This window comes from Lolium rigidum, chromosome 3, assembly GCF_022539505.1.
Source record: "Lolium rigidum isolate FL_2022 chromosome 3, APGP_CSIRO_Lrig_0.1, whole genome shotgun sequence".
Classification (NCBI taxonomy): domain Eukaryota; kingdom Viridiplantae; phylum Streptophyta; class Magnoliopsida; order Poales; family Poaceae; genus Lolium; species Lolium rigidum.
The window spans coordinates 35,102,024-35,172,790 of record NC_061510.1 but is presented as its reverse complement, the minus strand read 5'-3'; the positions used below and the strand labels follow the sequence as shown (position 1 = coordinate 35,172,790).

General features: G+C 46.2%; 4 protein-coding genes across 4 annotated transcripts; 2 read left to right on the top strand and 2 right to left on the bottom strand.

The window, feature by feature from the left end:
* Window positions 1–33,757: 33,757 nt before the first annotated feature.
* LOC124694645 lies at window positions 33,758–37,274 on the bottom strand. The gene is made up of 5 exons (XM_047227611.1): window positions 37,217–37,274; window positions 36,987–37,042; window positions 35,147–36,877; window positions 34,912–35,047; window positions 33,758–34,407 (listed from the first exon to the last, which is right to left on the bottom strand). The coding sequence occupies exons 1-5, from the start codon at window positions 37,272–37,274 to the stop codon at window positions 33,758–33,760; spliced, it is 2,631 nt and encodes an 876-aa protein (XP_047083567.1).
* Window positions 37,275–44,349: 7,075 nt separating this feature from the next.
* Window positions 44,350–47,912, bottom strand: LOC124695561 (PHD finger protein ING1-like). Its single transcript, XM_047228392.1, has 7 exons — window positions 47,831–47,912; window positions 47,070–47,141; window positions 45,926–46,113; window positions 45,388–45,448; window positions 45,146–45,302; window positions 44,938–45,061; window positions 44,350–44,838 (listed from the first exon to the last, which is right to left on the bottom strand). The coding sequence occupies exons 1-7, from the start codon at window positions 47,856–47,858 to the stop codon at window positions 44,728–44,730; spliced, it is 741 nt and encodes a 246-aa protein (XP_047084348.1). The 5' UTR covers window positions 47,859–47,912; the 3' UTR covers window positions 44,350–44,727.
* Window positions 47,913–48,444: 532 nt separating this feature from the next.
* LOC124695560 (chaperonin CPN60-1, mitochondrial-like) lies at window positions 48,445–53,370 on the top strand. The gene is made up of 17 exons (XM_047228391.1): window positions 48,445–48,462; window positions 48,630–48,761; window positions 49,186–49,345; window positions 49,806–49,981; window positions 50,083–50,178; window positions 50,350–50,454; window positions 50,546–50,632; window positions 50,728–50,817; window positions 50,893–50,973; window positions 51,078–51,146; window positions 51,666–51,743; window positions 51,830–51,925; window positions 52,121–52,220; window positions 52,312–52,415; window positions 52,490–52,595; window positions 52,686–52,764; window positions 53,008–53,370. The coding sequence occupies exons 2-17, from the start codon at window positions 48,705–48,707 to the stop codon at window positions 53,114–53,116; spliced, it is 1,593 nt and encodes a 530-aa protein (XP_047084347.1). The 5' UTR covers window positions 48,445–48,462; window positions 48,630–48,704; the 3' UTR covers window positions 53,117–53,370.
* Window positions 53,371–54,009: 639 nt separating this feature from the next.
* Window positions 54,010–58,086, top strand: LOC124701420 (cysteine--tRNA ligase CPS1, chloroplastic/mitochondrial-like). The gene is made up of 9 exons (XM_047233467.1): window positions 54,010–54,357; window positions 54,592–54,655; window positions 55,527–55,688; window positions 55,997–56,167; window positions 56,245–56,526; window positions 56,618–56,743; window positions 56,899–57,102; window positions 57,206–57,391; window positions 57,483–58,086. The coding sequence occupies exons 1-9, from the start codon at window positions 54,059–54,061 to the stop codon at window positions 57,687–57,689; spliced, it is 1,701 nt and encodes a 566-aa protein (XP_047089423.1). The 5' UTR covers window positions 54,010–54,058; the 3' UTR covers window positions 57,690–58,086.
* The last annotated feature ends 12,681 nt before the right edge of the window (window positions 58,087–70,767 follow it).

The window sequence follows — 70,767 nt, the reverse complement described above, 5'->3', positions numbered from 1 at the left end:
GAATAATCAAAAGCGAAAAATCCAAAATGCGAGCTTTCTCCTTAGACCTTTGTACAGGCGGCATGGAGTTACCCCTTTGTGACACTTGGTTAAAACATGTGTATTGCGATGATCCGGTAGTCCAAGCTAATTAGGACAAGGTGCGGGCACTATTAGTATACAATGCATGAGGCTTGCAACTTGTAAGATATAATTTACATGATACATATGCTTTATTACTACCGTTGACAAAATTGTTTCATGTTTTCAAAATAAAAGCTCTAGCACAAATATAGCAATCGATGCTTTCCTCTTTGAAGGACCTTTCTTTTACTTTTATTGTTGAGTCAGTTCACCTATTTCTCTCCACCTCAAGAAGCAAACACTTGTGTGAACTGTGCATTGATTCCTACATACTTGCATATTGCACTTGTTATATTACTCTATTTTGACAATTATCCATGAGATATACATGTTATAAGTTGAAAGCAACCGCTGAAACTTAATATTCCTTTGTGTTGTTTCAATACCTTTACTATGAATTTATTGCTTTATGAGTTAACTCTTATGCAAGACTTATTGATGCTTGTCTTGAAGTACTATTCATGAAAAGTCTTTGCTTTATGATTCATTTGTTTACTCATGTCATTACCATTGTTTTGATCGCTGCATTCATTACATATGCTTACAATAGTATGATCAAGGTTATGATGGCATGTCACTCCGGAAATTATCTTTGTTATCGTTTACTCGCTCGGAACGAGCGAGAACTAAGCTTGGGGATGCTCGATAAGTCTCCGACGTATCGATAATTTCTTATGTTCCATGCCACATTATTGATGATATCTACATGTTTTATACACATTATATGTCGTATTTATGCATTTTCCGGCACTAACCTACTAACGAGATGCCGAAGAGCCAGTTGTTGTTTTTGGTTTCAGAAATCCTAGTAAAGAAATATTCTCGGAATTGGACGAAATCAACGCCCAGGGTCCTATTTTTGCACGAAGCTTCCAGAAGACCGAGGGGGAAAGAAAGTGGGGCCACGAGGCGCCGCCACAACAGGGCGGCGCGGCCCAGCCCTAGGCCGCGCGGCCCTGGCGTGTGGGGCCCTCGTGTGGCCCCCCGCGTTGCCCTTCCGCCTACTTAAAGCCTTCGTCGCGAAACCCCCAGTACCGAGAGCCACGATATGGAAAACCTTTCTGAGACGCCGCCGCCGCCAATCCCATCTCGGGGGATTCTGGAGATCACCTCCGACATCCTGCCGGAGAGGGGATTCATCTCCCGGAGGACTCTTCACCGCCATGGTCGCTCTCGGAGTGATGAGTGAGTAGTTCACCCCTGGACTATGGGTCCATAGCAGTAGCTAGATGGTTGTCTTCTCCTCATGTGCTTCATTGTCGGATCTTGTGAGCTGCCTAACATGATCAAGATCATCTATCTGTAATTATATATGTTGTGTTTGGCGGGATCCGATGGATAGAGAATACTATGTTATGTTGATTATCAATCTATTACCTATGTGTTGTTTATGATCTTGCATGCTCTCCGTTATTAGTAGAGGCTCTGGCCAAGTTTTTGCTCTTAACTCCAAGAGGGAGTATTTATGCTCGATAGTGGGTTCATGCCTCCATTAAATCTGGGACGAGTGACGGAAAGTTCTAAGGTTGTGGATGTGCTTGTTGCCACTAGGGATAAAACATTGATGCTATGTCCGAGGATGTAGTTATTGATTACATTACGCACCATACTTAATGCAATTGTCTCGTTGCTTTGCAACTTAATACTCGGAAGGGGTTCGGATGATAACCTCGAAGGTAGACTTTTTAGGCATAGATGCATGCTCGGATAGCGGTCTATGTACTTTTTCGTAATGCCCAATTAAATCTCACAATATTCATCATATCATGTATGTGCATTGTTATGCCCTCTCTATTTGTCAATTGCCCGATCGTAATTTGTTCACCCAACATGCTATCTTATGGGAGAGACACCTCTAGTGAACCGTGGACCCCGGTCCATTCTTTTATACTCGAAATACAATCTGCTGCTATTGTTTTACTCGTTCTTTGCAAACAATCATCATCCACACTATACATCTAATCCTTTGTTACAGCAAGCCGGTGAGATTGACAACCTCGGCTGTTTCGTTGGGGCAAAGTACTTTGGTTGTGTTGTGCGGAGTTCCACGTTGGCGCCGGAATCCCCGGTGTTGCGCCGCACTACATCCCGCCGCCATCAACCTTCAACGTGCTTCTTGACTCCTACTGGTTCGATAAACCTTGGTTTCTTACTGAGGGAAACTTGCTGCTGTACGCATCACACCTTCCACTTGGGGTTCCCAACGGGCGTGTGCTTTACGCGTCATCACCCCCTGATTCGCACACGCTCGTCTTACCGCGAAGGTCGGCTCTGATACCAAATGCAACACCCCGACCACCCCTGACCGAGCATGTCACATCCTGCAGCTCTCAAGGATCTCTAGACTGTCCCCAGAAACCAACACTAGTCTTTTTTGCGCACTGTCCTCACTCATGCGCACCTGGGATCAACTTTCCGGTCGGTCACCCATCCTCAAGTCGCTCCAAGCCAAACACGCTTAACCTCGGAGTTCTTTGGAGATGAGCAGATATGCCACCGCCAGTCAAACTGTTCGACTGAATGACTGGTGAGCTACGGTCAGCAAGTTAGATGGTAATTTCTTTCCTATTGGTAGGCCTAGTCAACTTGATCTTATATTTATTTCACTTTACAAGTTGATTGTGTCTGTGGTTTGTCATGGCCACTATATGTGTAGGAATTCATGAAAAACAATGGTGAGGCCGTCTTCTATGAAATGATCAACGACAACGCCGATGAGGACAGTGGCGAATACACTCAATATGATTAGGCATTGTCATGTAGCTGGATCCATGTTAACGCGGCCACGCCTAGCTTCCTTCGTCTGCCACGTAGCTGGATCCATGTTTATCGTAGGGCGGCAGCGTGCATGTAACTATTCGTTCCTTGAGTCACTGTCATGCCATGCAATCTGCCTGCATCACGACGCAGCGATCCAGATCCAGACTTGGTTCGGGCCACGCATGATTTGCGCATCGATGGTGGTGCCGTGGTGGTACCGCTGCTGCTGCCTACGTAGCCCTGCCGCCGCATGGACAAGTCATTTAAAACGCGCCCGTGATGCGAGCGTCTTCTTCCGGCCTTGCCGTCCTTGGATGGTCGAGATTACACGTTCGTTTGTAAGGTCATTCCGGTATTCGTTTAGGTCTATTCGCGGACACGAAAATCGGTTGAAAAGATTTAGTGACGACTGTATACCTTTAAGGTGTCTCCAACAGTCTGCGTAAAAATAAATAGGACTATCAAGCTCCTTTAATGATGACTCTCGTTGAGTCTCGCCACCCGTGATTACCGTTTTCCGTCCGAGGATGGTCGATTCCCGCGCGCGGCCGTACATTTGACGCACTAGACCGCAATTCCGCACTCGGAAAACCGGGCGTTGATTCTCGCCCTGCGGTGCCAATATATATTGGGCGTCGCTGCCATGGCAAGGCAATCTCTATCTACAAGATATAGCTAATCACTTCCGTTTGCGTCGGGCCGAAGACGTCCTAAAGAATATTTTTTCAGAATGTACCGATTATCGCGTGGCCGATTTAACATTGTCCTGTCCCCGCTCTTCAATTTCACCTGCAGCAACCGCCGGTGCGTGTTTCGCTCGTCCTTTTGAGATCCGGTCGGGGCAACGACTGTCCGGCCATGACCGCCGTACCGTACCTTACCGACGCGTATCTATCGACAGCGCATTTTGCACCGAGGAATCTTCAACGGCTTGCAGGTGAAGGCGAAGGACGGGACAATACGGGAGGAAGACGTCGTTCCCATCGCAATTACGAGCAGACAGCCCCGATCGATCGGAACAACACACGTCGCTCTCTCTCCACATCAACGAACGAGCCCGAGATATCTAGATGGGCAACAGGGAAATGAAACAGCCCTTCTTTCGTCAGAGCTAGTAACACGAGAGACCGGGACCACCTCTCACTTTTTTCGCCTGGTAATTTCCGACCATGCAGAGTGAGAAATTAAGCGAGGGTATACAACGTGCACGCGGCACCTGCCGCTTCGTGTGTACCGTCCTCCCTTTTGCTGGACGTACGTACGCTTCCACAGTTCCACGTACGGACGAGTATGAGTCGTCATCATACATTGTAACATTGAGTGTTCCTTAAATCGATTCACGCGAGCGGCATGACCCAACGGAAACAACATCGGTGGATCATGGATGGATGTCTACCGTCGTCCTGTCCTCTGTACGGCCGGCTGCACAAGCAACTGCATGCATGCATCAGCAGCAGTGATACAGTAGCTCGTTTTATCAGGAGCTAATCCTATATAACTAAGAAGTTCATCCCCACTATCCTATTTCTCTAAACATGCAGCTATGCCACATCATCAAACTATCTCAAGAGCAATTCCCTTTCCATTTTCTTTTCAGTTTCTCTTTGCATCGCCAGAGAACAAGTCCGTTGCCCTCCTTAGGATTTATTTTCCACGATATTCAGCTTGACTCCTCGCCTATCACACCACCAGCTGTTGCAGATTTATAGACTTCCCATCCTACCGTAGTGGGGAAACGAATCGTCTAATGTAACCTGGGAGACGAGCGAGCCGCTGCCGGCCGGCCTCCTTTTTAGTCTTCTCTGCCATGTCATTTGTACACCATCGCCTTCACTCGGCCAGGAGACCAAGAGAGATCCGATCCCCCTCTGCCGCCTCGACCAGATTGTACGCACCTGTCACCCAGCACTAGGTTTTCTCATGTGCCATGGACGTTTTGTGGCATCATCGTTTTTGCTGCAGGTATTTCCTTTCCGTGCGTTTCGTTGGATTCGTCCGTTCATCAGCTCAAGCCATTCACGTTCTTGACATAGTTGGTAAGTTTCACTAGATTTGGTCATTTGTCCTCAGTTTATTTTGCTGAGACTTCTTGATTTTGTTGCAATTTGTGGTCTGTGTTCTTGCTGCTACGGATTGCTCGCAGGAGATACATGCAAGTACAAGAGAAATTGAGGTTCAATAAAGTTTCTACTTTCTACATTCATTCAGGATTGCAACTAGCACTGGTAGAAAAAAGGCCTTCCGTCCAGCCCCATTAGTCGCGGAAATGCAAAAACCGCGACCAAAGGCGGATTTAGTCGCGGCTCGGTTGCCCAACCGCGACCAAAGGCCTGGGCCCGGCGCGCTCGGTGGCCAGCTGGTGGACGTGAGGGGCTTTAGTCGCGGTTGGCCGGGCCAACCGCGACTAAATGTCCTCGGGCCCGGCCCAAAGGCCTTCGGTCGCGGTTGGCCGGGCCAACCGCGACTAAAGCCCCTCCCCTACATATACCAGCCAGCCCACGACACTTAGCCATTTGGTGCCCACTTCTCTTCACAAACTTCACAAGGGGTGTAGGTTTGCTTTTGGCTCTTCTTATGCACACAAGGTGTTTGATGAAATGTCCCAAGAGCATGAAACAAACATGATATGAAGTGTCGGAGCCACACTTGATCGAGCTTCCTCATTTATTTTTTCCTCCTCGATCGCGGTTAGCAACAACACACTTGAACCTTTCATATATATGTGTCATTGATAAAATATGCATATGTGTGTAGTTCATTGTTTAATTTCTATTTAATTAGTTTAACAAATGCATGCGATGGTTAATTATATATTTTGTATTATAATAATGCGGATGAATCGGCAATGGATGTACGCTAGCCGACTCTCCGGCGAATTCACTACGGGTTTGCAAGATTTCCTCGTAGTGGCTAATGCGAACAAGCAGGGGGGTTTTGTTATCTCGTCCATGTGTTAACCGTAAGAATCGAAGGGTTACTCTTCCTCAAGGGAAGTTCACGTGCACTCGATTCGGCATGGTTTCATGCCAAGCTATAATTGTTGGACCAAGCATGGAGAAAGAGGGGTTATAATGGAAGAAGATGAAGAAGGGGATGACATCGATGAGAGCTATCTTGATCATTTCGGTGATACTTTCATGGATGATGCTGAAGGTGGGGAAGGTGAAGGGGAAGGTGATCAAGAAGAGGCACGTGATGAGCCCGCTGATGATCTTGGTCGGACCATTGCTGATGCACGGAGTCGATGCGAAACTGAAAAGGAGAGGGAGAATTTGGATCGCATGTTAGAGGATCACAAAAAGTCGCTGTACCCGAGGATGCGATAATGGTCCGAAAAAGCTGGGCTGCACACTTGGATTTGCTTGAGATGGAAGGCACGGGAAGGTGTAGCTGACTCGGGATTTGAAAACTTGCTGAAAATGTTGAAGAATATGTTTCCAAAGAATAACGAGTTGCCCTCCGGTACGTATGAAGCAAAGAAGGTTGTCTGCCCTCTAGGTTTAGAGGTTCCGAAGATACATGCATGCATCAACGATCGCATCCTCTACCGCGGTGAATACGAGAATTTGAATGAATGCCCGGTATGCACCGCATTGCGTTATAAGATCAGAGGCGATGACCCTGGTGACGATGTCGAGGGCCAGAAACCTAGGAAGAAGGTTCCCGCCAAGGTGATGTGGTATGCTCCTATAATACCACGGTTGAAACGTCTGTTCAGGAACAAAGAGCATGCCAAGTTGTTGAGATGGCACAAAGAGGACCGTAAGTCGGACGGGGAGTTGAGACACCCCGCGGATGGAACGCAATGGAGAAAGATCGACAGAGAGTTTAAAGATTTTGCAGCTGACGCAAGGAACATAAGATTTGGTCTAAGTACGGATGGCATGAATCCTTTCGGCGAGCGAGCTCCGGCCATAGCACTGGCCCGTGACTCTATGCATCTACAACCTTCCTCCTTGGTTGTGCATGAAGCGGAAGTTCATTATGATGCCGGTGCTCATCCAAGGTCCGAAGCAACCCGGCAACGACATCGATGTGTACCTAAGGCCATTAGTTGATGAACTTTTACGGTTGTGGGGCAGACCTGGTGTCCGTGTGTGGGATGAGCACAAAGAAGAGGAATTTGACCTACGAGCGTTGCTTTTCGTAACCATCAACGATTGGCCTGCTCTTAGTAACCTTTCGGGACAGTCAAATAAGGGATACAATGCATGCACGCACTCGCTTACATGAGACTGAAAGTGTACATTTGCCAAATTGTAAGAAGAACGTGTACATGGGGCATCGTCGATTTCTTCCCAAAAATCATAACGTAAGAAAGCGCGGCAAGCATTACAACGGCAAGGCGAGATCACCGGCCGAAGCTGCGGAGCAACGCTTGGTGCTGAGGTATTTGATATGGTCAAGGATTTGAAAGTCATCTTTGGAAAGGGTCCGGCGGACAATCAGTTCCGAAGGGAGGCGACGGGCACGTAGCCATGTGGAAGAAGAAATCTATATTACGGGGAGCTAGAATATTGGAAAGTCCTAGAAGTCCGCTCCGCAATCGACGTGATGCACGTTACGAAGAATATTTGCGTGAACCTGCTAAGCTTCTTGGGCGTGTATGGGAAGACAAATGATACAAAGGAAGCACGGCGGGACTCGAGCAACGCTTGAAAGACCACTGATGACCGAGCATCCGGAATGGTTTCAAGGTCGTGCCGGCTACGCTACGACCAAAGAAGAGAAGGTCATCTTTTTTGAATGCCTGAGCGGTATTAAGGTCCCGTCTGGATTCTCGTCCAATATAAAGGGAATAATAAACATGGCGGAGAAAAAGTTCCAAAACCCGAAGTCTCACGACCGCCACGTGATTATGACGCAATTGCTTCCGATTGCTTTGAGGGGGCTCCTGCCGGAAAATGTTCGAGTAGCCATTGTGAAGCTATGTGCATTCCTCAATGCAATCTCTCGGAAGGTAATCAATCCAGAAGTTCTACCACGGTTACGAACGATGTGGTCCAATGTCTTGTCGGTTTCGAGTTGGTGTTCCCGCCATCCTTCTTCGATATTATGACGCACCTCCTGGTTCACCTAGTCGAAGAGATTTCCATTCTCGGTCCGTATTTCTACACAATATGTTCCCCTTCGAGAGGTTCATGGGAGTATTAAAGAAATATGTTCGTAACCGTGCTAGGCCGGAAGGAAGCATCGCCAAGGGCTATGGAAATGAGGAGGTAATTGAGTTTTGTGTTGACTTTGTTCCCGACCTTAAGCCGATTGGTCTTCCTCGATCGCGGCACGAGGGGAGACTAAGTGGAAAAGGCACGATCGGAAGGAAATCAACGATATGTATGGACGGCCATTCTCCGATCGAAGCACACCACACGGTTCGACCAATTCCAGCTTGGTGGCTCCGTACTTTGAGAAACACAAGAATATTTTACGCTCGGACAACCCGGGAAGCCTCGAATCCTGGATTAGGAAGGCCCACATGGAGACTTTCGGCGGTTGGTTGAGAAAACATTTAATGAGTGACAATGAGGTTGTAGATCGAGCTGTACATGTTGGCCAAGACACCATCTTCGACTATAACGACTTTCCAAGGGTACGAGATAAATGGGAATACATTTTACACGATCGCCCAAGATAAAAAGAGCACCAACCAAAACAGTGGTGTCCGCTTTGATGCAGACAACCGAGAATGGGCAAAAGGTCACATATTATGGTTACATAGAGGAGATATGGGAACTTGACTATGGACCCTCCTTCAAGGTCCCTTTGTTCCGGTGCAAATGGTTCAAGCTAACAGGAGGTGGGGTAAAGGTGGACCACCAATACGGAATGACAATGGTGGATTTCAACAATCTTGGTTACCTTGACGAACCATTCGTCCTAGCGAAAGATGTCGCTCAGGTTTTCTATGTCAAGGACATGAGTAGCAAACCGAGGAAACGGAAAGATAAGAAAACGATCGGTACATCATGCGATGATCCAAAGCGCCACATTGTTCTTTCGGGGAAAAGAAACATCGTGGGAGTGGAGGACAAGACGGACATGTCGGAAGATTATAATATGTTTGGTGAAATTCCGCCCTTCAAAGTGAACACCGATCCAAGCATTAAGTTAAATGATGAGGATGCTCCATGGATACGGCCCAATCGTAAGCAAGCGGGGACACAAGGGAAGAAATGATGTGTAATAATTTATTGTACCAAACTTTGTTGAATGGATCATGTGAATTATATTGCCCGTGATGTGTTTTCGTGTCCATTTTCGAATGATTCGATTGATTCGAGATAGCACTGATGATACATGAAATTTGGAGTGATTTAGTCATACTCCTGCCTAGGCGTATAATATGCATACTCGTAGTCTTCATAGCCGCCGCCGTTGTACTCGGTAGTCGTCGCCTTCTAAGTTGCCGCCGTCGTCGTCGCTGCTGTCGTCGGCTGTCGTCGGGCGGCGCTCGTGGCTCGAAGCGAGGGTAGCGCGGGCGGGGGATATCGCCGGCCGTGATGTAGTCCATGACGCTCTGCGGAGTCCGGCCGTACCACCATAGCCGACGGCCGGCCTCGTGGAAGTTCCCGGGAGGCGGACCGTCCTCCTCATACCCGGCGAGCGCCCTCTCACGCCGATTGATGAAGAAGGCGTCCCAAGTATGCTCGGTTATCGGGATGCCGGCGGGGATTCATCCGCTGCTCCGGCGTGAGGTCGAGGTAGTAGTGGTTCGTGATGGCTGCCCGGCGCGCGGTACCACGAGGGAGGGGAGGGACCGGCACGCCGCCGGCGCTAGGCTCCGGCCCGGCGGGGACGCGGTAGCCCGGTGGGCAAGGGTAGTTCGAGGCGCAAAGCTCCTCCACTCGTCGGTAGGTTAGAGTGGGTGCGGTGGAAGCCATGAGAGAGTGATGAGAGATTGTAGAGATGTGATAATGTCGGCCAAGCCGGGCTACATATATGTAGTGAGAAATGGCGGGAAAAATGGGAGCTGGAAGACAGGAGGCGGGAAGAAAGAGGCGGGAAGAAAGAGGCGGGAAAAAATTGGCGGGAAAAATGGGAGCGGGAAGACAGGAGGCGGGAAGAAAGTGGCGGGAAGAAAGAGGCGGGAAGAAAGAGGCGGGAAGACAGGAGGCGGGAAGAAAGTGGCGGGAAGAAAGAGGCGGGAAGAAAGTGGCGGGAAGGGGGGTGGAAGCGGTGGCTACACGTCGCACGGGAAAAAAAATATGTAGTGAGAAATGGCGGGAAGAACTTTAAATGAATTAGTTTTATTTTTATGATTTTTCTGATATATTATTTGTATTTTTAAGATTTGAAAATGAATTAGTTTTATTTTTCTGAATTTATTGATATATTATTTGTAATTTTAAGATTTTGAATTGAATTAGTTTTATTTTTCTGAATTTATTGATATATTATTTGTATTTTTAAGATTTTGAATTGATTTAGTTTTACTTTTCTTTATTTTTTGATATATTATTTGTATTTTTAAGATTTTGAATTGAATTAGTTTTATTTTTCTTTATTTTTTGATATATTATTTGTATTTTTAAGATTTTGAAATGCATTAGTTTTATTTTTCTGAATTTTTTGATATATTATTTGTATTTTTCACATTTAGAAATGAATTAGTTTTATTTTTCTGAATTTATTGATATATTATTTTGTATTTATAACATTTACAAATGGAAATAATTTCGAAAAAAGGCCTTTAGTCGCGGTTGGCCTGGCCAACCGCGACTACAGCTCATTTCCGCGGGAACCGCAAAAACGGGCGAAAATTGGGCTTCGGTCGCGGTTGGTGTGGCTAACCGCGACTAAAGTGTGCCTTTAGTCGCGGTTGGCCACACCAACCGCGACTAAATCGCCTCCCTTTAAATACCCGCGCCGCCCCGCGGGCGCAACACTTCTTCTTCCTCGCCCGCTCGGTCGCCGATCGCCGCGCGCTCGATCTTCCTCGCCGCGCCGCCAGGCTGCCCGACCGTCGCCCGCCGTGTCGCCGCACTCGACCGTCGCCGCTCGCCGTTCTTCTCTCTCGCCGCGCCGCGCCGCCAACCACCGCGCGCTCCTCGTCATCGCCGCGCGCACTAGCCGTCGGGCCGGTGCCGCGCCGCCGCCGCCACAGATCGCCGCCGCCCGACGACGACCGACGAGCGTAAGCACTCGCGCGCGCCGCCGTCTCAGATCGCCGCCACCGCTGCCGCGCCGCCGCTGCCGCGCCGCCGGCCGGCCGTGTCCTGCAGAGAACGGGCAGAGAGGAGAGAGAGAAAGGGCCAGGGGCCAGGGGCCGTCCCACTTTTTTTTGTTTTTTTGTTTTTTTTTTTAATTTGTAACTAAGTAGTTAACAAAAAAATTACTTAACAAAAAAAGTACTTAAAAATTAAAACTTCAAAATTTGTAACTTACAAATTGTAACTTAAATGAAAAATAGTTTTTAAGATTTTTGTAACTTCAAATTTTTATTTAACTTAAAAATTGTAACTTTAAATGAAAAATAGTTTTAAGTATATTGCAATTTAAAAATAGTGTGCTAAGTATATTGCAACTTAAAAAACAACTTATTATAAATTTAAGTACTTAAAATTTGTTAATTAACTCACAATTTGTTAATTAACTCACAATTTGTTAATCAAAATTGTAAACTTAAAATTTTGTAAACTTAAAATTTTGTAAATTAAAAATAGTGCAAAATATTAGCAAATTTTTTGTTTTTTTTGTCTTTTTAATTTTAACTACTTAGTGTTATGAAAAAAACTAAAAATGACTTAGTGTTAAGAAAAAAACTAAAAAATGACTTACTGTTAAGAAAAAAACTAAAAAATGACTTAGTGTTATGAAAAAAACTAAAAAATGACTTAGTGTTATGAAAAAAACTAAAAAATGACTTAGTGTTATGAAAAAAACTAAAAAATGACTTAGTGTTAAGAAAAAAACTAAAAAATAACTTAGTGTTAAGAAAAAAACATAATTAATGCTAAAACTAAAAAATGACTTGTGTTAAGAAAAATGACTTATAGGTTTTGCAATTTTAGCACCGCCGGAGGGTTTTGCAATTTTAGCACCGCCGAGGGTTTTGCAAAGTAGCAAAAACTAAAAAATGACTTAGTGTTAAGAAAAATGACTTAGAGTTTTGCAATTTTAGCACTCACGGAGGGTTTTGCAAAGTAGCAAAGACTAAAAAATGACTTAGTGTTAAGAAAAATGACTTAGGGTTTTGCAATTTTAGCACCGCCGGAGGGTTTTGCAAATTAGCAAAGTCGCCCTCTCTCTTTATATGTAGATGTGATAATTAATGCTGCCATATACACAATTACTTAGTTTTTACTACATGTTTTCAGGACTGACATATGGAGGACGATAGAGCTGACCCGATGACATAGGCATCCCAAATGGGCATGCCATAGATGGTACCCGGGATTTACTGAAGGCCCATCATCCGAAGAATAAGAAGATTCGGGAGCCCAAGATATATTAAGGAAACATAGAGTTGTAATAGGAAGTGTTATTTGTAATCAGGCGGGATGAGTTAGAAACCATCCCGGACTCAGTAACTTGTACAATACGAAACCCTCGGCTCCACCTCCTATATAAGGGGGAGTCGAGGGACAAAGAAAGGGATCGAATCTACCGTCAACATAACCCTAGTTTTCATAATCGCCGAGTACTTTTCGCCTAAACCTTCGAGATCTACTTGCCCTCTACTTCTAGCAAAACCCTAGTCTACAATCTGTAGGCATTGACAAGTTAATCCTTTGTCAATTGGCGCCGTCTGTGGGAATTAGAGGCTGCAAGGATCTAATCTCGATGGCACGTTCAAAATCTTTGACTTCATCAACAGCAAGCAACGCGATGGATCGAGGTAACACGAGAAAAACTGATCTATTCAATTTTATTCCTCACCCGCCCTCCCGTATGGATGCATGTGCCTATCTGGAGGAGCCTATCATCATGACGTTCGGAGAATTCCGATTTGGCGTCAACAAGGAAGGATCCTACCGTCTCGAAGATCCGATCTCGTCGGAATTTTCGGCGGTCGATTCTAGCTTTCGTCGAGTGACGAGGAGTTTTCGTCGCCATACTTCGTCGACAACAAGGCAAGCGGAAAGCTCGCCAAGATCTTCAACAACACATCCTTCGAGTCGTCTGCGGACTCCTTTATAAGCAGCGACTCCGACGACGATCGACAACTTCAACTTCATCGACAAGTCTCGCTGCCATCGGAAAGGTCTTCACCACTCTATATGATGGTGTCACCAATCCTGAAAAAAATCAATGCGCAAAATATCATCAGATCTATGTGGTAGAAGGGGCAGGCACATCAGAGCCGCAAACATCAGAGGATCGACTTTGGAAAAAATGTACAAGTTTACATCGATGATGTCGTAATAACATCCAAGAAAGGATCGACTTTGATCGAAGATTTGAAGGAAACCTTCGACAACCTCGACAAGTTCTGCCTCAAGCTGAACCCGACAAAGTGCTCTTTTGGAGTACCCGCAGGAGAACTTCTCGGGTTCTTAGTATCAGCAAGGGGGATTGAGGCTAATCCCGAAAAAATACAGGCCATCGTCACTATGAGAAAGCCAACAAAGTTGAAAGAAATACAACAGCTAACGGGGCGAGTCGCAGCTTTAAGCAGATTCGTCGCCAGGATAGGAGAAAAGGCGTTGCCGTTTTACGCGTTGATCAAGCAAGGGGAAAAATTTCAATGGAACGAGGAAGCAGACAGAGCCTTCGAGAATCTCAAGCGAGCAATCTCGACACCACCGATATTGGTGGCGCCAAAAGAGAAAGAACCTCTCCTCTTGTACATTGCAGCCACACCTCGGGTGGTCGGCACGGCTTTAGTGGTCGAAAGGGAAGAAGAAGGCAAGCTTCATGGAGTTCAAAGGCCGAGTATATTTCATCGAGCGAAGTCTGTCGTCGTCAAAACAGCGGTACCCGCAATATCAAAAGCTAGCATATGGAGTATTCACGACGAGCAAGAAAATTGCGGCACTATTTTTCGGCTCACCCGATAATAGTGGTCAATGAAGCTCCCTTATCAAATATACTGAACAATCCAGAAGCTACGGGTCGTGTCTCCCTTTGGGGAATAGAACTTTCCCCTCGGGACATCACGTATGAAAAAAGAAAAGCAATAAAGTCACAGGTCTTACCAGATTTCATTGCAGAGTGGATGGAGCTACAAAACACGGGACCCCCAGATTTATCGAGGACTTGGACCATGAACTTCGACGGGTCCAAGAGATTGGAAGGTGCTCTGGAGCAGGCGTGATATTAGTTTCACTCGAAGGCGACAAGTTGAAGTATGTTCGCGGATGACGTTCCCAAACGCATCTAACAATGAAGCAGAATATGAAGCTCTCATACACGGGATGAAGATGGCGAAAGCTTGCGGTGCAACCCGACTGAAAATCTTCGGCGACTCACAATTGGTAGCACAGCAAGTCATGAACCAATGCGACGCAGTCAACGAAAGTATGATAGCATACAAGGAGGTGTACAATGAGCTGGAGAAGCTATTCGATGGTTGTGAAGTAAACCACATCAGCAGGATGAGCAACGATGAAGCCGACATTCTCGCAAATATCGGATCACAATGCCTCGCGATCCCTCCAGGTGTGTTCTGGGAAGAGATTAGCGAGAGATCAACAAAGCCAGCAAAAACAAAAAAGGAGAAGAAAGAGAAAACCTCGACTACCACCAAGGACACAGCAGAAGAAGAAGAAGAAGAGCAAGAACTAGTCATGATGGTACAAGTTCCATGGATGCAGGCCTACATATCATACATCCTAAGGAAAGTCATACCCAACGATCCAGTCGAAGCAAGGCGAATAATTAGGCGATCAAAAGCTTTCACTGTGGTAAAAGGAGAACTGTACAAACGCAGTATCTCGGGTGTGCTACAACGGTGTGTTACACCCGAAGAAGGAAGGATCATCCTAAAGGACATGCATGAAGGAATATGTGGGCACCACGCGAGTAGCAGAGCTATCGCGGCTAAGGTTTTCAGAGCAGGATTTTATTGGCTCACAGCAATCGAGGATGCGAAGGAAATAGTGCGCACTTGCGACGCGTGTCAAAGATTTGCGGCAAGACCTCACTCTCCTGCCGCAGAACTTATGCCAATCCCACTATCCTGGCCCTTTGCTCAATGGGGTCTCGACATGGTGGGAAAATTACACAAAGCTTCGCCAGGAGGTTATGAGTATATGCTTGTTGCTGTCGACAAGTTTACAAAATGGATCGAAGCAAAGCCGATAAACTCACCGGACGGCGCGTCGACGCAATTAAGTTCGTGAAAAGCATCGTCTTCAGATTTGGAGTTCCTCACGAGTATTGTGACGGACAACGGCAGCAATTTCACGTCCAAGGAGTTCAAAGCATACCTGCGCGGAAGTGGGCATCAAATTGAGTTTTGCGTCCGTCGCGCATCCTCGGACCAATGGACAAGTCGAGAAGGCCAATGGCATCATCTCGCAATGGCATCAAGAAACGCCTGCTAGGCCCATTGGAAAAGCCCGGCATACTTGGCCGGAGGAGTTACAAAGTGTGTTGTGGAGTATCCGAACAACACCAAATACGGCGACACAGGAAACACCGTTCTTTCTGGTCCACGGAGCTGAAGCAGTCTTGCCGATAGAAATAGAGCACGATTCTCCAAGAGTCACAGAATATGACGAAGAAACATCGAGAAAAGCTTTGGAGGATGATGTCGATGCACTCGATGAAGCTCGAGATGAAGTCCTGTCAAGAGTCGCCAAATATCAGCAGGACCTGAAAAACTATCACAGTCGACGATTGCGGCCAAGGTCTTTTCAAGTTGGTGACTTAGTTCTGCGGCTCAACCAGAAAAGTCACGAAAAACTCGAATCACCATGGCTTGGACCCTACATCGTCACAGAAGTAATCGAAGGAGGAGCATACAGAATCAAAAACAAGAAGACAGGGATTGACGAGCCAAACCCCTGGAACGTGGCACAGCTTAGGCGTTTTTACGCCTAGATGTCGAAAATATAGTCCTCCTTTGTAAAGCTACAATGTACTGAAACGCCCGCGAGTTTTCAGACGCACTCTTTTCCTTTTTCGGGGCACCGAGTGGGGCCGGAGAAGGTTTTTAATGAGGCGGGCTCGCGGTGCTGCAATATAATAAAGATAGTGGAATTATACATCTTCTTCTCGACAAGACAAGGGGTTTTCCCCTACATGATGCAATATATATCTAAACACAGTGTCGACAAATGCAAAAGAAGCATCTTGCCTTGGTAAAAATACCTCGCCAAAATAAAAAGAGATACAGACAAAATAGTGATCAACAAAAGACTCGGGGGCTTGCACCCACAAAATAGTACACACTGTATATTATTTTGCCTTGGTTTAAAACCTCGCATTATACAAATACAGCAAATAGCCACCGAAAATACTCGGGGGCTCCGACAATATAGAGCATTCTGCGGAATACAACAAATATTTTCGACAAAGTTTTACAAATCAATCGGAACCCAAAATAGTATCTATTGACAAGCCTCTGGTCGTTCTATGCTCGGCATAAGACCCTTTGACGAAGAATTCTGCATCCATCCGAAGAAGCTCGTCTATCATCGACTCGGCCACAGGAGTCACCATCTCGTTGATTGCATCAATATTATTCTTGCGACGAGTCTTCTTTGCCATGCAATTAACTACAATCGTCGACAAGTCCAACTTTGGATAGCAAATATTTATCATAATCATGGCAAATCTTGCTCCAACAGTCAGTTGGGCTCGTACAAAATTATGAATACGAGGAGCATCTCTGAAGGTCTCTAGCAATTCAGGAAGAGTCGCAGGAACCTCATTTCGCGGAAACAAAGTCTTGAAAACAAGGGTCAACGTCGTCGTGCAAAAAGACAGAAATTCGCGCACTTGGCAAGCACGATCTTGGAACCTGACAATCTGCTGGGTTCGGTCAGGAGTGGCCCAAAATAAAGAGCCATGGTTCAGAGAAAGGTTGACAAGAAGATTCGTTCTTTCATTTACTCTTAGATCTTCGGCAGCAGCATCAATAACTGAGCCTATTGGAATACAAGGGAAGAAATTGGGAAGAAGGCACAGCAAAATAAAGAAACGGCATTGGAGAGCTTGGGATACATACCTAGCATATCCGTGCTAGCTTCCAACATCAGCTCGAGCATATTATTTTCCCGGCACTAGCTCCTTTCGCTTCCAATATAGCAAGCATCTTTAGCAGCCATAGCTTCTTCGGCTTGTCGACGAGCAAGTTGTTCCCTGTTCGGATGCTCTTCGGGACTGCTCCATCATTGCTAGAGTTTGTTTCCTCATGGACTGAAGTTGTTGTCGAAGTTCTTGTAAATCTTCCGACAAAGGCGTGCTGGAGGAACCTTCAAGGAAATTGTCATCGGTTCTTATTTTCTTCGACAAGGAAGAAGCGGGAGCAGCACCAGGTGAAGAAGGATTTGTTGAATAGTTATCGAATACCAACTGGAAAAGAAAATCCCCGAATCAACGATAGCACCAGAAGGAATTTCATTGATCATGAAATATTTACATAGTCATTACAAAAGAAGTTCTCCTAAGGGACTGGCAAGGAATTTGTCGCCAAGACTAGAATGGCGACAAACAGCAAAAGAAATAAAAGAAAGCAAAAACTAGACCTCCGGCCTCGATGAGCTAGGAGTCGAAGCTGGCTTGATCCCGAGATACGCCAAGATTTTCTTCGTGTTGGGTTTGGCCGCCTTAATCAGCGACCTCCACTTCGACTGCTCTACTTGATTGGTGTCGCCAACCTTCATCCAATTAATAGTTTGTTGGCTGTCAGCAACCAGGGCAACGAGTGCTTTCGACAAGCAACCTTCATGTTTTCTTGACGCATCTTCAGCCCAAGATCTTCGGGAGGGTTAAAGCACCGGGCAAGACCAAGGAAGGTTGAGGGTTCCTCTTTCTTTGGGAAAAAGTAAGGGAAAAGCCGCGACAACCCTGCTTTAGCCTGATCAATGCCTTCGCGTGCCTCTGATCCATGAACTTCGAGGAATGAAAGGGCATCAAGAAGAGGATCATTGGCGGGTTCGTCAAGTTGAAACTCTTGAGCTGTTCTAGCTGTCAAAAAAGAAACTTATTGAGCAACAAATGAGTACAGAGGGAAATACAAAAAATAGTAAGTGATATTTACCGACGAAGCGGCGACTTTGTGTCTTTAAGCGCTTAAGGATCGCCTCTTCGCGAGCAGATTGGGCAGCTATATGATCGCTCAGTGAAGTTTCGGCATCATGAAGTCTCTTCCGGAGATCTTCTACACCAGCAGACATCGACCTTGGCCTTATCAGCCTCCGCTCGAGCATCAACAGATCCGACTCAGCCTTTTCGCGAGCCTTTTCACTATGCTCTAATTGTTGAGCAAGTGTGTTGGCACGTTCATTGGCCTCCGCTAGTTTTTCTGGCAATGAAGAAAAATATAGTTAAAATATCTCGACAACAAAGGAGCAAAAGAAAAGAAGCAAAAGGAGTAAAGCATTACCTTCAGCTTTACTAGCATATTCACGGTACCCGACAAATTGGGTACCGATGCGAAGAAGATCCTTTATCAAAGGCTGTTAAAAAAAGAAGGGGATAGAAAGAAATGGCGGCATGAGAAAAATATAATGGTACATAGAAATCAACAAAGAAGACACAAACAAGGACAGAGAAGTTAAGAACTTACATCCTCCAAGAGAGGGTTAGAGGAGCTACTCAATTGGAGAGTAGGCTCCGGGATGATCTCCGTCCTCGCCCTTTTCGACAAAGGGGCTCGGGGGCTTGACGGAGGTGTAGCAGTGCCGATATTCTGTCGAGGAGGCGACGTTTCTTCTCCTTCAATTGGCGTCTCTGAGGCGACTAATGTATGTGATGTACTCGTTCGAGCAGCCACATCAGCGGTTGGTACCTCTTCTTCCTCATCACTACAAGTAAAATGTCGACAATATAACCAAGCAAGGTAGACACGAATGTTCAAGTAAAAAAAAGAGATAGAAAAAGAACTTACGAACCGATGAGGGTCCCGAGATACGGATCATAAGTTGTCTTCTGCGACGAAGGTTCAGTTTCTTCAGGTTTGGAGGTGCCGGAAGTTTCGGCGTCCTCCCTTTTCCTTTTGTTCTCTGGGGAAACAGCAGGAGGAAGAGATTGTGTCGATTCGCTGGCTCCAGATTCAACTTCCTTTTCATAGGAAGCCGCAGATTTGTGAGAACCTGCGACATCACTTTCATGAAGAGAGGAACCTTGATTGTCTTCGGCAACGACAGCTTGTTCTTCGACTTCTCCATCCTCAGGAAGGGGAGGAAGAGAAGACATAGTAGGATGGTTCTACAAAAATAGCGACAAAGGAAAAAATAGCGAGATATCAATACAGTAAGATGCAGGGAACATTTGGAACAAGATAAAAATTCGAGAAGACAAAATACCTCGGGGAGAGGATTGGTGGAGCTGTATGGTTCCACGCGGCAAGAGGAAGGAACAGAATCTTTCTTGTTCAAACGAGAAATTCTTCGAATAAGCTTCTCCAAGTCCTTTGCGTAAAGATCACCGGAGAGCCTATTGGCGTCGTTTCCACCAAAGATATGTCCAAAGGGGATTTTTGCGAGCTCGAAGAGGCTGCACTCTAATTCTAAGAAAGTAGGCAGTGATTTGAACACCAGAAAGCTCTTTGCCTCGAGTATTTTGAAGCTGACGAATACGAGACATAAGTGCTTCTGTCGCCTTTTTCTCTTCTTCGGAAGCTTCAGCATCCCAGGAGCGGCGGCGTTGAATTTTGGCATTTCCGTCGAATGGGACTATGTTGTGCTCCACAGAGTTGGCACTTTCTTCGTGAATATAGAGCCACTTTTTGCGCCACCCTTGGACAGAATCAGGAAATTTGACGTCGAAGTATTCAACGTCAGTTCGGACACAAATAACAACGCCGCCTATGTTATAAGAGGCGTTGCGAGAGGCATTGCGGCGAAGAAGGAAAATGCGTTTCCAAAGAGCCCAATTGGGAGGGACTCCAAGGAAACATTCGCACGAACGTGATGAAAATAGAAATATGGAGGATAGAATTGGGGGTCAACCGGTGTAGTTGAATCCCATAAACAAAGAGAAGGCCGCGGAGGAAATCGTGAATAGGGGCGAAAGGCCGCGGATGAGGTGATCAACGAAACTAACCCGGTACTCCATTGGGGGTTGGGGTAGCTTTCTTCACTGGGAAAGCGGATGGCGTCATCTTTTTTCATCAGGCCAAGCTTCTTCATCAGGTTGAGGTCTTGATTGGAGATTTTAGATCTCTCCCAGTCAAGATCTTCGGCGGCCATTGCGGATTCTGGAGTGCTGTGGCGAGTAAGTCGCATGCGTGGTGGCATCAACAGCAATGGACAAGGCAATGCTTGAGTGTGCGGAAGACCAAACAGAATTGGGCACAAGGGAAGTTTTGCAGAGGGGAACAGATGTGCGGCGCAAGCGAAGGACTGGACCGAGGTTGAAGAAAGGCTTATATAGGGTTCGGACGAAGCAGTGCACCGTTGGATGAAGAAATCGTGTGGTAAAAAAGGATCTGATATATACAAGGGTAAAAAGGTATTTTTACTAGAAAGGAATGGAACAGGCGTTACCGTACGTGCGCCAGGAAAAGCGGAGGACGTGTGTCCCCCACGTACACGACGTGTCAACGTGGTGGGAACAGTGGACCCACAAGGTAGAAAAAATCCCAATTATTGACAGATATGAAGAAAATTTGACAAGGGAAAATATGTCGACAAGAAAAATACAAAGAGAAATGGCGACAGGGTAAAACATTCGAATACTCTTGGAGCTTTTGATCAAATACAAGTTTTTGCCCAAATGCTCGGGGGCTACTTTGAAAAAATAGAAAATTTCGAGTATGACAATATAGAAATGGCGAGAGCCTATGACCAAATCCAAGAATTTGTTCATAGCCTCGGGGGCTACTCCCATCGGGAGCGCTAGTCGCGCACCCGATAAATATGAAAAATATCGAGAAGGATTGAAAATATAGTGGCAAAGGATACTAATCTGTGGAGCCTACACCCAAGCACAAGTTCTTGGCTGTAGCCTCGGGGGCTACTCCCATCGGGAACGCTGTTCGCGTGCCCGATGAAATTTTTAAAAAATAGAGAAACAGAAGTGAGTATATTTCGAGTTACCTAAATAACTCTACATATACTCCCATCGGGAAGACAAAATAAAGTCATAAATATGACTCAATAAAATGTGCTATTCCAAAGGCGAAAAGCACTCGACAATATATTCTCAGAACGCCAAAGTTGCGATCAATTTCTGAATGCCGCAAATTTGCGAAGGTAAGACCCAGCATCCGTTCTCGCTGGGCGTGGCATCGCCAAAGACTGCGCTCTGCTACTTTTATCCGTATCAACGGATACGAAGAAAAATCCTAACGGACGCGTTAGGTACCCGATAAATTTGACCGGGACTCGACGGAATGGTAAGACCTTAAGCGGCACCTGTCGAAGTTTACACCAGTATCCCGAGATCATGTCCGGGGACGTGATCTTGAAGTAGGTTTTTGCGGATTGCCACTAGAGCAGTTAACTAGTACCTGATCCGTCAGATGAACTAGCCCCAACTACCATTATCCCTGTACAATATAGAATTTTATGTGAAGAAGCATAAATAAGAGTACTCAAAAAAAATATATAAACAGATGAGATTTCCCTTGACTCTGCGATTCAAGCAAAATCTCGGGGGCTACTGACATAGGCATCCCAAATGGGCCTGCCATAGATGGTACCCGGATTTATCGAAGGCCCATCATCCGAAGAATAAGAAGATTCGGGAGCCCAAGATATATTAAGGAAACATAGAGTTGTAATAGGAAGTGTTATTTGTAATCAGGCGGGATGAGTTAGAAACCATCCCGGACTCTGTAACTTGTACAATACGAAACCCTCGGCTCCACCTCCTATATAAGGGGGAGTCGAGGGACAAAGAAAGGGATCGAATCTCATCGTCAACATAACCCTAGTTTTCATAATCGCCGAGTACTTTTCGCCTAAACCTTCGAGATCTACTTGCCCTCTACTTCTAGCAAAACCCTAGTCTACAATCTGTAGGCATTGACAAGTTAATCCTTTGTCACCCGATTATGGAGAACTATGATCAAGAAATTGAAGAACAGCTATTTGGCATCATAAAAGGCGATATTCCTTATGTGCCGAGCGAACAAGATGAAGAGGATATTTCTTCTTATCTGAATCTTGACGGTCAAGATGAAGGCCGTCAGCAAGATGATGGGGAAGAAACGTCGATCAACGACGATCTTCAATTGCAAGTAGCAACTAGCTCCGGCGCCGAGGTATATATATATACATTTTTCCTCTGGTGATACAAACTTACCGATTTGAATAAATATGTGTGTACTAACACGCGCGCCTCTCTTTCTTATTTTAGCCCTCGGCCGGATCGTCGAAAAAATCGAGTACGTCGTCGTCAAAGCGTGGCGCAACCAAGACGCTGAAACCAGGAGAAACATATACCATCGAGGTTGTCGACGAGTGCAACCGGCAGGCCGCCGGAGCCCCCGAAGTACGCCACCAAGTTTATCAGCCAATGCGGAGCCGTTGTTAGAGACAACATCTCGATCACCCTCCAGGAGTGGAATGAGCCAAAGAAGGCACGTCTTGGTTTCACTTTTGTTGACAAGAGAACTAAAAAGGATTGCTTTCAAAAGCTTATGGAGCATTTCATCCTACCTCCGAATACCACAAATTCGATGAGGCGGGTAACAAGATTCAGGAAAACAAGGAGAGGAGGAGGCTACTCAAACACTTCGCTCTTGGTAAGATGGCCGATACATTCCGGAAATTCAAGCGGAATCTAGCCCGTGACTATGTCAACTAGAACAAGACTCCGGAATTCAAAGGACAAGATGAGAGACTTGAACATGATTGGCCGAATTTGTGAAGCGAAGAAATCGAGCATTTCATTGAAATATCGAAAAAAATAAGGAAAATGCGGCTAAGAAGGAGTACAATCATGTTATGGGGCCAGGAGGGTATCGCTTTTGGGAGCCTAAGTGGGAGAAGATGGAGAACGAGCCGAGGAGGCGAGGAATCCGTCCGAGTACGGAGGGATGGGACCGAAGGGCCAAAAGCCGGTGGTACGGGCATGGGGGAACGCTAGACCCGGAGACAGGGGCGTGTGTTTACGGGAACAAAATGTTTAAACCCACCCAAGCCCTTATTGACGCAATGAGGGATGCTCAAGAGGGGAAGATCAAGTTCAACAGAGAGAACGACGCGCTGACAAGAGCCCTCGGGAATCCCGAACACGGAGGACGTGTACGAGGCATGCCCGGGAACATTACGTGGAAAGAAGGGTTCTCCCGTGACGATGACCCGTACGGTTACGTAAGCCGTAAGAGAAAGTCGGATCGGGATGCCGATGTTGTGGCGCGGTTGGCATCGGAAGTCGATGAGATGAAGAAAACCCTGTCTATACTAGTACAGAGAGATCGGCAGCTGGGACGCATGAAGATCATCCGAGCGGATCTCGGAAGCCAGCAGCGGAGAAGCGAGCGTGGCTTCCACGGAGGTCCGGCCGGCTACCGATGCACCGGAGATCCAAATTACCGCACCGGAGCCTCCTCGCTACCCCGTGGACGATGTAAAGGAGATGAAAGAATGTCATCCGCATTATCCTACCGGGAACATGTCCACGAAGGTAGCCATCGGCGTTGCTTTGTCATGTGAGCTCGGAGCACTCCACCACAACAAACCCATTGCGGATGGCTATGCTCGTGTCACGGTGGAGGAAATAGTCCCGGGGTTTGAGGACCCGGAGATTGACATTGCTACACCCGAAGGGGAGACAAGACTTGGAGGTGTCAAGCGCCGCTTATTCTCTCGGAAAAAGAAGTTTATCAAGTTTCCGTACGAGGCGCCAAGGCGAACAAGTCCACCCCCTCCGGTGGTGGTGGCGGCGGCGGCGGTGGTGGTGGTTCACCTACACCCCCTTCACGTCGGCCGACGCCGCCCCCAATTCACCTCCGGCGGGTAGCGCACGCCGCCCCCGGTCCACCTCCGGCGAAGAAGGCCGCCCCGGCAAAGAAGCGTGCAGGGTCCTGGGTTATTAACCCGGATCCTTATGTACCTAGGACCACAAAGATACCGGAGCCATCACCGAAGCCTCTCACCCCGAGACCTTGGGAACTTAGTGTCGAGGAAAATGCAAAGGCCGTGGGCTGCTCAAGCATGAGAAATGGCAGGCGGACTGCAAGAAGAAAAGAGAGCCCGAGCCCAAGCCAGTATATTCCGACAAGCAAAAGAAGTGGGCTAAGTCATTTTTGACCGAACCGTCCCAAGCCGCGAAGAATCTGCCTCGACTACTATTCACATGAACTTCGTAGGCAAGCATTCATCTTCAAGGAGAAGCAAGAGTTGGCGGAGAAGCAGGAGAAGAAAGCCTTGGAGGAGGCCGAGAAAAATTACAAAGTAAAAAAGAGGGGAAACAAGTTGCCCAGCTCGGGGAACGAGAGTAAACAATCCATCGCCCCTCTCATAGTGAAAGCCGCCGATCCGGATGACCCCCAAATCATAGCAGCTGCGGCAAGACATGGATTGACCGTAGCGAGTGCCACAGAACAAGCGGCCAACTTAGGTATCACTCTTCGTGCAGTGTTAGGCCTTGATGAGGCGCCAAGAATGAAGGACGTAGTAATTACATATGTGTCGAATGGGCCTCTCGTCGAGCCTGCGCAGGAAAAGGATCTACCTCCACAAATGACAAGTCTCGCTAAATTGGTACAAGGCTTACATAAAATTAAAAAACGCCAAAGACTATATTTATGCGGAAGTTAGAGCTGAGCATCACTTCAAACATTACTATGTACAAATTCATCGGAGTGAATTGTTCCAGCTTTTCAATCTGCGCGAGCTCGACAAATCTATCATCGCTTGCTACGTTCGTAAGTGATTTATTTCTACCCCATCTCGTTCATTGCCTGCACTATATATATATATATTGTCCTAACTATCTTGTTGTGTATGCAGAATGAAGAAGCGGGAATGCATAATAAGGAACATCCATGATGTTGGGTTCATTGACCCACAAATCGTTAATTCATATGTGTTACAACATTTTCCCGCCGACATGGAGGCCGACCTGTGGATGTTTTTTTCAAGGCAGGAACTCAAAAGTGATATTCTATTTCCTTACCATTTTGGGTGAGTGTTTCTGTCTTGAGCACATTCTCTTTTGTTTACTCCATGCAAGGTATGTGGCTAATCGATGAGTTAATTATGCATGATCGTGCATGTATCGTGTCCGCAGGTTCCACCGGATTCTCGCTAGTAATTCAATTTCACGACTCCACAGTTCTCATCCACGACTCTCCGAATATGAATGCAAAGCTTTGGGCCGACTTGAGAAAAATGATGCGAAGTAATTATATATATATTTTCATTCACTTGCGCTCTATATCGATCGGCCTATTTTGTTCATTTCCTAATATCAAGTAACTAATAACTCTCTTGTTCATTTAATTTTCTTTGCCTCGTAGGGTTTGGACACGGTTCGTAAACACAAAGGTCGGTGAATTCAAAAAAGAGCTACAAGTGGAAAAGGGTAGTGTCCGCGACCCAAGATATTCAGCCAAAGGGGACCAATCTATGTGGATACTATGTTTGTGAGATGATCCGGAGATACACCTCTCGAGCGGATTTCGTGTCCGAACAACATTAGCAGGAATAACCTTCGAAGACGCTTAGTCTAGAAGCTCGCTTCCGACCACTTCAAGAGGAACTAGCCGGATGGATCGCGAAGCAAGTCATCGATCCTAGAGGAGAACACTATGTAGAGGACGTAGAACTTCATATGCAGTAAATCATATGTATGAAAACTAGTTCAAAATTGTATATGGCGGTCATCGATATTGAATATATATTGTCAATTCCTCTTGAATTCTTTTTGGTTCTAATTTTAAATTTGTTTGAAATTGTACGTTCATATGCATGTATATGTAGTATATAGTAGAATATGTGAAACTCCTTCAAAATTAAAATAAAACAGTAAAAGAAAATAAAACAATACAAACTAAAAAGAAACCAGGTTTAGGGGGGCTAAAACCCTAAACCCGTGGCGGTCTTTAGTCGCGGTTGGCGAGGAGAACCGCGACTAAAGGTCCTCCGCCCCGAAGGACTGCCGGCGGCCACGTGGAGGCGCCTTTAGTCGCGGTTCGTAAAGAACCGCGACCAAAGGGGGGTGGGCTTTAGTCGCGCTTGCTTGGTCGCGGTTGCGCAACCGCGACCAATGGCAGTTACGAACCGCGACCGAAGCCCTTTTTTCCACCGGTGTAGGATTCTTCATATTCCTTTCGATGAATCAGGTTAACTCAGAATTTTAAGATTTTGTCAGTTACATCTTTTTGAGCAACTGGATTTTGTATCTATGTCTATGCCCATTTAGTTTTCTACTTTGATTGGTTAAGTCGCCAAGGATGCTATAAGTTTCTGAGTTTTCATCTTCTGCTTGAAGAGAGAAAAAGAAAGCTATTTATGTGTCATGCTTGGGAAATAGAGATATGTCCTAAACAGGTGACGAGAAAATATATCCGTGCCATTAACTGAAGAGGAATGATCTGGTGTTCATCTAAGAATGACGAATGATCATGTCGAGATTTTCAATGGGGGATGCGATAATAGGAAAACAAAGTTCAGCTACCAGTCTGAATTTCTATTCGTGTATATGCTGGTGATTCAGGTTACTTCCCTTCTGCAATGCCTTTTCAGTAGTAGTGAGCTGTAAGCATCGATAGATGCAAAACTCACATCTCAGTTCAAGATTCAGTCCAAAGGCTTAGTGCACTGGACATAAAAATATCTTGCGGATCCCATTTTCTTAGATTATCCTCATTTATCCTGAAACTTCTATCCCATTTTCTTAGTGCACTGGACACACTCATCTTATATTCACTGCCTGTTTTTTTTCTTTAAAGTCTAAATTTAATAGCAGGTGTGTGCAAAATCTAAGGCATTTTAGTTTAGCTACATAGTTATTTTGATAGCGACTATTTATTTAACAACGCTATCCCGCAAAGAATGCGCGGGGAATCATCTAGTTACACTACAGGTCCAGGAACTTGTATAGCATGTGATAGTTTGGTCCTACTACTTGCAAAAGGTGATAACCTAGTCCAACAACTTGCAATTCAGGTTCAAAAATGGTCCTCAGGTAACAAGAAGCTGACATGTGGCGTTACCGATTTTGCAAAGAGACCCCTAATATTCTTAAGTGGCACATAGGACCTTTAGTGCCCCCTGGCATGCGGGTCCCACCTGGCAGTGCGTATGGCGAAAATAAAATTTAACGCGGAGTTGAGCATTCGAACTGTTGACCACAGGGTACGCGTTACCTCACGGGTGCCACTACACCATTAACAACTTATTGAACAAATATACGTCGCCTTCTTATTATACAGAGAATAGATGATTTTTCACTCTTTTCACGAGAAATGAAACTACTTATTTTTTTTTTCCGTTAGCACCATCGGTGTTTTACATATACATCTCCATAATATATGTTTGTTTGCCAAGTTTCATGAAAATCAATATTTTTTGTGGTATATGTAAAAAAAAAAATCTTGCAAACAACCTTATTCTCAGCACTGGATTTTGTCTTTCTTCACACCCCACGTGACAAGTCGATTTTTTTCTAAAACGACTTTGTGATGGCGTATTGAAGATGTTCGTGCGGATTTTTTGTTTCAATTTTTTGATAAAATAAAATATGTGTAAGATGCATTTTAAAATAAAGAAAGCATATACTTTCATGTTTCGATTTCCTCGGGTCTAATTCCTACACAAAAAATACATGCCGCTTGAATGGAGAAGACATGTTTTTATACAAAGTAGTAAGTAGTATAAAACAGTAGAAGAATACAACCTTGGATGAACATTTGCGGAAATTTATTTTAGTAAATGATACTTGGATAGAGAGTGAAATACAAATGCATGAACATTTGCGGAAATTTATTTTTGCTCACAGATGCATATGCTCCCTTCTTCCTAAAAAAAAGTATTTGGAAGTGGCGAAAAAGTTTTACAAAATATTCTATATACACATCTAAACATGGACATGTAAACTGTGAAAACATTGGTATTCTATTTCATTTGAGAAATATACATTAGATTACAAATACAATTCGACATATATACTATGTTATATGATAGAGTGTTTTGTTTTTAAATATTAGTACAGAGTAAATTATGTTTTAATATACATGTGGTAAAAAATAGTTTTCTAAAGGTTGTATTCTTCTACAGTTTTATCCTACTTATAACTTTGTACGAAAACATGTCTTCTCCAGTCAAGCGGTCTGTATTTTTTGTGTAAGAATTAGACCAGAGGCAATCGAGAATTAAACCTAGCAGCAGGTCACGAGTTTGAACCTCCTCCGCACTCTAAATTTTATTTGTTTCGTGTTTGGGCTTGGTCTAGTGGAAGCTACTTGGCTAATAAAACTTTTATAAGAAAGTAGCGTTCTCTATATGGAACACATGCAATGTTTGGTTTATTTGCAACCCCCAGTGTAGCGGCAGGTCGCAAGATCGAACCGTTCGCCTCACATAATATATTTTATCTGTTTCCGCGTAACTAACAGGTGGGACCCGCATTAAGACGGCACCATAGGTCATATGCGAAACTTTATCTTGTGGAAAACATTATTTTTATCACTGAATATTATCTTTTTTACACACGTCACATGATTAGTTGATTTTTTATGAAATAACTTTGTGAGGGAGTAGCACCTGAAGATGTACGTGCGAATTTATTAGTTCAATTTTTAAAATTCAAAATATATGTAAGATGTATTTCAAAATAGAGGGAGCATATGCTCCCATGTTCCAAAATACGGGATTAAACCATATTTTCATTCCAACCAAGTACATCATTTAAATAAGAAATACATATATTTGCAAAAACATATTTTACTATAGCAACAACATTTAGTACAAAATATGTAAGCACCTAGACCCAATGTTAAGTAAAATATACATACATTACCCTCTTACTGATATTCATTGGACAAATCAAATATGCTAAGTGTCATATTGATGAGAAAAGGCAAAAAAAAAAATGAACAAATGCATAAAGCTATAACGTCCTTAAGTAGAATATAAAGAAAATGTATGGTTATGAGGCAGGCGCTCGAAACCTCGTCCCAGCAAATAAAATTTTATTTGTTTTGTCTCACTTTTCTATTAAGCTATTTCAGATAAAATAAGTTAACGTCCTCAGTTGCAACACAAGGCTCATCATGCTCTAGTGGCTACAGTGGGGTGCCTTGAACTTCAGGTCGTGAGGTCGAACCCCTGTACGCACGTACTTTATTTTATTTGTTCTGTCCGCACTGACAGGTGGGATCCACATGTAAGAAGACATCAAGGGTCTAATGTGCCGGGTAAGAATATTAGGGGTGCTTCTGCAAAAACTGTCCACATGTCAGCTTTTGATTGATTGAGGACCAAATCTTCACATTGATTTCAAGTTGTAGGACCAAGGCTTCACACTTTGCAAAATGTAGGACTAAACCTTCACATGATAGACAAGTTGTAGGACTATAGGTGTAATTAGCTCTTTTATCAGCTAGCCGCAGTAGTAAAAGGAGATCACCTTGGAGTGAAGGCTGGTGAGACCAGCTGGAAAAGAACGCTAGGCTGGACGTTTACTTAACTGTGCTCCACGTTGGGCGCACAGAGAGGTAGGACCGTAGGAGTATGTAAAGTGTCACAATTTTTTCTATCTATATATATACAAATGTATCTAGAGTTACATGTTAAAATACTTCTAGATACATCATCATGTCTATGAAGTCGTGAAACTTATTTTAAAATCTCTAAGGATGAGAGATACGGATCTGTTCGTTGTAAGCTAGATTAGTTTTTCTCCTTTCCTCTTTTTTGTTTTGTTTTGAGGTGCTTTTCTCTAGCACTTCTTCTGGTGTACTTTGGATTTGTTGGACTCTTTTTGTCTTATATATAAAAAAATGCAGTGGGGAAACCTACTGTTCAACATAAAAAAAACTTATTTTAAAAAGGTCAGTGGTTTGCAACAGTAAGGTGAGACTCCAAGAGAGCGGGTGAGTGGAAACTGGTAGAAGACCGTTTTGGAAAAAAAAACTAAGTAGTTTTTTGATGAAGAGAATATATTAATATCGTGGAGATACCAATTACATCCAGCCTAGCCTCTGTAGCAACGCAATGCCCTAATGACAATATGGATACACACAACCAAAAATATAAAAAAAAATTACAGAAAAGAAAAGTCGCACTACATTGATTTGTACCTTGTAACGTTAGACCAAAACACCACCAAAACAACACCAAAAATCCATCTTCTTCAAAAGTGATGCCTTCAAGAAAGGAACAGTTTACAAACACCATCATTGCCATGATCATAGATTATAGGTGTTCACCGAGGAGAAAATCCACACTCGCAAACAGGGGCGGAGCCAGAAATAGCCTAGGCGTGCTGCTAATACTGGCCTAGTGTGGTGCTGCTAATACTGGCCTAGTGTTGCTAATTAACTAGGAATTTTATGTTTGTAGCCTTGAAACTGAAGACATACCCGATTAGTGTAGCTGCTGGGACGGTGCTACAGCGCCACTCCGCCACTGCTCGCAAAACAACACCTTAAACAAGGCAATTGCCAGCACAACCAATTAAGACCAGATCTTGAGTTTTCATCCTACAAGTTTAGACTTTAAATTTCTCCTGTGCTATCACCCATACTTGCCGATGTCGCTGCTACAAGTCACGAATCACCAAGCCAAAACCTCAACACCACCAGGACTCAAGCAACCATTATCAGTTCTCACATCACGGCTTTGATGTCATTCTCTGCGACTGACTTCACCACGCAACTAAGAACATGTCCCACGATGGTAGCGGACCACAAAACTTCGCATCACTCCTTCTAAAACCAAACGGTTAGAAAAAACATGGTTGCGCGCGACTGAATACCCTCCGAACCAGCAATCTCTCGCATGCCGTCCATTGGATTTTGCCAGCGAAATCATCCGGAACTCGGCACCCCAACCAGACCAAAGAATACATGCAACAACCAGTTCATCATCATGGCTTGGGAGGAATCATAGGACCGCCGCCTTTATTCAGACCGCCAGTAGCTCCCATGCCACCAGGCGGCTGCAGAGAAGACGAAGAAGCAGGCAAGTTCTGGAGCATGGAGACAGGTATCAAGTGATCGATGTAGGCCAGACACCATACGGCTGATGATCATGCACCGACGAGGCTCGAGCGAGCTCCAAACGATCTCTCGTGTGATCCAGACAGCAGGACAACCATGGCCCTTTGGGCCTAGATTGGGCCCAGTCCGGACCCATGCCAGCATTCAGGGATCGCTGTCCGACTGCATCCCACCTGCCCGGTTGGCATCTTCCCCGCCACCTCGACGCCTCCTATGCAGTACCACCACACCGGCCCGACGCTTTGCCTCCCCGCTCGGAAATAGAGCCGGACGCGCCTTCCTACCCTCCACCATTTGGCGGGTCAAAAACTAAGTAGTTGGGTTGGTAAGATGCTTTCTTATGACGATCGTCTTACTCGTATAATTTTCGTGCTTCATGAGTTTGCACATGTTCATGCTTTCTTTTGTAGAGGTTCCTATTTGGGTACGAAAGGGATTAGACTTCTTCCGATCCCCTTTTCTTGGTAGGTGATGGTCACAAAAAGAAGTAGTATAAGTTATACCCAAAGATCGGCTTTGGGAGTTGAAGTTCTAGAGTTAAAAATAAAAGCTTACTTAGCAAATGGCTATCTAAGTTTATGAATGAAGAAGATTTGTGACAAGAGCTTCTCCAACATAAATATCTAAAAACTAAAACTCTTCCTAACCTACGGACTCCGCTTTTCGAAAAGGATTGATGAAAGTCAAAGACGAGTTCTTCAAAAGAGGAAATATAACTATAGGTAATGGGCATACTACTAAGTTTTGGGAGGATTCATGGTTAGAGAATCGTCTCTAAAGGATCAATATCCAACCTTATACAATATTTTCAATCATATAATATTACGGTTGCAAATGTCATGGGCTCGACGCCTCTAAACATAGGTTTTAGGCGAGTCTTGTCGGCCAATGAATGGGATAGATGGGTTTGTTTGGTCTTGAGAGTCATGATGGTTCTGAGCATGAAGATGTAATAATCTCATAGTTTAAAATAGCCGGCTATCTTATTTAGCCACGATTTTTTTTGAAGGCTATAAAAAGCTATAGCAGGTTATAGCTAGCTATTCCATTTAGCCTTTTTTCAAAAAATTGGAATATTTTACTCACATCTTACCAAAAGAAGAGGAAAGCCATGACTCAAACAAGATTAGTGATACAACTTATTCAACTTTTCAAGGCAAACACATATTCAACTATTCAATTCACAAGTTTTATTTAATTATATTGAAAAAATAGAAGATAAATTCTAAACACGGGAGGTTTGGCGGTTAAATTAGAGGCTAAATTGGGGTTATAGCTGGCTATTAGCCGGGTTTTTTTTTCTCATTTAGCCTACAAATGACATAACCGCAGCGACAGGTCTCCCGGAAGGCTATAGCCAAGCTATAGCCGGCTATTTAAAACTTATATTCTACTAGCTTGTAATGCTTCGCTCAAGTTTTCGTACTAGTAAAAAGGCAAATGCATCAATTGATTGCGGCAGGAGTGGTTCCATTTCCAATTAAAAAAGAGAGCAGGTGAGAGAGTTTTTCCTCGGTGCAGAAGCCGAATTAGCGAGGTGCCTTGAGATCAAGGCAAGAGACGGTCTTGCAGTAATCGATCAAATCAAACCTGTTGAAGCAAGTAACCTTCCGTGTTTCATGCGATCCTTGTTGGACTAATTGACATGGTTAGTTGCTGGATAGCTGGTTGCACCTAAAAGATTCAGACGTGTTGACTAGTACCGGTGTGTTCATGCCACAGCAAGGAAGGCTCCGTGCCTCGTCATGGACCGCGAGGTCCAAGCAACCGAGGCGGACAGCATCATCTCAAGACTCAAGGGACCGCTGCAACTGCAAGCACCGGCATAGACAAGTCAGTAACCCACGATTACTTGGGCTAAGCAATCAGTGGCACTGCTTGATTAGCAAGGGGCAAACAAAGCCTACTAAAAAGCAGTTCAAAAAAAAAGCCTACTAAAAAGGCACATCTAGTCTAGGGAGTTAAGCCCTTGTTGGTTGGATCCACAAAAGAATGCTAGGATGCCCATCACTTCAAGGAAAAGGCTGTTATCCCCCAGGAATGTCAATGCACTTTGGTGCTTGCCTCGGCCATTTTCTACTCACCTCCTCCTCAGACTCAGTGCAGGTGGCCTGCTGCAAGTTGGGCAGTGGAAGACAAGATAATCAGTAGACAAGGTGGAATGAAAGATGATCAGTTGGACTGTTGTAGGTTTTCGAAGAAGGATGCACATGTTCACATGGACTCTTACACAGTTGCTCATATATAATACAGTATTTGCTTGCAAGTGGTAGTACATCTTTCTATAGGAACCTCCAATTAGCAGTAAGCCTGCACAGTTCTTAGAGCTGTCTTCAGTCCTTTTTGTTTCTCTGACCTTATACAGAAAATAAGATGTGGACAAATATCTCAAAATGCAGCTGTATTCATGATCATTATTGCTGTAGAATGTATCAATTGCAACGGCATGTGACAGAGAGATATGGGGAGAGTGGGAACACTTGACTCCAGCATACATGACAAGTTAAGAGGGACACTATACACACACGGAGCCAAGAGCCGAGCCCCAGCAAACGGTCACCACCAGATTGGAAATAAAAGCACACTGGTGGACACCACTGCAGCACGAGGACCCAAAAAAATAAAGAAGCAAGTAGTATAGCATCAATGGCACCTCGCAAATTCTGAAAATGCCTCCTCAACCAACTCGCCCAGGACCTCCCCACATATCTCCTTGCTGATCTCATCCACCTCCAGCCGCAGCGTCTCCGACCATCCTCTGCCTTCAATCTCCCTACCGACAACCCAATCCGCTGCCGCGCCCACACTGTCCAACCCATTGACCATGCACGTCTCCTCGTCGGAGAGCCAGCCTCTCACCAACTTCCATGCCGCATCGGCGACTAGCTCGTCACCGGCAGCAACTCGTTGTGCGTTAACAACTGATCCGGTGCCAGGGTACGCACCCCAGAGCTTGCTCTGGCCAATGTCCAGCAGAGCAGAGTTGACGGAATCGATGAGGAGCCTTTGGTTTGAGCGCCTCTCCCTGCACTTGGCGTCCTCCACCTTGCGTTCCAAGAACTGGTCAGGCACGTTTGGACCCAGAGGGTTGTCGGGTGAATGCCACCGGACGAAGATGTTGCTGGTTGTCTCGTTACAGAGACCGGCGGAAGATAGAATCTTCTCAACGAACTCATGCTGCTCTTGCTCATGGCAATCTTCTCTGCTGGAGCACAGCACAGCCTCCTCGGAAGAATCATCCCATGATAAAGTCCGCGCGACCGACCCGATGGGAAGACATCTTGATAAAGGTTCTGCAAGCAAGAAAAATGTTGAGAATCAGAGGAGGAGCTATTGCTATATCTACTGTGGTAGCCAACAAAGATTTAAGTGCACACCATTGCTACTTACTAGCCTAATTATATGTCTACAATAGATGCTCATAGTGGTACCAATAAGAGTTAATATATCATGAAGCACAAAGACAATTACTTATTACTCATTATATCGTGAAGCACAAAGATATATCATGCACTATCTTTTATGGCCTGCCAACAAAGATTAATTACACATTATGGCTACTTTACTATAGCCTAACTTTATGCCCACAATAACATCTCGCAGTAATACCAATAAGGGCTACTCTATTTTGTGGCCTGGCCAATAAAGATTAAGTAAACATTATGGATACTTACTACTATGGCCTAACTTTATCCCCACAATAAGAGCTCATGAGTACCAATAAGGGTTCATCATGAAGCGCGGCATTTAACATGTCAGATTGGGAAAAAAAATATTACACGACAGTAATGATGTACCTTGTTTGGCAGTAATTGCGCTCTCTGATGAACTGGGAGACTCGAACGATGCATCAAGAACTGACGTAGGACTGGGCTGATCAAAGCGGGAATTTCGAATCTCAAATGAGAGTGCTTTCTCAAGAGAAATTATGGCCTGCAAAACCATCAAACCAACTTAAAAAATCTAACACGTCCAAGTGTGAAGAAAGTGAAGTTTACATCTACATAAACAAAAATGAAGAAACAAAAGTACCTTAGAAGTAGAAGGTGCCTCTGCCTCCTTGACTGGAAGTACTATTGTTGCATACTGAAGCTTGTCTTCTGAATTTTCCGAAGCAACATCATCTTGTAGTGATACACCAGCTACTGCATTACTGTCCGGAGGAATTCTTCCATTCAAGCCCACCAAGGGAGATGATGTAAGCTTCTCTTTTCCGGATTTCTTACGCATTGAAAAGAAGCTTGAAAGCTTTCCCTTAAGAGAGGACTTCCCGTTCCTAGGCTTGGCCTCCTCCTTTGGTGTTGTGGGTTCTCTACGTTGAGGATCTGAAGATCTAGCATCTAAGCGCAGGCTGTCAAAGGCTGATGAAGAGACTGGAACAGATTTTGACCTTGAAATTTTCTTGATGGAGGTTTCTCCTTGCGCGCCATCAATAGAACAATTAGATGGTACATCGAGTGTTAGTTCGTTGCCACACACCTGGTTGCTGGCATTCGCAGCCACCTGATCGACAACCTCTTCTTTCTTCATATCAGACATGGCAAGCATTTCACCGAGTGTGCTCAAGCTCCTTCGCGTCAACACCTTTTCTCGGTTAATCTCATTGCAAGATGCACTTGGCCACCTATCAGAGGTATGTTTCTTACCATCCCTTGCTACATGTGCCTCAGGAGAACAAGAAGCGTGGCTTAAAGACGAGCCAAAATAAGGATTGCTGAACCGGTAGACGTAATCCCAAGAATGCCGTGATGTTGGACTTCCAATCTCCGAGCCACTAAAGCTACTGCCTTCTTCTTCAGCACGATTACAGTATGATCTATCTTGGTCCACCGGATTTGACTGTATGCTACCCTGCAAACATTCATCATGCTGGTGGCACATGCCGTGTGCTGACCAGTGTATCTCATCGCTCAAACGCCTTGAATCATCAGAGTTAGCATGACCATTTTGTTGAAACTGCTCTACTGAGGTAATTGCAGAGGTAGGTTTCAAGACCACTATCCGAGTGTGCTTTGGAAACCTTTCTGCTCTAGCATGATCAGCATTGGGCTTCCTATGGAGATTTCTTTTCTCTGTTCTACTCCCATTAACTGCATGGTTTTGCTGACTTTGAATTGCATTCTCGCTCTTCACCTCCGCTGATTTGGCAGGCTTCAAAACAGTTATTTGCTTCCGCTGGGGCGACGTTGGTGCGGAATGAAACTCACCAGATTGCTTCGCGAAGAGCGAGTTGGGTTCTTCGAGAAACTTGAGAAACAGGTCCTTATTTGAATTCAGAGTCTCGAGAGCATCATGGAACTCCTTGGACTGGAGAAGATTCTCATGTGACGCTAGCTGCTTCGCTTCGACAAACTTCTGCCGGACAAGATCCATCCTTCTCCGGTCATGATCTTCATGCGGTGTCCCTCTTCGTGAAGAATCGCTGCTCAAATGCTCACTCCTCTGGGGCTGGTACCCCACTTCATAGACATCCTTATATTCCACATTTTCAGCAGAGCTCGCGTGCTTGTGGAATGACATCTGGCTGTTAACCCTTGCCATTGTGGTCGATAAGTGGCCTTCCGAAGATCTCCTCCTGCTGGAAGGCTGAGCAGGCTTGGGAAGGGCCACACCGTCATCAAGACCCATCAGCCTTGCTATCACATTAGTGGTCTTCTGGTTTGTGTCCCCCTCCTTTGCCATCTCCTGCGCTATCAGCATCTTCATGGGCGTGCCACTGCCACCCAATCTATCCGACGAGCTCCTCTTCATGTTGCTACTCACCTGCCCACAAGGATCACGCAGTGATCAGCAAACTGTAAACACTCGAGATTTGACAGTTGACACCGAACAAACTCGTCAATATCTGAAGGGGAAAGAAATATGCGCTTACTGTCTTGAAATCAGCGTACTCCTTCCGGTCCGACTGGGTTCCTCTGACGGGAGAACCTGCCAGGAAGGAGAAGATCCACACATAATTAGGACATCCCACACCTTCCGCTAACTGAAGAAGCAATCATCCAAAAATATTTTCGTTTTTTTTTCCAAGGGAAAGAAATCATCGGAGATAATCATGCAAGCAGAGAAAAATCATTGCCCGTTTGGGTAGTTGCATGGCGTTACCATCTCTGGCGGCGACCCTGGCGCTGGCTCCAGCGCCCAAATCGAACAGGTTGATCATTCTTTATTCCTCCAACCCCCTGCCACCGCCGTCGCCGCCAGTGGCGGGAACAGCTGCAGCGGAAATCGGTTCCACCGAATTACGGCCAGCGCCTGAGGAACAGAAGCAGCTGAGGTGAAAACTGGTCAGAGAACGTAAGACTGCAACATGTTAAAAAAAAATCAAATTAAAGCGAGCGAGCGAGCAGAGGTGGGAGGAATGGAGATTTCGGGCTGGTGTCAAGCTAATTAAACCGAGGGAAAGGAGAAGGGAGATTTAACGACGAGGGGAAAAAGTGCCCTGCTCCGCTGTTCGTAGCCAGCCCCTGAATAGGCACACGAACAGAGGCGCGAAAAGGGCGGAAAATAGCATGGAAAAAGGGGCCGAGACGGCGAGATCCCATTCCCGTTGGCTGCAATTCGGTCGAATTCCGCGGCGAGGAGCCCCGGACCGCAGCCCCGCGGCGTGAGCGGCACTGCTCGTCGAGGAAGCAGCGAAGGGGCCGGATCAAGCGTGCAGGGGAGAAGGAACCAGCGCGCGAGGCGAGAAAAGCGAAAGGAGGCGAGGGCGGGGCACACGAACCAGCTCGACAGTGTGGCGCGGCGGCGAGGTTGACGACGGCGGTGGCCGGCAACGGCGGAGGCCCCCACCGGCGCTGTAGGGGCAGGCAGAGCGAGACGTGGGGTGGGTGCGCGTGCGTGGGTTCTTGAGCTTTTGTATCGTAGCGCAAGCGAAAGCGAGCGGGGGGTTGGTTGTTGGATTAACGGCGCCGATGGAGGAGAGGAGGCAAAGGAAAAGGTGGCGACATATAACGAAATGAACTGGACTCGCCAGCCACCGTTCGGTCTATCCTCTTGTTGTTGGCTTGCTGCCTTGTTACAGTGCAAGCAACATTTCAAATCCATAAATTTTGAATTTGAAGTACAAACTTAAGTCTAAGACCGCGGTTATCAACACAAAAAAAAAAAAACGTGTGAACATAAAGATGATGAATGCATAGAGCTCTCAAATGCCCTCGTCGTCGATGCTAGTCTAGCAGCCGCTACTGATGGGTTGTGAGGAGGCCTTCTCCTCTGCTTTGTAGGTGCAGGCGTCGACTCCCCGACAACGGCACCACATATCTACACATTCCTAGCGGCGCGTAGGGACACTCTGGCCATAGCAACCACGACATGCAAGGGGAGGGGGAGCTGAAGCGCCACACCACCTTTGAATTTTCCATGACGGCAACGAAGAGCGGTGGAGGGATGACAATGAGGAAGGAAAGGCGTCAGAGGAGTCTTTCCTGTGAGAGCAAGAAATGTGAACCAGGCGTGTAAATTTCCATCTCGATCCATTGTATTCCCATGCTAATTTTAGAATTATTGAAGGTGAGGTAGGAAGATCCATATTTGGATATTGGGGAGAAAGTGTGGATAACTTCCCAAAAATATTGTTATGAGTAGTGGGATACTTTGATTGCTAGAGCAGTTTTGGTGCAAAATCCAAATATCTTATGTTTTAGGTAGCAGATTATTGGCAAGCTGGTTAGAAGGCTCTTACCGCGTCTGTGATCTCTATCTCTTTCTCTACGACTCTTTTCATAGTATGTTTTCACTAGTTAGGATCTCTTTCACATTGCTCTGTTATGTACCTCACCCGCTTTGTCCCTCCATTGCAAGTCGGATTGCTCGTTCGGCCAGGTTGCCAGTAACCATGGCATGTTCGTTATTGACCCTTTCTTCCGCATTCCACCTTTGCCCTTGCCGATCGGCTCTCTTTTTCTGTCCTCATTATCCCTTCCTCCTCGCTTCTCATGTTCCCCTTCCTTGTCTCCCCATCTGCCGCCCAGCTCTCATGCGGAGTACCCAAAAATGTATGGATATGTGTAGCGGGATACTTCGACTACTGAGCTGTTTTGGGGGAAAATCCTAATATTTTATGTTTTAGATATTGTAGCAAAACATGGGCAAGCTGTTAGAAGGCTCTTAGAGCGTCTTTCGCTCCGCCTGCTCTCTACCTCTTTGTCTATGACCCCTTTTGTGGTATTTTTTCCGCTAGTTAGGACCTATTTCACATTGCTCTGCTCTATCTGTCTATATGGTGTGGACTCTTCTCTCGCCCACTTTGTCCCTTCACCGTACGTCATACTTTTGGTTCGGGCAGGTCGCCACTAGCCATGGCATGTTTGTTATTGACTCTTTTCCTCCGCGTTCCGCCTCGCCCTTGTCGATTTGCTTCCTCCCTCTTTCTACCCTCCTTATCCCTTCCTTTCTGCTTCTCACCATCCCCTTGTCCCCATCTACCGCCCAACTCTAATAAGGAGTACGCGGATAAAGGGGGTTAAAACATTTTTGTTTGCGGAAATTCCATTGGTCTACTAATAATCAGCAGCAACGGTACAAAAGGGCACTAGAAGTAACAAAATTGCAAATGGATTCTCGGACCACCTAGCGATGACTACGAACACTAGCTCGAAAATGTACAAACCTCAAATGGCATACCATTGGATACTCGTTACCGAAATATCATTTTTTTCCCTGTGATGCACCAAAAACGCTTCTTTGCGAGTATAGTAATTTATGAATGTGTAACTTCTTTTAAAGAGATGTTTTTTTGAGAAACACAGTACAAATGCAGACGCTCACATACACGCGCATACACTCACCCCTATGAACGCACACACGCACACCCTACCCCTATGAGCACCTCCGGAAGACTGAGCCGGCGGATTGGATCTTGAAATTGACGAAGTCACCACAGCGCCTCGCCGTCGACGGGAACGTCGCCTCCCACTGAATGAATATTCCGCCTTTATGAGACACACAGATGTCAAACCTGGGGTTTGAACTCTGGTAGGCTGGGGATACAACCATCCTCCTAACCACCCAACCTCAGGTTGGTTCTCTTTAAAGAGATGTTTATTGTTTCTCTTAACATTATATGCTTCATTGTTTGGTTAAGGGAACGTCGTCACACGCAATCGTGCAGCCGGAGAGTACGGACAAAGAGTACATAATACATTGGGAACAAGTGTAAGCCCGTTCGCCGAATAAGACACCGCACCTCACCGCTTGTTCGTACTCGTACCCCTGTTTCGTCTGCAAGTGCACACAACGCACGGTTCCGGACGCCGTGCTCGGCAGCTCCAGCCTACCGACCGGTCCAAATATAATGTCCCATCCTGAACTCCCCCAACAGCCGTTGGATCACACCGCGGACGTACGCGCCGGATCAGCTCTGGGCCTCTGGGGACTGGGTCTGGCGCATGCTGCGTGTTCCGTTTGGCACGAACGAGCGTGGTGAATCATCGCCCGCCCGCAGGCTCACGCGCGCGCGCGCGGCGTTTGTGCCGTGGCGTCCAGCGGTTCGCCCTTTTTGGTCTGCAGGCAGTCGAGCTGGCTCTGGCTTTGTGTTTCCTTCCAGTTCCAGCCGTGCCTGCCTGCCGCTGCCGTGGCAGAGGCAGTGGCCGTGGCAGCACCGGCAGCGGCAGCGGTGCCACCTTTTTACGGGGAGCCGGAGCCCACGCTGGTACCGGGACTGCCTGCCACTGAAGGGTGGTGATCGCCTGATCGGTCGCTTTTCTGAAGCGGCTGGCCCCGTCCATCTCTGCCCAATACATACAACAACAACAAATGCTGAGCTTTCCGCGGCCAATTGCAAATGGGGGCCATGATTGCCCACCAGCATGGCTGCGCACGCTACACGGTGTGTATGCCCACACGTACGTAGACGGACGGGGCCGGCCGTCGAGATGCACGCTCGTCTGTCGACGTGTTTCACCAGCGACTAGTCTGCATAAGGCGATGGAAGCCCGCGCTAGCCTAGGCTCGAGCGGCCAGGACTGCCGGGACGCAAGGTCTCCCGTGTGACCGCGCGCACCGCCACATGTCACATTGTGTCTTCATTGCCGAACCTCCTCCTGCCACATTCCGCCTCGTCGTTGGTCGATCACCCTCCCATCTTCATTCTCTCCGTCTCACACCAAATAGGACACGTGGATAAATTAAATACTCTTACCTCCATCTATTTTCTGATGTCAATTCTTTTGTGTCTAAATTTGATTGCATCTAAACACTTTTTACTAGTGCATAGATACATTTAAATTTGGACGAACCTTCCGAGGACACCAACTAATGAACGGAGGGGGTAGAATTTTAAGTGAAGAGGAGATCAAATGAAGGCAGATATCCAAAACAAAACTATGCTGGTAGTATTTTTACACGCAAAAAATGGGCCATTTTCTTATAGGCCTCGTTCGACAAGCCGGGTTTTCAAGGGCTTGCACTGATATTTTCCATGCCAGCCCTCGTTAACAATCCAGGCCTTATTCACCAATACTGGTTTCAACGGATCGGGCCCATCAATCCGCTGCCAAAATTGGGGCCATGTGGCCCTTTTCTCGAAAAAAAAAATAGGATAAGTGGGATCTCTTTCCACATCTCTACTCTCTCCGTGACGTCTACCTGGGAGCATCCGCGGTGGTTTTCCAGGGACGCACGGATGCGAAAACCCTAGAAGCGCTGGCGTGCAAGGAGGCGATACCACCGGCTAAGGATCTTGATGTGGGTTGAATAAGGGTGGCGAGCGACTGCAAGAATGTTATCAAGAACCTAGAGGAAGGAACAATGGGAAGCTATGCCCATATTGTTCGAGAGATTGTCGAGGCACAAGGTGACTTCGCAGTCGAGCTCATGTTTTGATTCGAGGACGTTAGAAGAATAAAAAGAAAAAAAATCTATACTCTCTCCATGGACAAATAAGTGTATATCTAGCCTTTAGTCTGATAAATTTTGATCAACTTTATAGAAAAAATATAGGAGTATTTATGACACAAAACTAACACCGCTAGACCCGTTTTAAAATGTAACTTCATAATATTTCGACTTGATGCCATATGTTGCTACATTTGTGTACAACGAGTCAGTCAACTTTTAAAAAGTGTGGCTTAGGCCAAAAATAGATGTACACGGAGGGAGTATATCCCACTTATTCCATTTTTAATAAATCCAAAATTATTTATCCCACTTATTCCACCAAAATAAGAGTATATCTATAACTGAAAGTATAGATGTGGAGGTGGAATCCCACTTGGACATCATAGTCTCCCACTTATCATCCGTTTCTTCTTCTTTCTCCTCATGTCCTTTTGGAGGGCACGCTCTAGATTGCTCAGCTATTATCCCATTCTTGAAATATAAGGCTCTTTTAAAAAATTAAACTACTTTTTTAAAATATCAGATTTTTTAATGGAGGTAGTACAAAATAACCGTTTTGCTTGTTATGTACGAAAGGCATTTGCATATACTTGTGTGAATGTGTGATGATTGATTTTTTTTTGAACACAGGCAAAAGTTTTGCCCAAATCTATTAATTAAAAAGAAATATTTTAGACAAGATAATCTGTACAAGCCAAATGGTATAAGGTATTACTCCTCCGACACTATTTCACCCAAATGCTTAGCCCCCGCATACACTCACAAACGAGCTTCGCTCTTAATTTTATCAAGCAAGAGTGTGATGATTGATCATAGTATGCAAAAGTTTAGCCTTGTGGGGAATGAGACACCGTACCTCACCGCTTGTTTCTACCCTTGTTGGCATAACTCTCGCACTGTTCCGGTTCGGGACATACACATACCGTAGTACCGTACTGGCACAGAGACAAGGGGGGACGAGGGGGGGGGGCCCCCCCCCTCATATTGCTCCCCTTATACTTCATTCTTGGCTCCGTCCCCACTTGGCTCCGTCCCCACGTACACGCCAGCTTCAGTCTCCCTTGAAGATGCGCACCGCGCACGTACGTTTGAATTTACGGTTGCCGCTCACCGAGTCACCATCATCACTTGAAGATGCGCACCGCGCACGTAGTTTGAATTTACGGTAGCCGCTCACCGAGTCACCATCATCACTCGCGGCGTTTTTTGTCGTGGCCTGTTGCCTATTTACTTTTGGTCCAGGTGAGCAGACAAACGCGCTGGGTGCCTCCAGCCATGCCTGCCTGTGCCATGGCCGTGGCAGCAGAGCTACCTTTTTACGGGGAGCCGGAGCCCACACTGGGACTAGAAGTGCGGGTGAAGGGTGATATAGTACCGTGACAGCCTTTTGATTTTTGCCCGAGACGGCGGAAACAAACTCCGAAAGCATCTTCGGTCTGTTCCTAAACCATAACACAAAGAGACTACCAGCGCACGGGAGAACTGATTTTTGGGTCTAGCACGACTCAATAGTGTGTTTGGTGCCTTGAGGTTGTCCCCGCTATAGATGGTACATAGGGTACCTTCTTGGTGACTTAGACGGAAGACATGTCCCTCGAATCCTCGATGTTGGTGAAAGCAGGGTGGGTACCAACTGCCAGCATCCTAGCTGATGCAATTAGTCTATGCCACCCCTCACACCCCTCTCTCACAATGCACCTCCCCTTCTGCCCCTCCCGCCGCCCCCTATTTCGCCATCCATTTCGACGAGGTAGTTCGTTTGCGTCAGATTCCACAACCCACCCCCTCGACTCGGCCGCAAACAAGGTGGCTACTCCTCGCACCCAAAACACACGGAAGATGTTTGGTCATTTGATTGTTGCCGCTCGTGGTTCTTGCTTCTGACGCCTCCGCTGGTTTAGAAGACGCCTTCGACGCCGACGTTCAAGAGCACCTGTCAATCTTCACTTGTCTTCAAAAATAATTCAAAACGCCGAGTAGAAGAAGGGGAGCAGTGGCAGCAGAGCTACTCCGATCCATATTAATTGACTTCAATATGAACCGGAAAAGGAGTACTTTTTCATGGGAAGCCGGAGCGGCGGAGCCCGCACTGGGGCAAAAACTGAGAGTGAAGGGGTAATAGTACCGTGACAGCCTTTTGGCGTGGCTGGCCTGGCTCCCGTTGATCTTTGGCCAAGACGGCGTAAACAAACGCTGAGCTTTCCAAGGCCATTATTGCCCACGCCTCGTCTCTGTGTTGGACAGCGTGGCTGTGTCAGCTACACCGTTGCTTACACCTAGTCGTGCGCCGTTGCAATGCTACTTCAATCCACGTGAATCGACACAAGCCCGCGCTACAAAATAGGCTTCATGATATCGCTGGTAGTGACAGTCAAACGCAACTACAGTCTGCACACGACTGGAAATGAAACTCTTCAGAATGTATAGATCCTTTGGTTCCACGCCTACACATCGCCGGCTTTGCACAACGGACAATGCTAGCTCTACAGCCTATAACCAGGTACATGAAAAGACTGCAGAAATCTCGGTGATCAGTTCATTTCCCTTCACCAACAGAGAAATCCCCAAAGTCCCAAACAGGGGCCACATATCTACGGCATGGGTACTCCTCAGTAATGTTACAGCATGTACATGATCACTCTTGCTACATCAGTTTGCTTCCCAACCAAACCACAGGCCAACAGCAACATGTTCTTCGCTCGGCACAATGGTATCCAACGATCACCACGGGCAACCATGCGCTTACCACCTCCTAGCACCAAGACCATACATGTATCTCACTTGCCTTTCCGCTTCTTTTGGTACGAGATGCAGCTCCCGCAGTACCACTTCCCCTTGGGCTGCTCCTTCACGCCTACGCACCCAAAGTGGAACCACTCGATCTTGCACTGCAAAGCAAAAAACACCAGCAGGATCAGAAAACCAAGCAGAGGCAAGACTGACGGCGCTCAAGAAGAACACATACTAAAGAGGAGAACGATACTTACCTCAGGGTTGTCGCACGCGACCATCTCGCCATAGCTGACTTGGTTGCAGAAGCAGTATGTCGGCTCATTAGGGTCGACGGGCAACTCTAAATCTATAGGTGGTGGCTCCGTGGGTACTTTGGCCCTGCAAAAAACGAGAGTTGCGATGTTACAGTGAGAAAACACGAATGCCTTATATGGCTTAATCCTATTCAGACAGAAAACATACTTCTTTCGCCCTCCTCTGCCTCTTTCGCCAGCTCTTCCACTTTTTGGAGCTGGGTCGGCAGCTGCGAACCTTGAGGTACCGGCACTAGCAGGAGCAGCTGAAGTAGCTGCTACAACTGTATCTGCCACAGCCGCGGCTGCAGCTGCTGCCTCCTTTTCTGCTCACCAAAAACACGGACAAGTTCTCAGTAAGAAAATTTATGTTATGAAACTGCAGCGTCATGCAATTGCTACTTTCAGTACCTTGCCGATGTTCCTCAAGCTTCCTCATGTACTGGTCGAGCTGTTGGATATGAGCATCAACCTATATCACGTATCTAAATCAGCACCAATCAAAATCCCGCATATTCACAATTCAGGAACACTCAGCAATGTCACAAGACATGCTTACGCAGTACAACCTAGCAAGACATAAACTACACAAGTAAATTTCTGGACAAATCTAATTGAAACATTCTGTTACTTTGAACGTAAAGCCTCATTGTAAATAAGATGGCAGATATGTTCAGCTTGGACAAAGGAAAGGTAACAACATGAATGAATATGATACTGACATAAAAAGTGACATTTTATTTCCAGTTGGGTGGAGAAAACAATACTACTACCACAAATCGATATTTTTCCTTTTAAGAAAAAGAAGGAGTGATATAAAAATTGATGGTAGTATTTCCAGTCTCTTACGGCCTTATCCTATTCTTTCTTTCACATAATCAATTCTCTTTATCTACTCCCCTCCCCCAATCAAAATAGAGAAGGACGAATGTAACTAAGAGACTTTTACCAGGTCATAAGTTTGTGTGGCTAAAGCCACCTTCTCATCAGCAATTCTAACACAATGTTTCTGCTCCTCAACAGCTTCATCAGAAAATTTAAGTTTTGCTGGCTCAAATGTAATACTTCCAGATTCAAGTCCATGCTTAATGTCCTCTATTTCTTGTTGACAGCGCTGCTCATTTTCCAGTTGCACACCTAACCAGAAGCACAAAGTGGGGCTAAGGTCAGTCAGAGAAATCAAGCTAGCTCACATTACACTTTTGGAAATACATACTAGCGCTACTCTTTTTTTGCTTAGACATCAACACAGTCTCCACACCTTTGACGATTAACTTCTCCATTTGGGTGTTTGAAGAATTTGTTTAATTAATATGTAATGACGAGATGAAAATATATTTTTATGACCTCTTAAGTAATACCCAGGCATGGCAAATCCAAATACTATGTACATATTAGAAGTCAAATTTTATAGTTGTCTGCACGTTTCCTAAAAGAAATCTAAGAAAGAGCAGATACAGCAAATAGTAAGCTTACTGCCAAGCCTGGACAACATAATATATATCGAGTTGGCAAGGTATTTCCTACGATTGCAGGTTAAACATGCCATGACTCAGCCAAGGTAACATAACTAATGTTCGTCAAGTTTAGAAAAGTGGATCTTAATCAAGTCAAGATGTATATAATTGTCTTCCAATTACTAAATGCTGTCTCGCAGAATTGTCCACAATCCTGCAAGTAATACTACTAAAATTGTTGCATAGGCCTATTTGTTTGAAAATAAGTACTACATCCGTTTCAAAACATAATCCTTTTTAGAAAGCTCAACTAGCTTTCTAAAAAGGCTTATATTTGGGGACAGAGGTAATAGTGCTCAACAGTAGTCAGAAAAAAAAAGCAGTACACTGGTGTTCCTTCGAACAAACATAAAATTACCAACGAAAATGGATCATTTGCATGCACAAGCTAGACATAAAACAATGTAATTAACCTTAAGATGCATCAGTGACTCTAACTAGCCCTCCACTGTGCCCAAACTTAGTTGTCTATTCACATCGCGATGCAGTTCTATAACAGAAGATAAAAAGAGCGGGTTGGTTGTTGGATCAGTTCATGGTGGCACAATACAATGTGGCATTGAGAGCTCTGCGTACCTTGCAAGCTTCTATCAAGCTCCCGCATCAACGAATAATTCTTGTGCAGCATAGCCGGCAATGTTTCAACACCTGGCAAGAATCAAATAGGATGTTACATTTATGCACGCGTTGAGGTGCGCAACTGCATCTCAGCGATGAAGTTACCATTTGAGGAGTAAGCTGACTCAAGAAAATGTGATACTAGAAACTTCTGTCTTTGGTTGGAAAGCACTCATTCTCCCATGTCCAACAATGCAACCATATATGTATTCTAGGTTCCAATTAATCTGTATGCGCAAGGAAACATGCGAGTGCCGACAAGAAGAATTTTTGTCGAGAGCTAGTAGTATGCTAGTACAAAGTACACATGGTACAAAAGGTAGGACTACACATGTAAGGCCAACTCCCCAGCGAGTTATCTCCCATCTACATAACCAGCATGGGCACTGGATACCAGCATGAACAAGGTGTTTCGAGTCAGTTTATGACACGTCAAGAAATTATTAAGTAATTCTTCAAGGAGGCACGCCGAGCAGTTATATACCAGCTATTACACTTATAGCAAGAAAAATGCAGTTCAGTTAGCTTAGGCGCTTCAGTTAGCACGTGAGAAGCATCGGACCAGGGGTGCGTAATCGGCAGCAACATCCCGGAATCACGGACTAATCCACGCCTAAGTACGAAACGCGGCGTGATTCGAATGGCGGGCTCGCGAAGCCTGTGCCCTAGAAGCGAGGGTTAGCGTTAGCGGCGTGGGGAGGGAGGGAAGGGACACTCACTGGCCTGGAAGTCCTCGAGGAACCCCATGGCGTCGGATCGCGGACCACCACGGTCGACGGCGAGCGGGGGGAGGCGGCGAAGGGAGGGGGACCTCGCCGGCCGGTGGTGGGGGCAGGAGGTGGAGTTCCGGTGCGGAGATCGGAGATCCCCCTTCCGCAAGAAAGGGCGTTCGCGTGCGGGGCCCGCCCTCTGACAAGCCCGCTGGACCTAGTTGGGCCGCGCTGCTCGGCCCACGTTGCGGCCCACGAGCGCGAGCGGGCGGCTAAACCCTAAACCCCTCGCTGGATCCTTCTAGAGGCAGCTAGCCGCTCCAAGTTCTTTCCCCCTCCCCAAGTTGCTCAGCCCTTTTTCACCCGCCGCGGCTCGCCGCCTCCTCTCTCTCGCTCACCACTCAGAAACCACCCGCGAGATCCAACGCCATTCACCTTCCCACGGCATGTACCGCGCCGCCGCCAGCCTCGCCTCCAAGGCCCGGTGAGTCCTCCGCTCCGCCTCCTCCTCGCCGCTCCCTCTCTCTACCTCACCCCCGCGCCGCCGCGCTCGGTGGGCGTTTTTGTTCGCTTGATTGAACCGAGTCGCTGACAATGTGTGCTCTGCTCTGCGCAGGCAAGCCGGGGCCGGCGCTCGCCAGGTGAGCAGGGTTTTCTGCGAATAGCTACTGTGTTACCGATCGCTGGCCGGAAATGTTTTTGATCTGATAGATAGATTCGTCCTCGTCCCCTGCTTCGGGGCAATGTGGGCTCTGATTTAAGTTGACCTCGCGAGGTGATGTGCTTTGCTTGTGATGATGCTGCGCAGGTCGGGAGCAGGCTCGCCTGGAGCAGGAACTATGCTGCCAAGGACATCAGGTTCGGCGTCGAGGCCCGGGCCCAGATGCTCCGGGGTGTTGAGGAGTTGGCTGATGCGGTTAAGCTGACCATGGGTCCTAAGGTATATGGCTTTTCTCGTGCGTTATCCATGTGCAGAGTTCGTGATCTGAGATTCTGATTGCTCTAGACGTATAAGATTATGGCTGTTGGTGCGTCTCACACTAGGTTGCTATCAGATGTATGAATTAGGATATTAGCCAATCCCAAACGTATACGTACATGTTTCTGCCATAAGCATATGAGTACAAGTAATAGGCACAATCTTGCCTTTAAGCCATGGTAGATGTTTTGTGCATGAAATTTAGTTGAAAATTTCAAAAGCAAGTCCTGTCACTAAGGCCATTTAAGTAATGATTCATCGGATGCCTTCAGTAGTTATGTAAATCTTGGCTTGTGATATTTTTTTTTTGGGGTTGGTTTTCGTGGTAGATATTGAGTTTTTATTATGCCAAACAATGCTGAACTAGTACATACTTGTGTTACAGGGGCGCACTGTCATTATTGAGCAAAGCTTTGGTGCTCCCAAAGTTACAAAGGATGGAGTGACTGTTGCCAAGAGCATTGAGTTCAGCGACAGGGTTAAGAATGTTGGTGCGAGTCTTGTGAAGCAGGTTGCTAATGCGACTAATGATACTGCTGGGGATGGTATGACTTAGTTCTGCACTATTAATAATGCCCTTCAAGCTTGTCATCATGCAGATACATTTGTATGGACTTGCCACCTTAACACTTATAATAACAGTATTATTGAGCTGAGCGTAGCGTAATAAAAAAAAACCAGTAGAAACAATGAATTGTGGAAGATTTTCCTTTAATGTCTCTGCTTTCTGTCAATCTGTTCTCCATGTTGCTCATATTTTCTTTTGTCGGAAGCCATAATATCACATTTGTTATGGACTTGGTTTTGATTGATTTTTTCGTAAATTCTGAGTTGTTATTCCTTGATAACTTGATAACTGCACTATTTAACAGACTTTTACAAACTTATCTAGTCATCATGTTATATATTTCTCACCATTCAGTTCTTCCTAGTTTTTTGTTGGAATTGTTCATTGGTCTCATTTAAGGGCGCTGTGCAGCTGTGCTGATGTTCAAAAACTTGCAGGTACAACATGTGCCACAGTTCTGACAAGGGCAATATTCACTGAGGGTTGTAAGTCCGTTGCGGCTGGAATGAATGCAATGGATCTGAGACGTGGTATCTCAATGGCTGTTGATTCTGTGGTTACAAACCTAAAGGGCATGGCCAGAATGATCAATACATCTGAGGAAATAGCACAGGTAACTCTAGATCTGCTATCAGTCAGAAGTCTTTCTTGTATGTTTTGGTTATCCTATTCGGCACACACACACTATTATTTATTCATTACCCTTTTAAAAAGGTGGGTACTATTTCTGCTAATGGTGAGAGGGAAATCGGTGAGCTGATTGCAAAAGCTATGGAGAAGGTTGGTAAAGAGGGAGTTATCACCATTGCGGTAAGTCAAAGCTTCAAATAACGCCAATACAGCCATTGCATAATTTGCAGCTCAATTTTTTTTCCTTCCACATGCTCACTTGGGTTCATATTAACGTTTCATGAATATAAACTTATATCATTTTCTTACTATAAACTTATATTTTGAAATTCCTCGTCAAACATTTTATAGGATGGTAACACACTATACAACGAGCTTGAAGTTGTGGAAGGCATGAAGCTTGACAGAGGTTACATCTCCCCATACTTCATTACCAACCAGAAGACCCAGAAATGTGTAAGTATTTTTTTTTTTTGCTTTCTTAGTGTTAAATGTACTGTTGGCCTTAAAATTATTTTGATTGTATATTCACGTTTGTCTCTTACAGGAACTAGATGATCCCATAATCTTGATATATGATAAGAAGGTATCCAACCTTCAAGCTCTGATCAAGGTGTTGGAGTACTCCCACCAGGTATTTGTTTGCTTGCATTTCTGTTTCTGTTTCTGATTTTCTATGGTCGTCTTATATTGCAAACAAACTAATGTCCCATATTTTCTCTCAAACAGAAGCAAAAGCCTCTGCTTATTGTTGCAGAAGATATAGAAAGTGAAGCATTGGGTATGTTGATTCTCAACAAGATTCGTGCAGGCCTTAAGGTCAGTCTTACTCTCCATTTGTTTAGTGGGTACTCATATATAGAATTTATCCATCTTACTGGACATGAAATGTAGCTCTGTGCGGTCAAAGCTCCTGGTTTTGGAGAGAACAGGAAATCCAGCCTACAGGACCTTGCTATCCTTACAGGTGGAGAAGTAAGTCATACTCTAATCATGACGTCAATTTTAGTATTGCCTGTTTTACAGTTAGCAAATCCTGGCATCCATTTTTATTGAATTTCGCATTTTCCTGCGATCAGGTCATATCTGAAGAACTTGGAATGAACCTTGAGAAATTTGAGCCTAACATGCTGGGTACCTGCAAGAAGGTAAGACATTTTACAGCTGTTGGACTGTACATTATGTTTTGGATCTTACCATCCAAGTCATTCAATACAATAACAAATATCAGCTTGCTGGGAAGTAAATTTTACCATGTTTGTGACAAATTATGTTTATTTCTTGTAGCACTAAATATTATGTACTGTACGTTTTAGACTTGTATTATACATACTGTTCACCTTGCTGGGTAGTAAAATTGATCCTGTTTGTGATGAATTATGTTTTTTCTTGTAGCACAAAATATTATGTAATTTATGTTTTAGAGTTGTATATGTATAGCACTGTTCAACTTATAAGAGGAACATTGTTCTTAGGCATATAAGTAGATTCTTGTGTACCAGTGTTTTGACAACTTCTAGAACTTGACTGGACCCATGTGTAGAGTGATAGTCCGTACATTTTAGAGCAAGCTGCTTAATTGTAAATACAGGCTTAGATGTTTGCTCTGTTGAGTTGTAAATGATGCTTAGTATTCATGCTTCAGGGAATTGTTCATGTGCATGCAGGTTACAGTATCAAAGGATGACACTGTCATCCTTGACGGAGCGGGTGATAAGAAGGCTATTGAAGAGAGAGCTGAGCTGGTCTGTTCCATGTTAAATTAACTTAATTTATTATCAGCCTGAACATTGTGTTACAAGCTTATCACTGTTAATTTTATTTTGAACAGCTGAGATCTGCAATTGAGCAAAGCACTTCTGATTACGATAAGGAAAAGATACAGGAGCGATTGGCAAAGCTTTCTGGCGGTATCGCTGTTCTGAAGGTAAAAACTGTTATCTTGTAAAGGTTATGTTTATGTTAGACTATTGTGCTATTGCTTAATTGTCACATTTAAGTACTACATACATAGTTAGCAGATAGGTTTTGGTTATTATTAGGCATTTGATGGGTATGTTATAAGAAAACTAGCGCCAAATTTAATGGTATCAATTTTTGTTTTTCCTGAATTCAATCTTAGATTGGCGGGGCGAGTGAAGCAGAGGTTGGTGAGAAGAAGGACAGAGTGACGGATGCACTAAATGCTACGAAAGCTGCAGTAGAGGAGGGTATTGTACCAGGTACCATACTTGAACTCTGCTGTTGAGTTTCTGTGTTTTATCATATATGAGGAAATTATCATGGCAGAAAGTCTGATCTGTTTGTACGTAGGTGGTGGTGTTGCCCTTCTCTATGCGTCAAGAAACCTCGATAAGTTGGAGACCGCAAACTTTGACCAGAAGATTGGTGTTCAGATCATTCAAAATGCTTTGAAGGTTTGTGAGTTTTCTCTTCTTTTTAGTCGGTTCATGTGTCCCTTGCATTGCCTGATGACTGTACATTTCTGCAGACCCCAGTGCACACCATTGCTACAAATGCGGGTGTAGAAGGGGCTGTGATTGTTGGTAAGCTCTTGGAGCAGGATAACACCGACCTAGGCTATGATGCTGCCAAAGGTATGGTGCAAAGTTCAGCCATTTTTGTTCTGTTTAACTTGGTTTTATTCATGTTTCTGATGTTGGATGTGTGCACTGATCCCCGACCAGGTGAATATGTGGACATGGTGAAGGCTGGTATCATTGACCCACTTAAAGTCATCAGAACAGCCTTGGTGGATGCTGCAAGGTACTGTCTCGTATTTGTCTGCATTTTTATTTGTAAAAATTATCTCAGTTGCTGCATGATCACATACCTTTGACTCACTAACATTGGTCAAGCTGCATTGAAGTAGTGAATGTTATCCTAGAAATATCTTGAAGCTCTCTGTCTGATTAGCCAAATGTTGAAGGATAGCAATGATAGATATTGAATATTCATTATTCTTTCGAGCCATGACACCGGTTATTTTTTTTCTCCTTTTGACTGCAGTGTTTCCTCTCTGATGACCACCACGGAAGCTATCATTGTTGAGAGCCCCAAGGAAGATAAGGCGGCACCTGCAATGGGAGGAGGCGGCATGGGCGGGATGGATTTCTAGGCTTTGCTCCCCCACTAATGTCGAAACAATGTGATTATGTGAAACATTTAGGCTAGACCTTTTTGCAGTCTGTGTTCATCTCTATGCACTGTCCGTATGAGGAGGCTGTCCCATATTTTGTTCTGCGGCAAGAGGATTTAAAACCTCAAAAATACTTTATGCTGTGGTCATGCAAGCATTGAGATATGAATTCATCAAGAACTGAAAGCTCTTTTATGCCGGTTTCCATATTACATCATTATTATTTTGGTGAAGCTTGCATCAACTCTTATTTGCGTGTGTATGAATTACAACCGTTCTCTTCAAAATATGAACAAAGTGTGTGATCTGTTAGTACGCATATTTATCAGGTAACAGGCCTTGGAAGGTTTAGGCTTTGCTCGATGGTTGTGCATTGTGTATATTTTGATTCCATTCGTTCCATTTGTTTTCCCCACCCAAGCTGGTATTGCAAACAGCAAGCAAGGTTCAAATAATTCATCTTTAATTAATTATCTTCCAACTTCCAATGAAAAACAGATAGTAAGTTGAACCCATACAAATATGAGCATGAGGTCGTACTTGTTCCTACTGTTCATGTACTTCGTGTATTTGCTTAGTGAAATGAAATAGAAGATGATATATGCTACAGTATATAAAAAAACAAAAAGCTCTCAGCAGCTCTCGTCTTCCCCACCTATACCTTGCAGTCTCCCTCAGATCTGGGCCGGCGCCATAATTAATGGCCTTATTTAAGAAAAAACGGCCGATGCTAATTTCTGAAGAGATAAAAATCCAAACATTAAGTGCAGGGTGTTATCTGCAACATTCGCAATACTACAGTGAATGGCAAGCAATCCCCCGAATTAAAGGGCAGGGATATCACCGCAAATGTTCCTTCGCTTCCCAGTGCTTCCCCGCTCCCTGCTTGCTGCCCGGGTTCTAGGGTTCCCCTCATCTCCAATGTCGGCGCCGGCTCCAGCGATGGCGACCCTCGTCTCCAACCTCACCGTCGCGGACGACACGGCGGCGGCGCCCTCGCCTACCGCCCCCACGCCCGCGGCGGCCGCCCTCCCCTCTGTCTCCGCCCCCACGACGGCGGCGCCGCCGCTGCAGCTCTTCAACTCGAAGACGAAGAAGAAGGAGCTCTTCGTGCCGCGGGTCGAGGGCAAGGTCGGCATGTACGTCTGCGGCGTCACGCCCTACGACTTCAGCCACGTCGGCCACGCCCGCGCCTACGTCGCCTTCGACGTGCTCTACCGGTAACGCCCTGCCCCGATCTGGCGCCCGATCGCTGCGTAGGTTCGCGATTTCCCGAGATCGAGTTGCTGTAAGCATGTAGCTCGATTCTGTCAAAAAAAAGAGAGAGCATGTAGCCCGATGCGTTTAGATTCTGAATTTGGTGCTTTGAAGTGAGTGGGGATTAGGGGGTTTTAGCTTCGTGCTGGAGCGCCTTGGGTGCCTTCATTTCCTAATTTGTCCTTGATCTAATGCAGGTATCTCAACTTCTTGGGGTATGAGGTCAAATACGTCCGCAACTTCACCGACATCGATGATAAGGTAATGATCCATGCGCAGCACTCTAGATGTACACTTAGTAGTTGAGTAAATGGGAAATTGGTCTGAATTACAAGACAATTCGAAGTTAATTTGCCTTACTTCCGAACAAAGCTCGAAATAATAGTCTGGACTTGATATGTACCATTCTCCCGAGACCATAGTTGCCATCAGCCCTGACTATCAGCGCCACTCTCTTGGCCATGGGCGCTTGTTTCAGGGAGCAGATCTTACGGTTTATGTGGTGCTTTTTTAGTGAACCCTGTCTATCAGCGCTACTCGCTTACGAATTAATATGTGTATGGTTCAACTTACTATCTGTTGCTTGTGTTTGCTGAAGGACTTGCTTTTTTTTCTTTTCTTTTAAACATATACTTTTATTGGGATCGCCAAATGACTGCCAAAGAGAGTTTGTTAACACACTCGTTGGATCAGTTAAAAGCCTTGAATTATACTCAAATTCAAAATGAGTTGATTTTAAGAAAACACAATTATGCTCTGACTGATGTTGTTAGCTCGATTGGAACTTGGTTCTGAACTACAGAACAATCCGTAGTTAATTGGTTATTACTTTCGAACAAAGCTCAGTAAGCAATGAGCCATTTTTTGCCAGAGACCATACCTGCCATCAGCCCTGACTATCAGCAATCTCGTGGCCATGAGCGCATGATTCATGGGGCAGATCCTATAGTTGGGCTGGTGTGTTGCTGCCATTTTTATGTTTCCACTTTAGATCAACACTTCACTCTCATCATCATGCAACATATTATTAATTTCTCAAAATGAACCTCTCTTCTGAATATTTTTCTCATATGAACTTATTTCCTTAGCTTGTAGTGTTGTAATGATTCCACAACTTGCTACGGTTTTGCAGATTATCAAACGGGCGAATCAGAATGGTGAAACCGTAACCAGCTTGAGCAGTCGGTTTATTAATGAGTTTCTTGCTGACGTGGCTGAGCTGCAGTGCCTGCCTCCTAATGAAGAGCCTCGTGTAACAGATCACATTGAACATATTATAGAGTTAATCACCGAGGTATTTTTGATTTCTCTGTTACTGTTCAGAATCATCTCCAATGCTACCAACTCAGCTGTGTTACTGTTCCATGTTTCTGTTACTTATTATTGTCATGATATACTTTTCCAGCTGCTTGTTGCTCTATAAAACAAAGTAACACTGATGTATTTGTTTGTCACCATTCAGATTTAAGTATAACTAAACACAGTCTTAATTTCACCTGCCAGTAGTGTCAATCATGTGTAACATGCTGCACATGATAATTGTATTTTATCTCTCGCACTATTCACTTGTTAAAACTCTACTGACTTTGTGTATGTGAACAGATAATCAAGAATGGCCATGGCTATGTTGTAGACGGCGATGTTTACTTTTCAGTCGCTAGTTTTCCTGAATATCTCAGTTTATCCGGTAGGAAGCTGGATCAAAATCGTGCTGGTTCGCGCGTTGCTGTTGATCCAAGAAAGCGGGATGATCCAGACTTTGCACTATGGAAGGTAAGTTTGATGCATCGCAGTGAACAGTTTACTCTTGCACACCACCACTTTCTTCTTATTCTTATTATCATGTCCAGGCTGCTAAGGAGGGTGAGCCTTCCTGGGAGAGCCCTTGGGGCGCTGGAAGACCAGGATGGCATATTGAATGCAGCGCAATGAGTGCTCACTATTTAGGACATGTATTTGATATCCATGGTGGAGGGCAAGATCTGATATTCCCTCATCATGAGAATGAGCTTGCACAAAGCCGAGCAGCTTATCCAGAAAGTGAGGTCAAATGCTGGATGCATAATGGCTTTATTAACATCGATGATCAGAAAATGTCGAAATCAATTAATAACTTCTTCACGATCAGAGACGTAAGGGGATGATGTCTGACTTTAAAAAAAATATATCATTTATACTTTTATGGTATGTCCTGACGTGTCTAAACATATTTCTTCTTTTCAGGTTATTACTCTGTACCATCCTTTGGCTTTGAGATTTTTCCTTATGCGCACACATTATAAATCTGATGTGAATCATTCCGATAAAGCACTTGAGATTGCATCTAATCGTGTATACTACATTTATCAGGTGATTTGCTTAGACTTCAATATTTATGATTTTTTTTTGTTTCAAATCGAAATTTAACATACTTTTGCTTCAGCAATAGGATTCTGAACCTGACCTTGCGATCTTTGGCTATCTTTCGTAGTAATAATATCTCACTTGGTATATGTTTTGTGCAGACCTTATATGACTGCGATGAAACTGTGTCTCTGTATCGTGAAGAGAATACATCAGTCCCGGTCCCAGCTGAGGAGCAAAAACTGGTCGACAACCACCATAAAGCCTTTTTGGAATGCATGTCAGACGATCTTCGAACCACAGATGTTCTGGATGGCTTCATGGAGCTGCTGAAGGCAATAAACAGCAATTTGAATGATCTGAAGGTATGTCAATGCTGCTTATTTTCAAGGTTTTGATGCGACTAATCCTGGAGTATATCCGTTCCCAATTCATATTAGCTGATTCAAACACATTTTCCACGTTCAGAAGTTGCAGCAAAAACTGGAACAGCAAAAGAAGAAGCAACAACAGCAGAAGAAGCAGCAGCAGAAGCAACAGAAACCACAGAAACAGCCACAAGACCACATTCAAGCTTTGGCTGCACTGAGTGCTGAGGTTAAAAACAAACTGTCCATCCTCGGTCTGATGCCACAGTCATCACCTTTGGCAGAGGTACTAATAAAGCCACACTATCTAGAGAAGATTTCTTTTTTTCATCTTATGATGAAACTGCACTCAACATGAGCAAATTTCAATCCAACAGGTACTGGAGCAACTGAAGGTGAAAGCGCTGAAGCGGGCAGGGCTGACCGAGGAATGGCTGCATGAGCAGATTGAGCAGAGACTCGCCGCAAGGAATAACAAGCAGTTCGCTGTGTCAGACCAGATCAGGAAGGACCTTGCCAGCAAAGGCATTGCCCTAATGGATGAGCCTACTGGCACGGTGTGGAGGCCATGCGAACGAGAGTAGCCGTGGCTATTGCATGCCTGGTGTAACAAATGACAGTGAACAATTGAAGTATCTGCCTGGCTATTGCGCCCGGTGCAGATTTACTCCGATCACCGTTTTTGGAAGTGGTAAGGTATTTCTGTAGGGTTTCCAGTTTCAGTGAACAGGATGATGAGAGCTGGGTTGGTGGTTGCTTAAGGCTGAAGGCACCCATATATATTGGTATTCTTAAGTACTCCGTGCTGAATCTCTGTTGGATTTGACCTTAAAGTTAGTGGTTGAATTTGAATGAACGAACTGATGAGTCGCTGTTACATATAATCTCCTTCGGATGTTGCAATTATGTTTGTGTCGAGATCAAGGTTGATTGGATGATAATATTGGTGCTCTGAACTTATAAAACCTGCTTAAACTCTGATGATCTTGTGTGCCCTCTTCAGTTAGGCAGAAATCCATACTAAAGGCCTGAGAGCATCCCCAGCCGTTGGGGCTCCCCAGGCCGAAATCCGGCGCTATTTAGCGCCTGATGGATGTATTTTTTTTGGCCTGGGGAGGCCAATTTTCCCAGTGGCGAGCCCATGGTCGCCTTCACCCACCGCGTGCATAGCGACGGTGTCGCCGGGAAGGGCAACCGTCGGAGTGCCCTCGTCGCTTTGAACCTGTTATCACCAGATCTTGGCCAGATCAGGAGGTGGACCGTAAGGGAGATGGGCTTGGAAGATTACATGTGGAAGATCTCTGAAGCGGCCTTGCACGAAGGATTTGGGCTAGATTGCCCGTGTATCTTTAATTATAGTAGATTGCATCATAGATTAAAAGTTAGAGTTTATGTCGTACACGGTGGGGATTATTCCCACGTTAGAAAAGTCCTTTGGACTATAAATATGTATCTAGGGTTTATGGAATAAACAACAACCAACGTTCAACACAAACAATTCTCGGCGCATCGCCAACTCCTTCATCTCGAGGGTTTCTCCGGTAAGCACCATGCTGCCTAGATCGCATCTTGCGATCTAGGCAGCACAAGCCTATCCTGTTGTTCATGCGTTGCTCGTCGCCGAAGCCTTTTGATGGCGAGCAACGTAGTTATCTTAGATGTGTTAGGGTTTGCATTGTTCTCCGTATCATATGCTTGTCGTAGTGCAACCCTCATGCATCTAGCCGCCCTTACACCTATCTTAGGTGTAGGGGCGGCACCCCGCTTGATCATAGTTTAGTAGATCCGATCCGTTACGGTTGCTCCTTGTTCGCAAGGATTAGTTTAATATCCGCATTAGTTAGGCCCTACAAAGGGTTGGAGGATCCGGCGGCGTGTAGGGTGACGTTTGCTAGCCCTAGAAAGGATGTTCCGGGGATCAACCTCGTGTTGGTTTTTAGGCCCCGTCTAGGATCGGCTTACGGTCACCGTGCGCGAGCGCGAGGCCCAATCGTGAGTAGGATGATCCGATTATGCGGTGAAAACCCTAAATCGTCGTAGATCTTATTAGCTTTATCTTGATCAAGCGGGACCACCATATATTCGGACACCTTGTACGAATCATGGGTGGATCGGCTCTTTGAGCCGATTCACAGGATAACCCGAGAGCCGATCGAGGCTCGTATTTAATGTTTACGTGTATGCCATGCGAGAAACTAAGCGAGGCATCATCCAACACCTTCACGACCGTGTATAGGTCAGGTGGCACGCCCTTGCGATAGCATCGGACGTGTGACCGGGAGGCTTTGCGGGCCGTCGCTGCGAGGGACCGGGGCCGGCCGCAGCCCTAGTTGTTCCCGGCTCTACTCGTGTTGCCCGTCTCGCCCGCCGGTGGGTTTCGACGTCAACACATTCCGGCACGCCCGGTGGGACAACCTTCGACATCCACCACATCGCCATCTACATCCGAGATGGCGGAAGGCACTCCGGTCAAGTACGAGGATCCGCTCGATGAGCTCAAGAAGAAACATGACGAGATCAAGGCAACCCTCGAAGCCGAACTCATCGGCTCATTCCACCGAACCCGCTCCCATGGCGTCGGGTGCAAGGGGTTCACACCGAAGGCGCACTCGATGGAGTGGACCTGTCCGCCCCGTCGGAAGAACGCACCGAGTCGCTGCGGCGAGGAAATCAACTACATGGTGGCTCATTCACCGCACCGCCACTCGAGAGCCTCGGTGAACACTTTGGAGCGTGTCGCTCGCGCGTGGTCCGAGAAAATCATGAGCCACCGGTATTCTCCGTCGGGACCAGCTCGGGGACTTTCAAAGGAGAGATGCCACTCCGGTCCCATCCTCCGCTGCCGTTCGCATGGGCAGCACCGGAACCGCCGAACTCATCGGCATACGTCGTCTACAAGATTGGTGGTGATCCTAGTGACTACCAATTCCTACCCGAGGCACCCAAGGAGATCCCGCACGGATACGCGTGCGCATACGTACTCAGACTGCAATACTCGGGCACTCTCGAACCAGGTTGCAACAGCGAGGGGCCTCCGGGACAACAGGAGGAACGTCGGGAGCGCGATCTTGTGAAGCAAACGTGGCTAGCTAAGTACGCCACTCCGACAACCCTCCAAAGCCCAGCTCCTGCAGGTTGGCTTAGAACCAGAAAAGCAAGCATGGCTGGCTAAGTATGCCACCCCGGCGAATCTTCAGTGTTCGACACCTTCAGCCATCACCGCGGATCAGATTTGTGCAATCCTGAAAGATCTGTTCGGCATGATGCCGAAAAGGAAGACGTTCGGCTACACCAAGCCGTACCCCAACGACTACGAACTGATCCCGCTACCACCCAAATATCGGCTCCCGGACTTCACAAAGTTTAGTGGATCGGATGGTTCCGGCTCCATCGAGCATGTGAGCCGATATTTGGCACAGCTGGGCACGATCTCGAGCATCGGACGAGTTGCGTGTGAGGTTCTTCGCACGGTCCCTCACAGGATCGGCTTTCGGGTGGTACACATCGCCGCCACCGAACTCCATCGGACTTGGAAGCGGTTGGAAGAACAGTTCCATGAGCAGTATCACTCGGAGGCTTCCGAGGTTGGTATTGCCGATCTAGCACAAGTACGACGAAGCGCGGGGAGACGGTGTCGGAATACGTCCAGCCGCTTCAGGACCATTAGGAACCGATGCTTTTCGGCTCATGTAAGTGAAAAAGAAGAAGTCGAGTTGGCGGTGGTGGGTCTCTCATCATCGATTAAGGACGTGGCCTCCCAAGCGGACTACCCTTCATTGGCGCACATGGTGCGAGGCCGTCGGCATATGAGCAGCGCCACCCGGATGTCTACCAGGACAAATTCAAGCGTGCGGTGACCCTGGTTGAGGCGGACGAGGATGAAGGTGCTCGCGGGAGATCGAGAGGTAGCGGTGGCTGAATGGACTCGAGCGGCGGGCCCCGTGTCCTGCAAATGGGTGAAGCCACAAGGCCCTCCAAAAGGGTTCGACTTTGACGTGACCAAAACCGAGCAGATTTTTGATCTCTTACTCACGGAGAAGCATATAAAGGTACCCGAAGGCCACAAGATCCCCACGGTGCAAGAGCCGAACGGAAAGCCATACCGCAAGTGGCATAACACGTTCACCCACACCACCAACGACCGCAGGGTGTGGCGGCAGCAGATCCAAATGGCGATAGAAAATGGACGGTTAATTTTCAACCGATACGCCATGAAGGTCGACACACACCCCTTCCCCGCCGTGAACATGGTGGAGTATACTTACCATGGAGGGTGCCAGCCGGATTTCTCGTGCAATATCAACATGGTAGGACCTGGACACCACTCTGGTAAGGACGGAGATGAGGGCAGCTGCTCTCATAGCAAAGATACAGAGGAAGCCGCTCCACGCGATCGGCTCCGCCAAGACGGCAAGCGCTACGTTACAGAGGGAGAAGTGAAAAAGATAAGATATCAGCGACCTCTCTCTGATCACCTCCTCAACAAGTATGTGAGTCAGTATGACCAACGCCGGCGATACGGCGATGATGATGAAAGAGATCGTCTGGCTAGAGAAACCAGAAGACGTCGTCGGCATGATCGCGAGGAGGAGGAGCACGAGCGCCGTGCCAAGGAAAAGTTGGGGGAGCGAGTCGACGAGGATAGGCACTGGGACTGCCCCTTCTTCAGACACTGCTGGGATTCAGGAATGAGCCGATTGTGGGAGCGAGTCGACGAGGATAGGCACTGGGACTGCCCCTTCTTCAGACACTGCTGGGATTCAGGAATGAGCCGATTGCCCACAATCGGCAATTGCCCAGAATGCAACCAGAAGAAGAAGGAGACAGCCAACGTGTCCGTGTTCAAGCGCCTAGGGCCTCTCCCGCCACAAAGCAAACGTGCTGAGTCCCCTCGGTTAGAAGATCTCGAGGATTCATAGGATGAGGGGGAAGAAGAAGACAGGTACCACCGGCCAAGGTGGTGCCCTGATGGACTCAGCCGTTCCCAAAAACGCAGGGTTCAGCGATTGCGCGGCCTGGAGGAAGCCGAAAGGCTATACTTGCATACACTGAGGAAGGCACGACCTGATCTGGCTGCGAAAGTTCAGCGAACCCTGGATGAAGAGGGTCGTCCACGGAAAATGGAATGGCGCCCCAAGCAAAAGAAAGCCGATGATGAAACATCGGCTGGCACAAACATGGTGCTCGTCCTTCCGACGAAGCTTAGTGCTCCACGGTTACACGACGCACTCGAGGTGGACGACAACAAGCGCGCCAACATGATAAAATCAGAGATTGGGCTGGTTCTATCCACTGGCCTAACCGTGTAGCTGGAGCAAATCAATGGGCAAACGTGGCGAGGCTGATCCTTGTGATCGGCCCCAAAAAATTTATGGAGGAACATTACAAAACCTTCATCGAGCAAGCAACGTGGAGGCCGATTCCAGCAATCGGCCAAAATTACCCTCACCATCCATTCTGCCTGGGTTCAGCATTTAATCCGACAGGGGATACCTGAAGAGCCGATACCATCAATTTTCTTGACAGAATCGGCTCGGGGGGGGGCACCTAGGTGGATGAAACACGAGGATATGCAGTAGGAATGTCTTGCAAGTACCCAGCAGCCCAAGATATTCTTTGATGATGGATATTGAGGTATGGGGGCCGATACATAAATCGGCCGTAAAAATTCAAATTTTTTTTAAGCGCAGCTGATGCGTGGCCATCGATTCAAGAGGTATAACTGTTACAACCAGAGGGTCAATGGAGCAGGAAGTGGGCTACGGAGAGAGACTCTAATGGAAGAACTCCTCAATGGAGTGGTTTAAGGGCTCAGGTCCTCTCTTCAAGAACAATGCCAAGAACAGCATGGATGTGCAGATCGGGCTAAGGCGGTCTGAAGAAGCTCGGGGGGCAGCTCACCCTGAAGGTTCTCGGCTCTGGAGAGCCGATTTTGCTGGGAATCGGCTGGCTCTGCATGATAGTTCTCTCGGACATGATCTAGCCCAGGTTCATTTGTCTGAATGGCATGCCTTCGTTTCTGTCTCGCCTTGACTAAGGCTCGGGGGGCAACTAATTTGGGAGGTGCTCTGTTTTTGAGGGCCGGTTGGATTTGCATCGGCTGACCCTGCATCATGATTTTTTCCGAAAGCGGTGAGCTGAGGAGTTGGAGAGAGAAGCCGTCGTTTTGTACGAGGTTGGGACCGTCCTGGTGCTGCAAGAAAAGGAAGGGGACCGGTTTCTCAAATCAGCTGATGAACAGTCATGGGCTATGGGATTACGAAATACCATGGTCAGGGAAGAAATCCGATTCGTTGCTATCGGTCTTGGTGTGGCAAGCGGAAGGATGTAAATTGGATTAATGGAAAGATAAATTGGAAGAGCAATTCTCATTAATTCAAAGGAGCGGCTTTACAAGAAGAGCCGATGGCTCTCGAAAGAGGGATTTGGTGCCTAGGGCACTGCTACTACTAGTCCTACTCTACTAGTCGTCGCTGTCCTCATCATCGCCGTCGCCGAGGTCGTCGGCGCTGCTCCCAGGAAGCTCCTCGTCACCGCTGCCCCAGCCTTTGGACGGAGCTTCGTCTTCCTCGTCATCATCATCGTCCTCGCTGTCCGCCCAAGAGCGGAAGCGCTTTGTCGGCGGGTACCCAGCTGAAGAGGAGGAATCATCTTCCTCCTCCTCCTCTTCTCCTGCTTCGTCATCATCTTCATCCTCGTTGTCTGCCCACATGCGGGAACGCTTCTTCGGCGGAAGCGTGGCGGAGGGGGAGGCCTTGGCCTTCGCTACTTCTCCTTCTTTCTTCTCCTTGTCGGAGGAAGTGGGGTTCGCCCGGAGTGAGGGTCGTCCTCATTCTTGCTCTTCGGCGAGGATTGGAGGGGAGGCCCGAGTGGGAGGAGGAAGAGGAAGACATTGCTACGAGGAGGAGAGGGTTTTTTGGTGCCGACCGCTAGAACAGAGGAGGGGGATAAGGAAGATTGGTCAATCGGCACGGTTAAATAATGGGGAGCCTAGTGGAGATTTAATACCATTGCAGTTTCCGAGGAAGTGATGATAAAGCTATCGAATTTTACGGTGGAGTTGGGAAGACAAGGCATCATGATGAAGGATTCCGCGGCGGTTTCGCTCTCGCTACGACATGACCCTTCGGAGGAAAAACGAGTGGTTTTGAAATTATCATTACCAAAACCAGGGGGGCATGTGTTATCACCAGATCTTGGCCAGATCAGGAGGTGGACCGTAAGGGAGATGGGCTTGGAAGATTACATGTGGAAGATCTCTGAAGCGGCCTTGCACGAAGGATTTGGGCTAGATTGCCCGTGTATCTTTAATTATAGTAGATTGCATCATAGATTAAAAGTTAGAGTTTATGTCGTACACGGTGGGGATTATTCCCAAGTTAGAAAAGTCCTTTGGACTATAAATATGTATCTAGGGTTTATGGAATAAACAACAACCAACGTTCAACACAAACAAATCTCGGCGCATCGCCAACTCCTTCATCTCGAGGGTTTCTCCGGTAGGCACCATGCTGCCTAGATCGCATCTTGCGATCTAGGCAGCACAAGCCTATCCTGTTGTTCATGCGTTGCTCGTGCTGAAGCCTTTTTGATGGCGAGCAACGTAGTTATCTTAGATGTGTTAGGGTTTGCATTGTTCTCCGTATCATATGATATCGTAGTGCAACCCTCATGAATCTAGCCGCCCTTACACCTATCTTAGGTGTAGGGGCGGCACCCCGCTTGATCATAGTTTAGTAGATCTGATCCGTTACGGTTGCTCCTTGTTCTGCAAGGATTAGTTTAATATCCGCATTAGTTAGGCCCTACAAAGGGTTGGAGGATCCAGGCGGCGTGTAGGGTGACGTTTGCTAGCCCTAGAAAGGATGTTCCGGGGATCAACCTCGTGTTGGTTTTTAGGCCCTGTCTAGGATCGGCTTACGGTCACCGTGCGCGAGCGCGAGGCCCAATCGTGAGTAGGATGATCCGATTATGCGGTGAAAACCCTAAATCGTCGTAGATCTTATTAGCTTTATCTTGATCAAGCAGGACCACCATATATTCGGACACCTTGTACGAATCATGGGTGGATCGGCTCTTTGAGCCGATTCACGAGATAACCCGAGAGCCGATCGAGGCTCGTATTTAATGTTTACGTGTATGCCATGCAGGAAACTAAGCGAGGCATCATCCAACACCTTCCCCGACCAGGTATAGGTCAGGTGGCACGCCCTTGCGATAGCATCGGATGTGTGACCAGGAGGCTTTGCGGGCCGTCGCTCTGAGGGACTGGGGCCAGCCGCAGCCCTAGTTGTTCCCGGCTCTACTGTGTTGTCCGTCTCTGCCCGCCAGTGGGTTTCTGACGTCAACAGAACCGTCGTAATAATGGTCCGCGAAGTGGTCTGGAGAGCCCAAATGCCTCGTCGGGAACGGTCGAAGTAGCCTCGACGCGACAACCGCCGTAATGGAGCATGAACTCCGCGGAAGAGCAACCGCCGCTCTCGAGACCTACATATACGGTTTCCAACGGCTGACGCCATTCATCTATTCTCTCCTCACCATCTTCTGTCAACCATGAGCGATCGCTCTTGGCCATCGGACACCGATAGCGAGGGGAAGGCGCCTGGATTGCGCCATTGGTGGGATCCAGCTGCATCGTCCAGCAGCGACGATTCCCCCCTCCCCCCCCGCCGGCCAGCGAGGACGAATGGGATGACGACGAGGAGGAGGACGAAGAGGCCGAGGAGCAGGCCGAGGAAGAGGAGGAGGAGCAGGAGGAGGAGGAGGAGGAGGACGAAGAGGCTGATGAGGACGCTAACGACGAGGAGGACTCAACTTCCTCCGACGAGGAGGTGACGAGCCGGAAGCATCGCCGCCACGACGATGAGGCGGGGCCATCTAGGAAGAAGAAATAGTTAAAGTTTGTTTTAAAGTTTTTATATGTAATTTTTATGTTTATTCGAATTATATATAATTTGTCTATGTTGCACCACTTGAGAGTTCAAAGCTTTCGTTCGACGATGGTATTGCCGTAGATCGGGAAGACGAGGGTAGTGCCGTAGATCGGGAAGACGAGGGTATTGCCGTAGAAATCCATGCCATTGTCGCCGACAGGTCGGGGCCACCAAACGGTTCCCGCGTTTTTCTCTCATCCGGAGTCCCCGAGCGCTCCCCGGGGGGCCGGAGATGGCCTGGGCTCTCCGGACGGATGAAAGGTCAAATCCGGACGAAAACGAGGAACCGGGGGCGCGACTGGGCCGTTTTCGTCCATCCGGATGACAAAATGCCGTTCTGGGGGCCTCGTCGGGGGACGGCTGGAGATGCTCTGACGCTGTGATGCTCTCTGCCGGTGGAGCTGGCCGGTGCCCCATGCACCGGGCATGAGTAGGCCTGGCCAAGATGATCGGCCTGTGCCAACTCGATCGAATCTGTCGAGCAACGGTGCAGGCTGGCAGCGTCACGACTAGGGTGTCAAGGTGGGATCCCGGTGGGATGTCATTTTGTACTATGTAGTTCAAATCTTAATGTCAAAATTTGTACTAAAAAAGTCAAATTATACTACAAGTGGGACAAAAATGGGATCTCACTTGACACCCTTAGTCACGACCATGGTTGCCGTTTGATGCCTTTCGTTCAGAAAAGCCCTTCCTGGAGCCGAGAGAGACGACGACGACCACCCAGAGTGGAGCTGCCTACCTTGTTGCTACCTGGTACTTCCATTTATTGCCGTCCTATGTACTCAGCCGCATGCCACTGCCACGTAGCAGTACTCACATCTTTTGCTGTCGGATCACCTCACTTCTGCCATGCAAATTGCAAGGGCATCTTCCGATTACCAATGTCTGGACTGACCAAACGCTGCCTACACACTGGGGTATCAATTGATATTGACAAGCCGTAGCCGTTCCACCATGGAATCGTCGTTCCTATTCTTAGCTGTTTTGACAAAGCGCTCCACGAGGGGCAACGCCACTGCTTGCCGGTATGCAAATGTGCCAACATACAGTAGCCAACCGGAGTACCCAGACTAGCAGATCTGGTCTAGGTCACTAGGTGCATTCTCTTATCAAAAACAAGCTAGCCTTCTATTCATATTTCAGTTGTTGGTTTGCTTCCAAATCTAGGCGCACGAGTGCTGCACTCGCCGATTCAACGTAAAAATGGGCACTTGATCTGGCGTTCATAGCAGCACATGGTACTATTTTGGTGCTACTAAAAGATTCTTTCCACAAGTGTAAACACTCCCCCATTCTGCTTGTGATTCTCTCGCAGATCACTCTTCAGTTGAGTTCACCTCCACATCGATGCCATGACATCAAAACCATACAATGATACAAACGTAAATTCACACCTGGTATCTGCATCTAAAGTTGTATATGATGCCCCCATAGGGGACTTCACAGCGATTTGCGCTTCTAGACCGTCAGATCTCCCCACCTGTGTATCTTGTCCGTCCATTTTTCACTAGGCCCTCGCGCGAACCCACTTTTTATCCATGGGTCGTGTGAAAGCCCGCTCCGGCCCGGCGTCTCGCAGGGGAGTGGGGAAAAGAAAACCCTATCGTCCCCGCGCGTGTCGCTGCCTCTCCGCCTCCTCCGGTCGCGCCGCCCTCCGCCCTCCGCCCTCCGCCCGCCGCCCGCCGCCCTCCGCCCTCCGCCCACCGCCCTCCGCCCTCCGCCCACCGCCCGCCGCCCGCCGCCCGCCGCCTCTCCCTTCTCCTCCCGTCGCGGCGCAGTGCCGTGCAGCGCCTGGACCGACCTCCCTTCTCCTCACCCATTTTGCTCGTGCCTCCTCCTCTCCCGCTCGTTCCCCTCCTCTCCCCTCAACAAATCGCCTCGTCTTCGTTGTTGGGCTGCCGTCGCCACTCCCTTCTCCGGCCGATCTTTCATCGTCGCCATGGCCTGCCGGGAGAAGCGCCTGCCTTGTACGCGAGCAGCTCGTGCGGCACGAGCGGGGCGCCGGCTGGGGCGCGAGCCCCGCGTACGGCACAAGCTCGAGCGCCCCTCCTGCTGATGGTGAAGGAGGAAGTGCAAGGGGCGGGTCGCCGCCGCTATGGAGGCACGGCTCCCACTGCCGTGTACATGGTGGAGAGGTCGCCGTCGACGAGCGGGATGAGGAGGCGTGCATCGATGCGGGGAGGGCGCCGCCAGGACGTGTACGAGCGCTTCCTTCTGCAACGCAAGAGGAGAACGTGCCAGAGAGAGGCATCCATGGCGCTTGTTCCGTCGACTTGTTCCCAGCTATTGTGGTCTGCCCCGCTGTCCTCCTCCTGTTCCTCCTCTCCATGAGCTCGCTCTGCTAAGCAGCCGCAAGGATGACGCTGATGGAACTACTGCAAGATTCGTGGGATCTCCTCAATTTCTCTTTCTCTCTAGGTTTGCTCTGTTTAATTCATGCTTGCTTTGATTTAGTGCGGTGTACTTGGAGCAGGTGCATTCTCCATTTAATTCGTCTTTGCCTTGAATTAGTGCAGTGTAGTGGAAACGAAATCTGTGGCAGATGACATGTTGAGCTGATAGTTCCACCCCTTTCTTCTACCCGATGACAGACGACGAGCCGAGGTGAGCAGCCATCAGCCCTTCTCCACCATGTTGTCAACAAAAATCCAAGCATGTTGTTCACACTTTTGATATTTAAATTGAGCAGAGATCTAGAGGTTCTTGCATTCAATAAACAGGTTTATATTTAACAACATTTTTGTTTACACGTACATATCTAAATTGGTCATTTGACTGAATTTTTGGTGGCTGCTAATTGTTCAATTTAGATTCTTTTTGTTCATCCATACACGGTTGGCTTTAATGCATCTAATAAGTTGATTGTTTCATTTTTCAGTATTGGATGGGGAACTTTTCAACCAGTGAACTGTATTGTTACATGTGAACTAACACACATTCAGTTAATTGAGGTTAGCTTTGTATAGCTTCTGTTGTTGATTATCCAACTATGTTGCCTGGTGTGTCTCCACCTACCATTCATGCTTGCTATTTGATATGAAGGATTGTAGGTTGTTGTGTTGCATAGGCCAGCTGCTCGCAAGTTTCCCAATTGAGAAGAAAATAATATGATCCGCAACAAAATACAAGCTTTGTTATATGTACAGTGCAGGCTTCATGATTTTTCATTTATATTTTAATAGTTGTACATAACCCATATTTGTTTATTGTTAATATTTTCAAAGGTTGGCTGATGCCTTTTCCTATACTTGGTAAAGTTGTCAACCTAATGATTTAAATCTCTCATGTTTGGTAATGTTGTCAACCTAATATATGTGATCCCTTGCGGCTATTGTCGATTTAATTATGCTCATGTTCTTGGCTGTATAGGGGCGGTTTCTTATTAGAATTCAGCCATGTAGGCTCTGAATTTGGGCTTGGGTTTCGTTTTAATCTACAAGTGATATAAGAGACAATCAAGTTTCATTCTGGCTTTTATGTTTCAAAGAAACTGCGATACATAATTTTAGCGGGTCTGATTTGCCTCCTAATGCTTATTGATATTCTCCCCTTGCATTGGCATATTCACAAAATGACATGTTTGATTGTACTTTGGCATGTATATATTTTTCATTGGATAAACAGAGTGTAATACATGGATCGCTGCATTCCTCATTTCATCTAGATCTGCAATCTGGGGAACACGCACAAACAGAAAAGATATGTGCCTTCTATTTTTCAGACATTTACTATTTCTTCTTTGAGATTTGTTTTCTTGGTAGGGCAGTACGAGAGTTGTCTGGTATGCATATATAGCTGCATTCGTACTAGACAAGACAAGTTAGTTATTCTGTAGTTTTCCCCATTTGAAGGATTTTTATTGGAAAAAGTCATGTCTCATTTGCCAAATCTGAAACATTAGTCCATGAATATGGCCTCCTTGCTTTCATCTGCCGTGTCAAATCTATTATCTGCTATTTCAGCAAAGCAAGGTAATAATCATTATATGTACATGTTCCGCTTCTCAGTTTGTATAGTGAAGTCTTGGCGTATTTATTATTACTTGTCGTGCTTCTGTAGGTAGATTGCCCTGTTTATTTTTCAGAATTATCATGCCAATTATTATAGTTACGATGGCAGGGTTTTAATTTGAGGTTCTCTAAAGTTTAAATGGTAGGAACACTATTGGACTGGAGTTGCTAGCTATTAAACTTTTACATGTCAAAGGTAGGAGAAACATGTGTTTCTGTTGGCTATGGTTTATGTACTTTCCTTTAAGAAGTTAGCCCTATAACTTTCTCTATTGCTAACGTGAATTTATCTCTGAAAGAAAGCACATTGCGACTTCAGCACCTTTCTTTCTGGAATTACTTTAAATTATTTTTTATGAAAATAGTTTAGAAAGTAGGTTAAATAAAGTATGGTACCACTTCAGAAGATTTCTTTTCTTTAATTAGTTTTGTGATGATCTGCAGGAGCCTAGGGAGTCAAGTTCACTCCAATGACCAAATACAAGGGGAAATGTAACTCAAGGTTAATAACCTAGAAGCTTTCGTACATCTAGATGTCTAGCAACATGATTCTAATTCGTTAGATTTAGTATATTTTTGCATTCATATCTTTGAATCATAATCCCAGTGATCCCATCTCTCTTGCTGTTATAATAAAGACATGTTATTTTAGTTTCTAAGATTATTTCTTATGATCGTGTTTCAATGCTATCATAAGCACTTTTTCCTTCTAATAT

Excerpts from the sequence above, each read along its gene's own strand:
- LOC124694645 (XM_047227611.1), bottom strand. The coding sequence starts at position 37,274 with ATGATCAACCTGTTCGATTTGGGCGCTGGAGCCAGCGCCAGGGTCGCC. Across the intron at positions 36,878-36,986 it reads AGTACGCTGATTTCAAGACA|GTGAGTAGCAACATGAAGAG; the intron begins GTAAGCGCATAT and ends CCTTGTGGGCAG. Across the intron at positions 35,048-35,146 it reads AGGCACCTTCTACTTCTAAG|GCCATAATTTCTCTTGAGAA; the intron begins GTACTTTTGTTT and ends ATGGTTTTGCAG.
- LOC124695561 (XM_047228392.1), bottom strand. The coding sequence starts at position 47,858 with ATGGGGTTCCTCGAGGACTTCCAGGCCA. Across the intron at positions 45,449-45,925 it reads CCACACAAACTTATGACCTG|GTTGATGCTCATATCCAACA; the intron begins GTAAAAGTCTCT and ends TACGTGATATAG. Across the intron at positions 45,062-45,145 it reads GGCAGAGGAGGGCGAAAGAA|GGCCAAAGTACCCACGGAGC; the intron begins GTATGTTTTCTG and ends CGTTTTTTGCAG.
- LOC124695560 (XM_047228391.1), top strand. The coding sequence starts at position 48,705 with ATGCTCCGGGGTGTTGAGGAGTTGGCTGATGCGGTTAAGCTGACCATG. Across the intron at positions 52,416-52,489 it reads TCATTCAAAATGCTTTGAAG|ACCCCAGTGCACACCATTGC; the intron begins GTTTGTGAGTTT and ends ACATTTCTGCAG. Across the intron at positions 52,596-52,685 it reads AGGCTATGATGCTGCCAAAG|GTGAATATGTGGACATGGTG; the intron begins GTATGGTGCAAA and ends ATCCCCGACCAG.
- LOC124701420 (XM_047233467.1), top strand. The coding sequence starts at position 54,059 with ATGTCGGCGCCGGCTCCAGCGATGGCGACCCTCGTCTCCAACCTCACC. Across the intron at positions 54,656-55,526 it reads TCACCGACATCGATGATAAG|ATTATCAAACGGGCGAATCA; the intron begins GTAATGATCCAT and ends ACGGTTTTGCAG. Across the intron at positions 55,689-55,996 it reads TTATAGAGTTAATCACCGAG|ATAATCAAGAATGGCCATGG; the intron begins GTATTTTTGATT and ends GTATGTGAACAG.